This window comes from Corvus hawaiiensis, chromosome 3 (genome assembly GCF_020740725.1).
Source record: "Corvus hawaiiensis isolate bCorHaw1 chromosome 3, bCorHaw1.pri.cur, whole genome shotgun sequence".
NCBI lineage: Eukaryota > Metazoa > Chordata > Aves > Passeriformes > Corvidae > Corvus > Corvus hawaiiensis.
In genome coordinates, this window is record NC_063215.1 from 119,643,272 (window position 1) to 119,704,219 (window position 60,948).

Genomic DNA, 60,948 nt, shown 5'->3' on the forward strand with positions numbered 1-60,948 from the left:
GCTACAAGTATTCTGAAACTACCAGCTTTGCTGATTCCAGAACAGATAAGAAAAGAAGTTATTTGATTCAGAGACAAAATTAATGAGCACTGTACAGCCATCCAAAAAAGAACTCATGCTTTATGTAAGATCAGCTATAATTTACTGTTAAGAATTTAAGGGATTATATAGGAAAGCCATTCTCTAGGCCAACAGTGCCAGAGGTCTGCAGCCTAATGAGACATTTTTTCAGGAGATTTCCAGTTCTCCAGTCCCTTCAAGGTCTAAATTAAAGAGGCAAAAGTTTATTTTAAAACTAAAGACCTCATGTTGAACTACAGGAACAGAATAGAGCTGCTCTACTGTGTCACAGGCCCCCCAGAAGCAAAACTAGGGAATTAAATAAAGATCCATCTTATCCCTCCGTAGAACAAGTTCCTGGACACCTTCTCCTTACCAAAACCCACCAAAGCTTCTAAATCCCTCCAATGCCTCCTCATCCTTCCTTCTGTCCAACAACTTTCCCCCTGGGTGGGGAAATAACAGCATTTCATAGACTGAAAAGGTTTTTAGAAGTGATTGCTGAACTTAGGTGGTGTCTGAGGAACAGGCATTGCCCTGTGGAGGGTTCCTCATAGCTTTCATCTACTGCATTTATAATGGGCACAAAAACGCATCAGTCCAGCTATTTTAAATTTCCAGGGGAGGTTCAGATTAGATATTACAGAAAAAAAAAAAGAAATTCAAGGAAAGGGTTACAAAGCACTGAAAGGGGCTGCTCAAGGCAGTGGTGGAGTCACCACCCACGGAAGTGTTCAAAAATGCGTGGATGTGGGACTTGAGGGCAAGAATATTGGAAATAGGTTCTGTTTGCAACCAAGCAAAGCGTGAGAGATCTAAAGGCCTTTTTGTAAGTTTATTTTCTTTTAAATCTGCTTGTGTTCAGTGTTCGGCTTGCATAATGCATGTCATGGAAGGACAGGCAATTACACCAGCTTGGACTGACGAAAAACCTTATTTTCCTTCCTGGAAAACCAGTTTTCCAGTCTCATTTCCACATCAGGTTACGGCTGTAACTGTGAATATGGTCGTGATCGACCTGATGATCTTAAAGGCCTTTTTTCCCAACCTTAACGATTCTCTGATTGCATGACTCACGACAGACCCCAAAACGATGGCCGTGCTGCACTTCCACGAAGATCCCAGCTAGGACACAGCCGCCGCCTGGCCGGGGCACCGAGCGGGCGTGAGGGAGCGGCTCCCGGGGCCGCGGCCGCCGCGCCCTCCCCGCTCCCCGCGCCGGGGCCGCGCTGCCCTCACGGCCCCAACATGGCGGCGGGGCCGCACCTGCCTCACGCGCGCCCGCGGGGCCGGCAGGGGGCGCGCGCGGCGGCGGCGGGACAGGCGCCCGTTCTATTTAGCCCGGGGCCGGCACCGGGCGCGCACCGACAGCGGCGGGGAACCAGCGGCCGCCGGGGCAGGGACAGCGAGCGGCTGCCGGCAGCGAGAGGAGGGGCACGGGCGGCCGCCGGCACCGCACGGCGCCGGGGGGAAGGACAGCGAGCGGTCGCCGGCACCGCACCGACACCGCGGGAAAGGGAACGAGTGGCCGCCAGCAGCGCACCCGCACCGCACACGCGCCGGGGGAAAGAGAAGGAGCGGGCGCCGGCAGCGCACCGGCAGCGGGGCAAGGAGAACCGGCGGCCGCCGGCAGCGCAGCGGAGGCAGCGGACAGGAGCAGCGGCCGCCGCCCGCCCGGTCCCGCAGGTAGGAGCGGGCAGCGCGGGCGGCTCCGTGCCCGCCGCCCCCGGGGCACGGCTCTGCCCGAGCGGGTCCCGGGCACAGCCCGGCAGGTGGGCGGTGTCCCCCACGCCTTGCTTTAACCGAAAAGTTGCTTTTTCCACCCCAAAGCGTGCGCCGGCCGGGCAGTGCCGCTGCCCGCGCCTTGTCCGGCGCTGCTCCCGTTGAGCGCTGGGGTGTTTTAAACTCCATTGACTGGTTATTTCCGCCCCCCTTCCCAGCTGGATAAAATCCCCGGGCTGGGAAGCACGGCTAAGCCTCACCCTCTCCTTGCGGGAGCGAACGGGCAGTGCCCGGCCGCCTCTCCCAGGTAGGGGCTGGGTGGGCTCCCTGGGCAGGAGCCGGTCCCAGGGGTGCTGCAGCCTCTTCTAGCAAAGGAGACCGCTTGATTTGTTTTTCCTTTCTTTCAAGGTTCACGATGTTGACAGCTCTGTTCTTGGCTGCGCTCATTCTTATTACAGTACATTCGCAGGAAACTGAGGAAACCATAACGTACACGGTAAGGTTTAATAGACTTGGAGATAACTACCGCTTTGCGGGGATTCTTTGCTAAATGACCCTTAAGAAAAACCGAATTTCTTGCCAATGTATAGCATGTGCTACAGAGGTCGCTGAGTTCGAATGTTAATCATAAAATAAGCTGTTCCTGCGCTGAAACAGTGTTTAAAAGTTCAAGTTGACAAGATTGAGGAAAATAGGTTACAACTGCTTGTTTGGAAAAGTTTATCTATGAACTCAGTTTGAGGGACTGAACAAAATTAGGAGGTTTTAATATTTTTTAATCCATTTTCATAAAGACAGGGTCCCTAGGACCTTCATTTGAAATATATGGAGTTTGACAGATAATTAGGTCAAACATTCTTTTGTGTTTTCTTATGGATATTTCAAGCTGTTTTAAACAAAATGCACGTACTTCCAAATTTGGGGCTCTTAATGAAGCATCTGAATCCTGGAGAGATCATGGGACTGTTCTTTTCTGAGCTGGTTTTGAGCAGTGGCTTTGTGTGGCTTGATAAAATTGTACAAGAATACTGGAAACAGGTTCTGCTTGCAACCCAGTGACGGGCTAAGAGATTTAAAGGCCTTTTTGTCAGGCTTTTTCTTTTCAATCTGCTTGTGTTCAGTGCTTGGCTTGCATAATGCATGTCATGGAAGGAGTGGCATTACCCCGGCTTGGGCTGGGGAAAAACCCGCATTTTCACATCTGATTACAGTTGTAATCCCTGCAACTTGCTTCATATGGGTGGACCTCTGGATATGTGCACAGACATCAGCCCAATGCCACACAAGCAGAAAATTCTGCACACATGCAAAAAGTTAGAGAACCACAGCCAAAGCCCAGGATTGTGTCTTATACAAGTAATCCCACTGAAGTCAGTGGGATGGCTCAAGCAAGTAAATATTGCAGAGTTGGACCTTCTTGTAGAAGTCAGGGCTTAAAGAAGCCTCAAGTGAGCATCAGGAAGTCAGTCATAAAATACTTTAACACTGGGCTTTAGAAGCATTAGGGTTTTGAAGGCTGGGAGTACTTTTATTTAGAGGCTTCTGTTATTTACTTTTTTTTTAAGTCCCTGTATAGAACTGGAAACTGAAGATGTAAGTACCTTTTGAAAATCTGGACTAAACAGAGATCCCACCCTCCTCCTTTCCCACAGTTATTGTATGAGGGGGTTTTTAATTATGTAGCATTTCACATAATTCTGATTATACCAATTGAACATTTCCAGCAAGTCTACGTGGCTTGGGTACCTATGCTCCATTTTCAAGGAGGTCTTAGCATTTAGGTACTTCACTGATTATTAAACTCCAATCATGTAAAATGAAACAAAAAACCCCCAGCTTTGGGAGATTTTGGTCTTGGGATGCTACTGTTTCTCATGCACACATTGTATCCATGGAGGGCCAAATCCTTTGCTATTGTAAAAGCCTTTGGCTGCAGTAATAGATGGACTTGGCTCCTTGCAGTTAAACACACAGTACTTCTGTTGTGCCTTAACAGGAATTGGGTGATTCAGTAAATGCATGAATTAGCTGTTTTCCCCTGGGTTTGCCTTTTCATAGCTACAGTAACTTTGGTGTTGTCAACTCAGCATGCAGTCAATCCTTTAGAGAGTGTCCACTTACCCCTTGGGGATAAAAACCCTTCCAAGTGACAACTCGCCTCCACGTTTGGCAAATCATTGGTGTCACCTGCAAGAGAAGAAAATATTTTCAATCCTCCTGCTGAGTCAGTGTCCGTCAGTAACAGGTCCCTCAAAATAACTTGAGGATAGGACCTGGAACAAGCGGATCTTGGCATCAGAAGGTCAAGTTTGTCACTTGTAAGTCCCTCAGCAGCAGAAGAGTTGCAACAAGATTTAGCTTGCTTGACTGTGACTAATTACATTAGCCAACTCCATTCTCTTTTAGTATGGGGCCATTAAAGTAATAGCCCCAGCAGCCCAGGATGCACCTACACAGCACAGCCGGTTGATTCAATGATATTTTAATATTTTTAATGTTTCTGCTGCAGTTGGTAGCACTGTGATACTTTGCAAATCAGACTCTGTAACTGTGACCTGTGATTAAAATGACTGCCCTCTGGACAATGTCATGTTTTTGGGCAGACAAAGAATGAAGATGCAGAGCTGAATACTTAAAACCTTTCCTGAACTCACTGGTGTGCATTGATATGAATAGCTGCCGAGTATAGCCTTGTTTGAATTTTGCAAAGTCTTGTATAAATAAGTAGTCCTTCTGTTATAAACTCTGACCGTTTATTGTGTGTCTCACAATATAAATTGTCCTTCCTAGACTGCAGTTCCTGGAGTCATGTGACTAAAAAGCATGTGAATGAATTTCCAGCTGTCATGGGATCCTTCCCCATTGCTGGTGTGCTAATGGGAGAGAGGATGAAGTCCAGGGGCACAGAGTTGTCTTAGTCCCTCTGGCAAACAGGGTCTGGGAATGAAAAAGGTTCACCTGTTGGCAGGCAGGGAATGAGATCCAAACTCAGAAGAACTTGCTGCTTTTTCATAAGAAGATTTTCATTCTGGTCAGCTTGGTCACACCAAAGATCATCCAAGGATTCAGCCAAGGACAGAGGGTGTAACACAAGGTACAGGGACATGGCAAGGAGAAAGCAATGCTTTTCTCACTTTGTTTCCCAGCCTGCTCACAACAAACAATATCTTGGGAACTTCCTGAGACAGAGGCTCTCTCTGTGTACCGTAGAGTCATAGAACATTCCGAGTGGGCAGGGACTCCCAAGTTTTGCTGTTCCTGCACAGCAGTGCTGTACCGATTGCCACTTTTCTAGCCTACCAAGGTATGCAAACATTGCATTTCCCTTTGTGCCACACTTTGAGTTCACTGAATACACTCAACTGTTTTTCCAAAACAAAGAATCCCAAGTAACCCAATTTATTTATTTTTTTTCTCCACAGCAATGCACAGATGGTTATGAATGGGATCCTGTTAGGCAACGGTGCAAAGGTACAGTAAATAATTTTCAAAGACAGACTTGCCACTGGTATTCTTTAAGTATTCTCACTGCACACCCCTGTTTTGGACACGGAGGTGTGCGTGCATGTCTCGTCGTGTTCTTTGTGTTAATGGCTGTTGCAGAAGGTTCGACTGTTAAAAGCATGACTTGTGTTGTTGCTAACCACAGATATTGATGAATGTGAAATAGTCCCAGATGCATGTAAAGGTGGGATGAAATGTGTTAACCACTATGGAGGATACCTCTGTCTACCCAGAACAGCGCAAATTATTGTAAATGAACGAGAAGAAGCAGCAGCTGAATCCACAAGTGGTCGAAACAGCGTCATTCGCCGGACCCCGGCCGACCCTCAGCGCGCCCCTCCCAACCCAACCCACCAAATCCAGTGTGCAGCTGGGTATGAGCAAAGTGACCACAACGTGTGCCAAGGTAAGCCAGCACCTGCCTCGGTTCTGCTTCCGCTGCAGTCGGAGCGTGGGTGACAAGAGACCCAGGGAAATGCCAGCCTGTAGCCCTTGCGTTGATCGAAAGGGACTGTTGCTCCGTTAACACCTTTAAAGATACATAAATAAAATACAGAAATGTTATTGTTGTTGTTCAAGGTATCAGAATGTGCAGTTTGTTGCAGCCTTACAGTCGGTTCCATCTATTTTGGGCTAACAAGTCAAATTAATTCTGTTGTCTGTAGCTCCTAAAAAAAAAAAAAACAACAACCCTGACAGCAACTCTAGTGAAGCATTTTGTGTTGTACTAAGTATGTCTAGGAAAGGAAGTGCTCTGGAAAGAGTGGGCAATGCAGCAAGGCATAAACAATTTGGAAAGACTTGCAGAACTCTGTATTTGTCAGTAAGTGAATGCTGAATGAACAAAAAATAACCACAGTATGAACTTTTGCTTAGAGCAGGCTGCAATGCAGAAGGGTCCTGCGTTTTTATCATGGATAAGGAATATTCCTCCAGCAGTAGGAACCCAACTTCTGAACAGCCTGGGTTCTTCTGATCTCCATGGAAGTAGCTCTAGGCAGACCCTGCCAGTTTACTTCCAGTCCTAGCTTGGCCACTCTTGAAAACTATGGCAATGAAGAGCTTTCATCTGAGTGTACATACACCACACACAGTGCCAAAAATTCTCAGGGCATTAGCAATGTTAATTGTATGCATTCAGGAATCAGCCTCACAAGCACTACTGTAAACTAAGACTGTTTCATTTATTATTTTATATAAATAGTTTACTCTTCTACTTGCTGAAGTAACAAATGTTTCAGCCATTGTTTTGTTTTCTTTCATAGAAATATATTCTACTACTTGCTCACAAACTTGCTTGTCAAGCACGTTAGAGGGACACCCGTGCAAAGAGAGGGCAAAACTTGACCCCGTGGTTCATCTTTTCCACTTTGTGGCCTGTAACAGTATAATCACATAAAATAGTACTTGAGGGACTATAATCAGGGCAGGCTATAATACACAGTGGTAGTTTCCTTCTCTGTGGTATTCATGTATTCAGAACATTATTTATCACTAGTAAGTAAATTCCCTGTCATTCTGGAGCACAGCAATCATCATGGAGGCTGGAGGAGTTATTTTTGTGGGCGAAGCCTCAGAGTTGCATTTCTGGCTTATCTGCTCATGTCCAACATTTCTGTCACTCTGATTCAAGAATGCTGAGTACAGAACCTACCACAGGAGGTCAGATCCCCTTAACCCTGGGTGTTCACTGAGGGTCATCAAGGGAAAATCAATGCTAAGGATGGAAGATTGGTTTTTTCCTTAGTTTAACTTGGCAAAGCAGCTGCAGAACCAGGAGCAGAGCTGCTGGGTTTGGCCTGGCACTCCCTCCTTCAGGTGATGCTGCTGGCACTACTCTTCACTGGTGAACTGCAATAAACTGCTCCAACTTTAGCACATAACAACATTTGTATTTGATAGAAAATGCAAGTTATGCTAGAAAATTTCAAAACATACCCATCCCTTTTGCTACACTGGCTTTAGGTGTATAAATTAGGGATACAGTAGGGAAGTTTGACAGCATTTAGTACCCATAGTTTGTCCTCCAAATAAAGGTGGAATGTTAAGTTAGAGACTGACAACTGGTTGAGGTTTCTGTTTTGTTGAGGAGAAATTGGTGGTGATACATCACTATTACTTTACTCCATGCTCTGGCTTCCTGGAACTTGCAACTAAATATTTCTATTCAATTCACAAATCTTTGGTTAATTTATAACAACAACTAAGTGTTGTTACAGTACCAGAACTTTTGACCAGCAGGCACACAACCTATGGTGAAATCTTGGGCTTGACTGAATCAAGCCACTCATTTCCTCATGCCAAAATTTCAATCTAGATGTAGAAAGCCTGGAAATATTAGTGTTTAAAAGTTGAAATGTATTGTATTGAATGCATTCCAGCTGGAAAAAGGGTAGTGGACAGTGTGCTTGAAAGAAAGGATGAAAGACTTTTGGAGCACTTAAAGCATGCATTCAACTTCATGATCTTCATGCTTTCCACTGCTGAAAACATCTTATAAAAGATAATCTTGATCAGCAATGGTCCCGCTGCGGATTTATTTAATTATGGTTAAAAGACTTTGCTGTGATAACTGCTCGAGGCTCCTAGGGAGTGTAACTTACAGATATAGTCACACTTAAGCTTGTTTTATTGTTTAGTAAATCAAATACGAAGTCCAGCTCCTTCTAATTGTTTGCAGATGTATGACATTTTCCTTCCAGTCCAGCAGCACTAAGTATTTTATAACCAATGTGGAAGTGTGGAGACCTCTGTTTCAAACAATAACACGCTCTGAGGAGCTGAATTACTGACATCATGCTGCAGTGTGAGGGGCCTTCTGTTTTAACACAAATGTCCACTCCCTTTTTAAACATGGAATAGTGGGGGAATGACAGACCAAACACACTCCTATGGCTCCTGTGCTTGGAATAAATGCACATAAATGACACTGGTCCTGGTGGATTTCACTCCAGTGATGTGAGGATACACATTTCTATAACTATTGATGTTAGAAGTGGGGGTAGCAGACATTTCCTGGGACGTCCTTAAGATACTCTTTATGAGCAGTGGTGCCAGGAACCCCCCAAACTGAAGCAAGGATGAGGAAGGTTATTCTGGAGGAAGATCTCTGATGTGGAAAATGTTGTTCTTCAATGTAAACACTTGAACTGTACTTTAAATTCTGAGTTTATGACCTTAACTTATCCCATTCCATCCCATCCCAATCAGTTCCCACTTCACTGTCACTCCTAAATTTGGTCCCTGAGGGACATTCCCATATGTGGCATCTGGTCATACTTTCAGGAAGCCACTTGGATGTTCAGCCCTGCCACTGTGAGGTATCACTGTAATGAGGAAGAGCAAAAAAGAGAGTAAGAAATAATTCGAAGCAAATTACTGAGTTAAATTAATGTTCCCAGACAAGTACATTAGGTTTACTAATGTTTTGCCTGATAAAAACCATAAATAGCCACACTCTGTGCTTGCATACAGGACTGAGTTGTATTTTACTTTGTTGTTAGGCTTTCTGTGATTTGAGTCTGCTCCTATTGAAGTCAAAAGAAAATCACCCAATTAATTCAATTTTGTCAAACCTGGTCTGTAAGAAAGTACTGGCTTTTCCTAGAATGTTAATGACACTTGAATGAAAAAAAAAGACCAAAAAAGGTACCAAATAACCTGTAAACTTGAGAAGGGAAAAGAACTTATTTTTCTTAATTCCTATCATGCTGGCAATACAAGCAATAAAGTAAGCAAAGTTTTTTGCTCCTCAGCTAGATTAGCTTTTGATATTTCTCCAGTCTGTCTGTAACCCTTTGTGCTGCTGCAATGTCAAGTACAGCAGGGAGACAGATTGCAATACAAGAGATCAGTGCTTATGCGGGAGAAAGACATTTCTCCAGAGTTCTGCCCAGACTTGGTGGACATTGCTTGCTTTTTTCCTCCTCTGTGGAAGGAGGAAAAAAAAGAATTTGTTTTCTGTGCTGTGGTTGTTTTTCCCCCTGCAGAATCATTTTAGGTATCTTTACACTGGTAAGGGTTAGGGATTTTTTCATTTAAGTTTTCTGGTACTTTTTAAAGTAACTTACCATACTCCAGGTATGCTTTTAACTCAAGTTAATTAAGTGTGAAGAAGTCAAATCAGGCTAAATTTTGCATCTGTAGAGTCCTTTTTGTTGTTGTCCTGTTAAGGAGGGAGGGACAAGGAGGAGCGGTTCATGATGTCCTGCTTTCCACAGAGAAGTCACTTTATATTATATATATTTGCACATGTCAGGGATGTGCAATTGGCACATAAAGGGCACAAAAGATGTGTGTGTGCAGGTGCACGTGGCTGCCCTTGGCAGAGCCTGGCTGTGCCTCTGGCAAGAGCTCTTCCCTGGCTTTTTGGCTGGGGCACCGGAGCCCCTCTGCGCTGCAGCTCCTAATGAGCTCCACTTACCGCGCTTTGATTCCCCTCCCCGAGCGGTCCTGGAACGTGCAGCCACATCCAGTCCAGCTGAAACAACCTGAAATGCACCCCAGGGGTGCCACTAATGTGCCACAACCACTAACGAGCACTCAGCCTTCAGGGCCAGACTCCAAGGAGCCTCAGAAGTGCTTGGACTGGGATTTTGGAGCCTCTGCACCAAGTTTGGATCTGTTCTTATGGGTTCAATCCATTTGCTAATACAGACATAGCCTAAAAGAGACAGCTAGAGAAGTTCTTTAGCCATGGAAATGTTTTGGAGAGCTTTTTGTAAAATATTGCACCATCCCAATTTTCCCCCTTCCTGTAGGTAAGGAGTACTTTTTAAAATGCTTCAGGGCTATTTGTAAAAGAGCCTGAGGTGTGACAAGTTTAGTTCCAGAGTTGTTCTTCTCAGGGAAAGACTATTTACAAGGACATGCAGTGACAGGACAAAGGGGAATGGGTTTAAATTGAAAGAGAGTAGGTTAGGTTAGATGTTAGGAAAAAGTTCTTCCCTGTGAGGATGGTGAGGCCCTGGCACAGGCTGCCCAGAGGAGCTGTGGCTGCCCCATCCCTGGAACTGTTCCAGGCCAGGTTGGATGGGGCTGGGAGCAACCTGGGATAGTGGAAGGTGTCCCCTGCCCATGGCAGGGGGCAGAATGAGGTGATCCTCAAGGTCTCCTTTCAACCAAAACTATTTTATGATTCTGTAAACACCACTAGAACTGTTGAGTTTGAGGATAGGGTGAGGACAGAGGCTGTGGCAGGAAAAAGAAGGCCTGGTTATCTGGTTTGGGATGGCAGTAGCTCAAAGTGCTCCCTCAGGCCATGTGCTTGTGCAGCACTCCAGCAACTGGGGAACACTTGTTGCCAGCTGTAGCCACTCTTAGAGACCAACGTGGTTACTACATGTGCCATTTCAATGCTCATTACTGGGACAAGCCCCAGGAATTCTGCAGGTCTAAGAGGATCCACGAAGGGACACAAGCTGACACTTTCACGGCTCTTTGTTCATAGTTTCCAATTAATTCCTTGTACATTTGGATACATCATGCAGAGATCATCTTTCATCAGCCCACCCCGAACCAACTGTTCAAGCTGTTAATCTGTCAAACTGCTGCATTCTACTGCAAGGAAGCATCTCTTTAGTAGCCCTGAGGGTCCAGAGGGGCGTTCACAAAAACCCATCTTGTTTTGAGGGCCTGGTTTTGGGCATTTTTGAAATCTGGCCACTCTGAATCATCTTCCCATCTGTGCTGTTTGCACAGCTGTGGGTGTCAAGTCAAGACCTTGGAGAGATATTCTCTGTTCTGTCTGACCACTTTACTGTGAACATCCATTACAAGCATAAATACTAGCAGCTGCTTTCCGTTCCTGAGTTAGTTACTGCTTTCCCATTGTCCTGACCCCTGCAGGAATACGCTCAATGTGTTGCAGCTAAAGATTCCTCCCATTTGCTCATATCGTGCTAAGTGTCCTAGAGGCAAGCAAGCTTCCCCAAGTTGTATTTACCTTAGCTTCCTGAATGGGGATTATGCAGGCAAGCACTGGACTTCAAGTTTAAGTAAACTCATTAGCAGTTCTCATGGCTTCTTGCAGCAGAAGAATGGGATCACACAGTAGTCACCTCGGCTGTCATCCTCGTGGGCTGCATTTGTTGATTTTGAAGCCTGTTGCCTTAGTAGCTCAGAGGAGGCTCATGTTTTGACAGACAAAACACAGCAAATGGATTCAGAAGGCACATGGCCTGAAAAAAGTCCAAACTCCAGCCATCTGTCCTCCTTCAGAATTCCTTTCTCTAAGCTGGAGGTCTTTTCCACAATGCAATCAGGAATAACACCAGATAGCAAAGGGGAAGAATGTGCTTATGCCTGATCCTGACTTGGCATCCCAGAGTACTTGGCACCCCATTAAACAGCTCAGAGCACTTATTTCTCTCTTGGAGGAATTCTCTGTACCTGTTGCAGACACTCAGAGCCGAGCATCCTACAAGTCAGGAGAACCACACAAGGAGTGAGGGCTGTCACCTGCTGCACTCGGCGGCAGCACCAGAGGGCACAAAACAGGACTTGGGGCAGCACGGGCTGGCATTTGTTCCCTGTGCCAAAACCTGCTCTCAATGGAATACATTCCACAGCATCACAGTGATACAGGCACTTGCCCCAGGAGTGCCAAGGCACCCTGGCAGCTGCTTTTAGCACCTCTCTCAGGTAATAGTGCCACTATTGCCACTGGGATGTTCTCATTGTGTTTGCTCTGGGCAGTTGTTTCCTCCCAGTCTCCTGCACTGTCACTCCTCAGCCTCACGAGAAAGGCTCTGTGTTCTTCCTTTCCCCAGGTTTTTGCTCAGGATGATTTTCTCTCAACCACCACTTTTTTCCTCCATTTTCAAACCTGTGAGGGTGGTGACTCCTACTTCAGATTAATTAGTGTATAATGGAACTGCTCTTGCCTGTGTTTTATTTTCACTCTTGCAGTCTGTGTTACTGAGTCACCTTTGCTGGAACATTTCTACAGGATCTCAGCATTGCAGACGCATTTTTCAAAGATCCAAGATTTTTCTTGAGCATCTCCAGTGATGGGTCACAAATTTAGGAAGCTGGAAAACTAGTTCAAGAGCTGAAATTTGAAACTGTTGCTTCCTTCATTTTATTCTCTTTCCAAGTGATTTCTCCCTTCCCATGCTGGCCAGGGAAGATGATAGCTGCTGTTTCTGTGTGCCAAAGCAGCCCCACGGGAAGAACAAAGCTTCCTGCAAAGGCAGCAGAGGCCTGTTTCATTCCTCCCTGCACCACCCAGGGATGCTTGTGTTCCTCTCCCTGTCCTCTGCTAGGGAATCCCATCTGCTGCCCCACAGCCAAGCACCCCAGTCTCCAGCACTGTGGGAATTCATTCAAGAGTGCTGTTTAGACTTGCTGGTTTGCCATTTTCCTACTGTCAAAGGCAGTGGGAGTGTTACAGGACTCCTTTCTAGTAAGATAGTTTTGGTCTGGTAGAAAATCACAAGGAGAGTGTAATTTTTGAGTTCACCTACCAGGTTGCATCTTAAACATTCCACATTTTTGGTGGTGTAGTCAACTCCTCTTGTGCTGCACTTTGTCATGGCAACCCCTTTGTGCCATGTCTGTGTTAACTGGGTAAGGATTTGTACTTTTTGATCATGGGATAAATGTAAGCTGAGCCTGACCACCTCCTTTCATTAAACTTAAAATTTATTCTTTTTTTCCCCTCTCTGATGCTTTTTGAGCTGCTTTTTCTGGGCTGTCACTATTTATGCATGGTCTAGAATAAGTCAAATGAAATTTAAGCATCCCTTGGGCTGAAGGGTTTTTATCAAAGGGAATTTTGCCACGTACCTGTCAAAGTTTAGATGCTTCTATCCACAAGACTGGAAGATCTGAACTGGGCTTGTAAGATCTCTGTTTTCTGTATGACAAGAATACATGGAATAGGTAATCAGACATATAAAGTTCATGAGTAAAAAGTATGAAATTCCACAAATAAATATCTGTTTCATCTGCTAAATTCTGTTTTCATAGCAGTCAGAAAGCAACAGTTTTGGAGAGAAAGGTATTTGTCATAATTCTATAGACAGCAAAATGTAACCTGAAAAAAACCATCCTAAATACACAAGAATGCTGCTTGTACCATCTTTCATCTACCTTTTAGCTTTACTAAAAATACAAGAGGGATTTGTAAATTACAGAGCTCTGAAGTATTTTAGCCCACATGTAGTTATTATAAAACACCTTTAATGCTCCTCCACATTTGTGTCTTATTTGTTAATCTGAAATCACGTTAAAGGTTGGTTCTGTTGTAAGCAGAGTAGAGAGATGTCTAATTTTTGTTAGGTATAATTATATGGTCAAACCTGTAGCATCAACGCTGAAAAAAGTGACTAAGAAAACATGTAACCACTACAGTTACACACACTTTTATAAGCTACAGTGCTAAGAAAAAGTTCTTGAGGCTCAGAAATGAATTAGATGTTTTCTAGCAATATGTATCCCGAGTTCTTAATTAAGCATTTTTGAAATTAGATATTCAGTAGCCTCTTGTCTTTTGCTGTTACTGCATGGCTTAAATAAATAACTTTAAAGTAAAATTCTTAAATGGGATGACAAAGGATTCAGTGTGTGAAGGTCTATCTCCTGGGAAGAGATGTTTACTTTGGGAAACTCTGAATCTGGCTTTATTAACTCCTTATTTTAAAAAAATCATGCCTTTGATTGGACATATTAATTAATTAAGCCTGTTTTGATCAGCTCTGAGGAGGAGAAGATACTGCTGAGCCTTCCTTTACAAGCTGAATTTAATCTGAAGGAAACCCCTGGTGTGGTGCATGACCCAGTGTGAGATGATTTAAGCAAATCTGACACTGCACTTGAGCATGTTCAGCCCGTGCCTGAACAGATGTTCCATGGAGATTCCTGAGTACAAACAGAGCTTGTTCCAGGGTTTTTATGTGCATCTGCCTGCATGGATGGGATTCCTGTTAGCAGGTAACTGGGCAGAACGTGTGCAATCAAACCAATCCCACTAGCAGATGTCACCCAAAGACAAACTCTGACAAGGCAGATTGCTGTGCAAATCTGGGCCTTATACCAAGAGTTAAGTTTGGGCTTCAACTTCAATTAAAATTCTCCAGAGTTAAAGAAATCCAAGGGGAAAAAAAAAAAAAACAACTAAAAAAAAGGAGGCATCTGATGGGATATAAAACCTCCATAATTCCAGAAAAGAAGTAATTTGTACAATCAGTTCCTGGATATCTGGTAGCATTATAAATTTAGAAAGAGATCCTTATCAATAGTGTAACAGCTGCCTGTTATCAAAAGTACTCAGAACTGGGAAATGCAAGGACTTTTGACAGGTAACAACGTTCTGTATGCTTTTAAAGAGGTTGCCAATAAGGTAACATTTAATAACAATCTTGCACAGAGCAAAGGAATCAAACATGGCAAAGCGAGCGGAAATTTAAGTATGATTTTAGCTGACTTGACCTATCTTATAAAAATACACAGGAGAAACAATCTCTTTCTTGTCTAAACTCACTCTGGGGAGAATTTTGAGTATCTGGGATACAGAGTAGGTGGGATTAAATACACTTTTAGAAGCAACAAATACTTGCCTGTAGTTTTTAAAAGCACTTTCTTCATAAATGAATTTGTTCTCAAGGGACTTCCTTATCAGGAGCCAGTTCTCCACAGAACTTTGAGATGATAAAGGTGACCTGGGTGAAACAAGGACTTGCCTGTCATGCCTGGAATGAGTTAAAAGCAGGAATATAGAAATATTTCACAGGGCAGTGAGCACAGAATCACATCAGAAATAAGCAGTGCTTTGGAATAACCTCTGCTCTGCCCCTGTGGGCTGTGGATGACACCTGACTTCATTTCTCCCAGAAGTTGTTGGAGACTAAATCAGGAAAGAGAGCAGAATCCAAAAGTCCTTCCCATTTCCCAAGGGGAAAGAAAAAACGTGTTCTTCTCTGACATCATCCTGGCCTGTATGTACTCTGCATCCAGACCTTCCTCGGTCTTATCTGGCTTAATTTGAAGCATCAAGACAGATTTTCTTTCCCACTCTCTCCTTATGTGTTACTGGACTAGAAAATAATTTGGGGATGGTTGATATTCCAAAGATATTCCTGACAATTCCAGCACTTTTTCCCTGGAGCAGAAAGCACTGCACAAGCAGATAAAAATGATAGGCTTAACACCACTGAGCACCCCTTGGGTTTCTGGTGTTTGCAGAAGCAGAAGAACATTACAGCTTGAATTAAGCTGAGGTGGAAGAGAGCTAGAACCACACTCCTGATAGCATTTGTGCAGGAAAAGTTGGGTGCAGGAAAAAGCCACCCATTTTCCCCAGTGCAAACACTGACTGTTATTTAAACAATCCAGAAACTATATTCCTAAGTTTTAATCTATTAATCAGCATGTGAAAAGGATGATTTTGGGGAGGGGGCTGGTTTTTTGTGTGTGTTCCAAGACAAAGTATTCCTCTATTAGAAACTGTGGCTCTCTGTGTCTATAAAAAGGAAAATTCCCTATTTCTAGAAAAGATATTTTTATGAAAAGGTTGCTTCATTATGTATTTAAATCAAAACATTCCCTCTGTTCTGGTTACACTCAGAGTTCAGTATCCACTGTGAGGAGAATCTCTTCCTTACTATGTATGCAGATTTATAAGGCTCCAGGCACCTTTGAAATAAATTGAAAGCACAGCCATGTAATAGAGCCAAACCCCAAAACCAGCCAAGGAGATCCACCCAGCAACACCCTCGAACACCCTCAGCTCTTCCCCTAAGCACAGCTTAAGAGCGCTGGTCTTGATCTTGTCTCCGCTTTCTCCACCCTCCTAAAAGCTTCCTGGGGGATTCCCCAGCTCCGGAGCCGTGCAGGGGCTGTTTGGGATGCAGGAATAGTTCACTTGCTTGGTCTTCTTCCCTCTCAAACAGCTCAGGAGCAGGGCAGCTGCTTGCAGAGTCTGGGACAGGGGAGATACTGAAAAACAGGAGCAGCATGAGAAAGCAGCATTGGGGATGAAGAGAGGTTTTTACAGCAGAGAAAAGTGTAGCAAAACCATACAGAAATAATCAAGGCAGGTTTGTAGCTGCTGCTTCCCACTTTGAGTCTTTATTTGTGATGCTGGAAGGTGGCATGGCTGGAGGAGCCCCCAAAAGGAAACGCTTCCCAAATCTCTGCCATGGGATAGGAGTGAGAGGAACAGTTTAAGAACTTGATCAAACAAAGCTCACTGTTTTATACAGTGAGAGCAGAAGTTAAAAAGCAGCAACTTTTGAAAAGATTAACAAACCTAATTTATGCTTAGGGCAATCCTCAGTTCTTAAAGAATGTCAGGATGAGGTTGATTGTTGAAGGGCAGATTGGTGATATCTGTACTTTTCTGAGGTATGTCCCAGTGCCCAGTTTGAGAAAGCAGAGTCTGTTAAGTTTTCCATCTTGCTGGATTTGGTGGCTGTTACCTGTGGGTTGAGCACAAAGCCAATTCCCCAAAGCCCTGGCTAATTAGTCTGGTGGACATCAGATGTTCAGTCCCACAATGGAACCACTCCTGGCCCTATGAGCTGCAGAAGGCTGAGACTCTTTTTGGGAGAGCACAAACCAGTGCAGTTTTGTTAAAAATTTAAACCATTGGGAAATTCAAACAAAAGTTTCTGTAATTCTGACAAAGTGGTGTGTAAATAATCTGATTGTTAGCTGTCGAGTGCAATTTCTATATCAAAATCAGGTATTGATATCAGAACATTGTAATCACAGGAATCATGTTCGTTACTGTGGGGCAGAGCAAGCAATACTGAAATTCAGTGACCCTGAGTACTGGCACAGCTTCCAGGGGCCCTCCAAGGCCCCATTCTCCTGGACAACATGTGCATGGAGAAGGAACTGTCCTGCTCAAAACAGCCTTGTGGGGCACACACTTCTCTCCTTTAAGGGTTGGACTCGATGATCCCTTTCAACTCAGACTGTTCTGTGATCTGTGACTTAACCAGCACATCGCACCCCACAATTGCTGTGTTCAGTGGTGCATTTGGGACAAAAGCAGCAGCAGCAAGAGCAGCTTATATCATTCCTTGTATTTCATTCTTTGTTTTAGTATCTGTCATGTCCAACCCAGCCAAAAAGTGGCCTCAGCACATTCTGGCTGGTGGAGGCTGAGAGAGCCCCGGGGGCTCCATTCACATGCCTCACGTGTGACCAAGCAGGGGCGAAGGGGCCACTCCGAAGCCTGGTCCTCAGGGTGGGGTCCCACTCCTGCTACAGCCCTGAGCAGTAGGCTGGAAGCAAAGCATTAAAGGGACCAAAGGGACCGGCTGGGATTTGCACGTACTCAACGGCCATCCAGGGGGTTCAGCCAGCAAGAACAACCCTAAGCATGTAAGAACAGGAAAAACAGCAAAAAGGCAGCACAAAAAAAGAAAGGGTTTCTAATTTGGCTGTAACGTTCCAAGCGGGACAGCCGTGGGAGCTGCCTGGATGGAGCCCATCCCTGCGGAACGCACCAACACACACGCACTCGGCTTTATGGCCCAGAGCTCCAGAACTGCCTCTGTCACACAAAGCCAGCTTCAAGACAGCATTACTGTCCCGTTGGGATGCACTTGGGATGGGCTGCACAGACAACAGCCCTTAAAAACTGGAATGATAATATGCAGGTTTTTCCATTCCTATCATTTGTCCTTAATTGGAAAAATTAAATGCTTATGTCCCATTGTTAACTATTCTTAGCACTAATTTCACAATTTGGCCCAGTGGTGACCAACTGGTTTCCCTACAGTTCTTCTCTTAGTTCACAGCTGGGCTGAATTTATTTAGTTTGGTGCTTAGGTTGCATTAAAAAAAGTTGTGTGACAGGCTCCATATGTTTTAATCAGAAACCTCACTGCACTCAATTCCTGCCTGAAGAATGCTACAAAAAGTCAGAGGAAAGAAAGGTAGTAGAGTTCTCATTCTGGTTTATAGCTCAGAGTATGCTTACAGCAGCCCAGAATAATTCAGGTGAGAAGGGACCTTGGGAGGTCTCCAGCCCAACATCCTGCTCAGCTCTGAAATCAGACCTGGGAGATTTATCCAGTCACTACTTGAAAAACCCCATGGATGGAGAGCACACCATTTTTCTGGGCACCTATTCTACACCTTGACTGCCCTAATGGTGAAAAAGGTTTTCCATATACCCAGAACCCCTCCTTCCAATTCACCCTGGATTGACACAGACAAGAGAGATTTGCTAAAAATGCAGATGTCGGGGGAAAAGGGTTTGTTTTCTTACAAATGTGTAGGTGAGGAAGTGTTTTCCATAAGGGAAGGTAACAATTCCCTGGGTTTGAATGAAAACATTTTCCTGAGGAGCAGACTGGCTGAATGTCATTCCCAACCTCCCATGACCCAATTCCTGCTACAAGTGAATCTCGGCAGCTTTTTCATTTCCAGATAAAAACAAAAAAATAAATAATATCAGTGTGTATCCACAAAGAAGGAAAGAAGGGAAGTTTCACTGATCAGTGACTGTTGCTTACTTGAACTCTGAATAGCTGCAGTGTTTTCATAACTAGTACCCACCAAGCTTCTCAAAGTACTGGGAGCACATCAAGACTGATTTTAATTTAAAAAATCACTGTTTGTACTTTGAAGTGTCATTTTAAGACACTTTTAGTTGCATTCCAGGATTTAAAGCACACGTTTAGATCCCTGTGTTTTCCCTGACACCTTTGCACATGCCTCAGTTTACACAGCTCCTCACTGCTGTCCTCAATCAGTCCTTCACCTTGTTGCTAGGAACTTTTATTTTAAAACCCCTCACTAACAAACTTGCCAGAGCAAGCCTGCAATACCAGGCACAGGCTGATCCTACTCATGGGTGGGTAGGAAATGCTTGAGAGTAGCAGAGGGAGTAGCCTTGATCTGGAGGAATTGGCTGTTTACTCAGCTTGCAGTTCCATTGCTGGGACAGTTTTCAGATCACTCGGCTGAATATCCCAGCTTGTCTCACATCTACCAGTGCTGCCCCTTTTAGATACTCTTCAATTCTTGCTTCTATTTAATTCCTTATTCTGCCTTCCTCTTTTCTTCACTTAAACTTTTGGCAATGAGTGCCAAAACCTGACTGAAAACAGCAGTTCACACTGTGATCCTGGATAAATTACTGTACAATTAGCAACGTCACTTTCAAAATGTTAATGAAATAAAGCTGCTCCTTTAGGAAGGCAGATACTTTACAGTTGATGATTTATGGAGACTCCAAACAGCATGGAGAATTTGCAGTGCCAGACGAGGCCATGCTGTCACTTTTATTCAATAAATACTTCGTGCCACTTCTATAGGAAGTGAGGCCTGGCTTGGCTACAAGAACCATCTCCTCAGTATCTTCTCTGTAAAATCTCATCCCTTCTGGAAGTTGAATTTCAAACTTGCTGATGACCTGCAAACCAGATCTGTTTTGTCCCTTCTGAGAAGCAGATGGATGCAGTGGCTGGTTTGGGACAGAATGACACGTAGCTGTGCATCCACAGAGATCTTTCCAGGAACTTCTCAGATTCCTTTTCTGGCTCAAGGGGCCTTGCTCTCCACTACTGGACATTTTGGGCAAGCACATGTACATGTAGTAAGTGTGAAGCCTTGTGGGGTAAATAAAAATTCCTGGACAAATAAGGGGAATAATAAATCAAGCCCAAGAGTTTTAAGCCAATATGAAGAATTAACCTATTTACTGAACCTTCTGTAGATAAGAGTTCATTGTTCTTTGCTTTGAAAAGATTTTTGTTTTTAATATGTATTTAACCTTACTTATCTATTATGTTTTGCTTCCTTTTTATTTTCCTTTCATTGAAAACAAGACTTAAGTCCTTAAAAATCATTTGGACCTGATCCTAAAACACACTGAACACTTCCCAGTCCAGAAAATAATAGGGTACAAGAACTTTCATGACCTGGTTTTCATTTGTCAGAGGTGTTTTTGAACCTCTGATATCCGTTCAGAAGACCCTGTGGTTATTAGCTGGGACACTCTGTTTCTTTTCTTTCATGCTGATTTTTTTGCCTGTCCACGAAATCTCCAAAGCAAACTAACAGTCTGTTGGGTCCTAAATAAATCTAGATACAGGTCTCACTACAGAGGATGTTCAGTTAACTGGTAAAAATCAATCTTGCCATTGGTCTTCCACTGGTGTTTTGCATATTTATTGGTAGCATCTGATCAATTAAACTCAGCCTTTAAACCAAGGCAGTTGGTTAAATGCTATCTATGAAAGTTTTCAAGGTACTGAAGCCCACATGTTTTCAGTCTGCTAAAAAACTTCCCCTCCTCTTCAGTAGTCCCTGTCTGGAAACCTTGTATTTTGAAAAAGCTTTTTTTTTAAAAAAAAAATCTTTACAGGCCACAGCTTTTGACACCTTGCTGTCCTCTGAAACCACCCCCCCCCCTCTCCTCTCTAAGTCTGTTGGCTGCTTAAACATGGACCTGGCTTTTAGTTCAGGGTTTGGAGCAGCAGAACAGGGGAATCCTTCTCCACAGCCAGAGCGTCTGAAAGCCAAGAGCGCAGAGAAATCCAGGTTCTAGGTTAGACCTCCCAAACTTACACAAAGAATTTGAAGTTGATTAGCTTGGCAGAAAGCTTAATGTTTCACACATTGGTTTAGGTTATTCAAGCTAACAAATATAATTGCATAAATAATAGGATTAGTAAATAACTTTTAAAAATTACTGTAAAACACTTTAGTTTCAGAATTTTAAGCAATTCCCCCCTTTATCCTATAAGTAAGAAATTAATGTGCTCATAGATATTTATTCTTTCTCCACTATAAATAGACCATCTTCCTAATGCTCAGCTACATCTCTCCTTGCTTCACCTTTTCATTCTATTCTTTGCTCTTGGCAATAATTACTTGGATAGAATTAGCATCCCATAGATTCATCTTTTGCCAGTTCACCTCTTGCCTCATCAGTTCCTGGAAGACAGCACTTCCATGAGGAAGGAGCCACCAGTCAATTTCGTTGCCATGCAGCAGCTCAATGAGGATGGCATGGACTTCCCCCAAAGCTGCAAAGCCGAGTGGCTGATCAATGCACTGGAATTAAATCCATCTGGAAGGCACTTGAGGCAGCAAGGCATCTCTGAGAACCCTAAGTGTGATTGACAGCTTTTTCCAATAGCTTTGATGAAAGTCTAAATTGAGAAATCTCTTCTCCCATCCTGCAAGAATTTATGAGCAGAATTTATTCTGACCAACCAACATTGGCCTGTGTCCAGCAGCATCTGAGGCCCTCATGTTTCCCTGTGGATCCTGCCCAGTCATTAACCTCTGCAGTGGTCACAGAAAGGCTGCAGTGGGCTTTAATCACACATTCGTGGCTGTCTACTTAAGAGTTCCAGACAGCCAGGCAGTGCCAAATGCTGTACTGACAATGTCCTGGGCATCCCTCAGCTGTGCCAGGATGCAGACAGGCATCCCTGGCACTTGGCTCATACATTCCATTTGCAGGAGCATAAATATCTGGGATCTCACGCCTTTTAAAGAAGGGAATGGAACACACAGAGAACCAAGAAAAGAACCTTTGTGGGGGGGGAAAATAAAGGATGAAGAGGGTCCTCAATGCTTTTTCAGGAAGGATGGCTACAAGAAAGATGGAGAGGGACTTTTTACAATTTACTTTTTCGCATTGAGAGAGTAGGTTTACATTGGATATTAGGAAAAAAATTCTTGGCTGTGATGGTGGTGAGGCCCTGGCACAGGTTGCCCAGAGAAGCTGTGGCTGCCCCATCCCTGGAAGTGTTCCAGGCCAGATTGGATGGGGCTGGGAGCAACCTGGGATAGTGGAAGGTGTTCCCTGCCCATGGCAGGGGGTGGCACTGGATGAGCTTTCAGATTCCTTCCAACCCTAGCCATTCTATGACTCTAAAGCTTCCCACTCAACTCTCTTCCTGGGGCCAGAAAGCAAGAGAAACATCTCAAGCCACAAAGTATTAAAAAACTTGTCCAGTGAATCCGTCAGGGCCTGTTCCTTCCCTTCCCCCCAGTAGCTGCAAAGCCAATTCCTTTTATTCCTGCCATTCTCCGGAGGCAAAAAGCTTGGTTTGGACAGGCATCAGTGCTAATGATCATCCCACAGATCTTCTCCCTGTAACCTGGGCTCCGTGCTGCCAGAGCTTTCCAAGCCCTGCCAGTGATCCCAGACTCTCCTGACGTGGAGCAATGGCCCAGACCAATGTTCCCACCTTGGAGGGGTTCGTTTCTCCCTGTCCTTGGCTCTGCTGCCCACGGAGCATCAACACATTCTGGGGAGTGCCCGCACTTGGTCACAACCACAAATGGCTTCAAAAGCAACAATTTTCTTTAATTTGGTTGTAAACTGCTCTTTCAGGAATTTCATCAACTTGCAGGGAGTAGCAGGGATTGTCAGAGATTCTCCTCTCACGACCACCTTACAAAAGCTGATTTTCTCACTGGGCTGTGTCCTAACAAAGCCTGGTTCTCTCCCCATGCTCCCTTACCTGTGTCCTGTGCATTTTAAGATCATCTGGAGACTTGCACAGGGCTGTATCTATTTTAGAGTGTTTTTATTGGCAGCCAGTGTACAGTACCATGCACCCACGTGAACAAAATTACAGAGCCTGGACAACTTCTGTACAGAATTCCTTTGGCCACGGTTTCTCTGTGGGTTCCATTTGGCAGAAGTGATATCAAGCAGAAGTCTTTCCCTCAGCTTCTGATGTAAACTAAAATACACCTTATAAATAGAAAACACAGGCATTAGGAGCAGTGTGCCTTTGGGCAATCAGCCACCTTTGGGCTATGCGAAAATTCAGTCAGATATGATTCATAAATATAATGAATAGGGTGCCATAAACTCTCCTTGCTCTTCACAAACAAAGGCACATTCTCCGCCTTGAAAAATTAGAAGGGCAGAACCTAGAGAAAAAGGGAAAGGAAAACAGGAGAAAAGTAAGAGTGGGAGATTTAAAGGGAAGAAAATAAATGGGGCTTCAGTTGTCAATGGAAATTTTGAAGCCCACCAAACAATGTGTGGAGTAAAACTCTACTGCATCCCTCCATGTCCCACTCCTGATGAGCTCCAGCTTTGCCTTTACAGAACTCACCGTGTAAGACATTTCAAGAAGCAGTCAGTTTGTTCTGCAGGCTCTGGTTTAGCTGAAGGCTCCTATTGATTACAGCTGGAGTTGGATCAAGCTGGGGCTGCCTGTGTTCTGCTGGCAGCCTCTGGTTTGTAAATACCTTTCATCTCAACCAGCAGTGATGATGATGTGCTGGGATGATGTGGCAGCAATTATTTATCTGCTGCGTTGGGTTTTCTCCTCCACATTTGCCAAAAGCCCTACAGTCAGGCCATAGAGAGGGATGCTGACATCTTTACATTTCCATTACATCTTCCTGCTTCTTCTGAAGGAATTCTAACAGCTCTATTGTCATTTAAGTAGTCATTTCTTTCCTCACTGATAGATTTGGAAGCACCAAACCTATTCCACCATATTTAGCAAGTTTGAACTTGTCACAAATAACACTGTTATCTAATAGCACTCCCCAAAGGAAAACCCCCTCCAAGCCTCCCTTTTCCCAGGTTTCTGCACATCCTGTCTATATCTGAAGATGAAGCAGGAAAAGCAGGAAGGGTAGGCCTTGGTTACCCCTCTGAATGGATTTAAACACTTGCTTAATACCATGTAAATACTGAAAAATAAAGCATGGATCTTGTCAAACTTAAGAACTTAGCAAATAAGGAGCATTAGAAACAGCAAATAGAGCTGAAGTATCTACTGCCAAGTCAGTGAGAGATCCCACGTCCTGCCTGGCAATCACTCTAAATACATCCTTTCTCCCACTTCATGTGACCTTTCCAGGTCAGCAATGCTGTGTGTTAGTTTAATATTTTAAAACTGGAACTTTACTGGTATTTGGCCTACTTTTTCCTATTTATTTTCTAAACAAATGATAGCCACTCCCTTCTCAAACTAACCTTTTAAGCTTCGCCAGGAGTCTGTGAAGATCACAAGGTATTTAAAAAAAGAAAAAGAAAAAGAATCACATGCTCAGGCAAACAAAGCAGGTTGCTGCACTTCTCCCTCCCGCCAGCCCTGCAGCTGGATGTTCAGGAGTCCTCCACTTACTCTAGGAAACACTGCTGAAATCTCATTTTCAGTGAAAAGTGCCAGGATTATGGTAGCACAGCATCTATTCTGAGGCAAACCCATGTAAATTCCCAGCCAAACACCAGGGGGAAAAAAAAAAAAGAAAGAAAGGAGCAAAGCTGTCCCAATTGCTACTTCTACTTGATTGCTTAAAGGCAGCTGGGAAGGCAGATCCTCAGCCTGAGAGCAGAGCACATCCCAATTTTAAGGCAAAGTAAATTTGGAAGAAGAAATAGCTCTCTCTTCCCAAGGAAACTTCTGGTTTTTAAAACGTTCATTTTTATTTATTACTGACTCATTGAAAGAACAAAGTATTTTTTAGTGTCTTTTTTCTTTTTTTTTTTGTTCCCAAACACAGAAAAAAAAAAAAAAAAACGTGGCTAAACCCCAGAAAAATCTTAGAGTGGGGCCAAAAATAATAATAATTTTCAGTTTTCAGAATTTTTTTGTCAGGTTTTTGAAAGAACAACAAATACTTCCCAAGCACCGCTCCAACTTACAATCTTCAGTAGACTGCACACCCTCAGCTTATTTCAGTTGCCCCTCTCGTCCATCTCCCCTTTTCCACAACCTCCCCTGGCCTCCTGTCTTGCTTTTTCCATGTTCTTTTTCCTTCCTTCATTAGTATCCATATTGCTTTTTCTCTTTTTTAAAATTTTACCTTCAGAGGATGGATTTCTTTTCCCCTGGTGCCTCTGCCTCACTTTTGATCCTGCCTGGCTTCACCTCTTGTATCTATTCTCTTGCAAACAAAGAATTTTTAAAATTTCAAACTCAATTTTAAGCCCTCTTCATGTGAAGAATTACATGGAAAATTGAATTTTCCACTTAAGTTCTAAGGGGGTGGCAGTTAATAAGAATTTTTAGGGCAAAACAGACAAACAAAAATTTATAAGATCCAGTTCATGACGGTTTTGTTAGAGCAGAACCGTCTGACACTGCTTGGTTTTGGCATAGTGAAATTTATATTGCCACAGAAACCTTAACTTCTGCACATCCTTTCACTTCACTTGAACTGTGCAACCTGAACATTGTGTTATTCTATCCCAGCTATCCAGTCCCCTCCCATCCCTAGAGTATATTTTGGACCAAATCAACTGATGTGTCTTTTTTTTAAGTACTATTTCAATAATTTGCTTTTATTTCTCTATCATTCAAAAGTTGTAAAAAGCAAGAAAGTGAACTTTTTTTAACCATTTCTATTTCACAGCCCGGTGCCTGCCAATAACACTTTAAATAAGTTTTAGATACATTTCTTCAAAACAAGGCATCTCTGGGTATGTCCAGCCACACACTAAAAGTATCACAGAACCACATAGGAAAAATTCAGAACTAAATAATGCCTTCAAAGGCATTTCTGAAGCTGGAACAGCATCAGGAATCTGCTTATTTACGTAGGGAGCTGTGGAGATTGCAGCATGTTGGTACTGCCAACAGATAGGATGATTAGTGCTAAAAACAATATCATCATTTAGATAAGCCCTCTCCTTCTGAGAGTTGCTATTGAACTCAGCTTGAACTTAAATGTTCTCAGCTTGGAAACTGTAATTGCTAAAAAGGCTCATTCAGCCTGCAAAAGCTGAAGGGGAATGAGAGGGTATTGATAAAATTGGTCTCATATCAAATAGCTTAAGTTGCTTGTCTTACACCTGACAGCAGAGCTGCACTGATCAGCTGCACCTCCACTTCCAAAACCACCCCAAAATCAGGTTCCTGTAGCTCTGACTGGGACTGAACCAGTGGAAAACATGCCAACATACAAGAAAAGCAACATCTTTTGCAGGAGCTGTTTTCTGAGCTGTCTCAGGATGAAAGTTGATTTTTGAAGTGTGCCCTGAACTCACTTTTTGGGTAGATATTTATATTTTATTTCCTTTGCAGGGATCCAGCAGCTGCCAGTGCAAGTGCTGTGAAAAGGCTTGCAAAGCTTTAATGAGCTTCAACTTCCTAATTAAAAACCACAATGAGCTTTCAGGCCTTGATTTCCCCAATATTACAGGTTGTAGCAGTGATATTTTGTTCAGTCAAGCCTAGCTAAAGGAAAATGCTTATGAGGTTTCCAAGGAGAGAAATAAACAAAATGGAAATGAAGAGGGAACTTGGAACTTTTAAGTGTATGTAATTAAGAAAAAAAAAATACATCCTTCAGATAATTCTGGAAAATATTAGGAGATATTCATAATTCATAAGCAGTTGTTTGGTTTTCTTTCAAGCAAGGGGGCAGCTTTACATCAAACACTGACTAGCTTTTCCATTAACTTAAGTAAACAAACCAGTATGCTTCAAGTTAAGTGAACATCCTTTTTTTCTTTTCCCTTTTTAATAACTGGGTGAATCAGAAATAAGAACAAGACATTTACTTTCAAATAGGAAATTAGTTTGCATGCTATTTCTTCATGTTAAAAATACCTTGGAACACTCACAAAAACAATGTTAAGCTGAATTTATGGAAATGTTCCATATCAGTTTTGAAGATGATATGCCAGATGTCGGGAGAACTCTTTCATCTGCAATAATGGAATAGTTTAATCCACCCTTGTTGTTTTTGAGCACAGTCCAAATGTATTGGTCATCATGGGTGGGTGATCCTCACTTGGGCAGGCTTGAACCAAAAAGCACAAGTTGTTAGACCGCTAGCATAAAATCACAAGAAAGCAACAGCAGGAAATACTCCACTGAAAGTAAAAATAAGCTATTGCAAAATGTAAATCAAAAAGTTTACCATTATGACAACTCACATTTTGAAGCACTCAGAGACTCACCGATACATTGCCCTGAATTAATGGATTGTAATGACTCCATTTATGGCTCTAGCAAAAATAAAGCCAATAATACAGATTTTAAATTAATCTAGATCCATCAAAAGCGTGGAATACTTTTCTTTTTGATGAGTGGGAAGACTAATAGTTAACAATGTGGTCTTCTAATGGGGGATTAAAGTGCTCTTCCCTTTGAGAAACTTTAAACATAAGGACATATATTATTGTCCATGTTCTTGTTTTAAGGATACACATTGAAGTAACATCGGATAGAAAATCCTTTTGGGAATAATTTGTGGCCTTGTATCAGACTAACATATCAGCCATACCCCTACTGTCACTTGCAGTGATCATTTCAATTCCTGTGTTACCTGACCAATGTTTTATGTGTCACATTCATTTAATTTGCTGTGGCTGTGGTTGGATAATGAGGTGCATCCATGTAATTCCAAAGGATCTTGGAATTAGGAGCCATTTCCTGTGTGCAATGCACCTCCCAGAGCGCTTGGTGTGTGCTGGAGAGGGAAGGAGCATCTCACACAGAGGCAAAGAGCAGGAGAAAGGAAGAAATGCATCAGTTCAAAGCTTCATTCATTTCTTTCTCCCTTCTCAGCTGCCTGCAGCTCCCAAACATGTGGGAGATGTTCTAGCACTGAAAGCTATGGCTCACTCCTTTAGTGAGCTATTCTGTGTGATAAGTCAGTTTGCTTTGGACATACCAGAGACGATAGATAATTGTGACAGAGAACTGCAGGGCAGGCTCACTTACTACAGCTTCTTAACTCTGTTCTGTTAATAGAGGGATGTTTTTCCTGTACCTTCGTATTCCTGGAATCACCGTGCTTGGGTAACTTGCCCAAATCCACAGAAGTTGCTCACACTTTTGCAGTCCAAATACAAAAATCACACAATGAGTTGCAGTGCATTCAATTATCTTTTTGCACGTTTCCCACACCAATACTTTGCTTTACTTCTCTTTTGTTCTGCCATGACATCCAGGAGCAGTAAAAGATGAATCCACAAGGAACTTGCTTTGCTGCACTCTCAGAGTGGAGAGGGGAAATGTTTCAGTGCACCAAAGGAGTCGTGCCGTTTTTCAGGAAAATCTCATTAATTTAAACATTCTACCTCACCTATTTGCTTAAATGTAGGTCTTGGCTCTCACATCTCTTTTTCCTGTGCAAACAAGTATTTGTGCAGGTTACCTTCGCTCAACTGTGAAAACTTGTTACCAGGGCAATCAGGCCAATATACCTCACATGAAAGGGCAAAGGAAAATTTAAAAGGGAAAAACCAGCAGAAAAGGGGAAGGTTTGGGGCTCCAGCAGAGCTGTGCAGAATTAGAGAGGCTCCCTCATGACACCACTGGACAGTGACAGCACTTGGAATGAAGGTCTCTGCATTAGCAGGTTTTGCCACTCCACAAATGGGAAATTTCTCCAGATATTTCATCTCCTGGTACCTCCTGCCCTGATGTTATGTAACCAATTTTATGCAGGGCTCTACCACCACAGAGCACAACCTCCCAACACCAATGAGTTAAAAGCTGTCTGGGCATCCAGCCCAGATGAATAACATCCCAAATGTTGAAGGAAGTAGCAAGGGAAATAGAAAAGCCTTTGACAGAAATTGTTGATAGCTTGCTAAGGCTGGGGAGGGAACCAGGGAATTTGGAGGTTGCTAATGTTGTTCCTATGTGTAAGAAAGGATCAGGGAGGATCCAGGAAACGACATAGCAGTGAGCTTGGCTTCAGTTGCAAGAACAGTATAAGAAACATAAATAGGCGACAGAATACTTAATTTGGTCAAATAAAATAAGCCCATACTTGTGGACAAACCATAAAGGTGTAACTTCAAGTATGTTATCTTCAGATGGTTCTTTCTGAAAAATGCTGGTATAAAACATCTTACAGACTGAATAAAAGTTAATGAAGTGGGCAGAAAGGGAAAGGTTTGACAGAACCCTGAGGTTAAGTAAATTGTCAGTGATGCTGCAGCACCATGCAGATCACTGCATGTCTGATATCAGACTCTCTGGTGCCATTGCTGACGTGGGAGCTGATGTTTGCTCTTCAGATGAATCCATTAGAAAAATAGACCAAGTCATTTTCTAGCCTCACTCACACTGAGAACTCAAAAAATTTAAACCCATTAAGTAAAATATTTACGGTTTACATTCAAAACAAATTGAGAACAGGTTCGCTGCAGTCCATGACAAGTGCAAGACTGACATCGGTGGGACCATCGTGGATTTGGATTTCTATGAACCATTCAGAAGCTGCTCCGCTGGTGCTCCTCAGAGGGGACAGAAATAAGAATTTCAATCCTGTAAAACATTTTAAGAGCCTCCTTGTTTTATCTGGTGGAATATTAAGATTGTTATGGGCCAGAAAAGGGAAAAGCAACCTGGAAACATTTTGTTTGGACAGAGGAGAATGTACACAGAGAGCAAGAAGATGCTGTCATATATTGCAATATTTTTGAGAGCCAGTGAGCAGCAAGAAGCTGAACACTTCAGCCACAGGAGTAAGACACACTTGAGTTAGTTAACATTTCTGCAGCTCTGAGCACAACATACAGGTATGTGCTGGAAAGGAGGACAAAAGCTTTAAGTGGCTTAAATAAGATGAAGGTGGACGTGGATGGCATTTTTTTCCTAGAAGTTCGAAGCCCTGGTGAAATGCATCTCCTGGTTTTATGTGCTGCTTTTAATGATACGAAGCAAATTGCAGAGATTAAGCTGTTGCATAAGTGAGCAAGCAGCATGACTTTGGGAAAAGTGAGTCACAGCGGGAAGGGAATGGAGCCAGGGTTGTAGCTCAGAAAGAGAGACTAGCAAGAAAATGTTAAGGATCTAGATAAGAGCCTGAGAGAATGGAGTGCAGGAGAGAAGCAGAAAAACTACCTCTAAAAGAGGCAGCCATACACGAGGGTTAGAGAAAGCTATAGCTAAAAAGCGGGTCAGGCGAAATTTTTGTACACAACTGGTGGTTGAAATACAGAGCAGGCTGCCAAAGTCAGCAGTGGAGGGACAGAATTGTGTAAATCACTTCAAGAGGCAGCGCGGGCACATTTTTGGAAAATGAGGGAATCACTGGGTATAGGCATTGGTGAGGCTTGTGGAATTAGAACTATGAAACGCAAGTTGATTTATATTTTGAAGGAATACAGGAACAAGCTCTGCTGCCCTCCACGGTTCTCCCACTATGGCTGTAGCACCCTGCAAACCTCAGTCACTTGCCAGTGCAAATCAGAGCATTCTCTTACCTTGCAGAGAGTTATGGATAGGAAAGTCTTCCAAAAGGAACTTTCTAGAACAGCCCTGGAAATTGCTGCAAAAGGCAGTATTTATGTTAGGGTGAGTCACTGGGATCTGATGGCCCTATTTACCACAGCACAGCTGAGGACTTCCATCCACATCTCTGAGAGCACAGTGTGGCTCACGTGTCATTTAACTGAGACATGGTGTCCTTAATTGCTGTGTTTCTGCCCCACTTTCTCCTTAGACTCTGATCTTGACCTTAATTTAAGGATTTTATACAGCAACTCAATAGAGGCCCACATCACCCAACCTATTCTGGGCACAGCAAGATTTGACCAAGCACAAGCCTGCAGGAAAATCAGGATGAGATTCCTATAATTAAGGATTCTGTCTTGATGCTTAATGGATCTGAATTCAGAGTGCTCAGAGAACCTGAATTCTGTGCTTTACAGTCCCCCAAATCCTTGACTTTGGAACTGTCACATCCTTTCAGTGCAGTATTCTGGATGTACCACTTATAAGCAAAAGGCAGAAATTGAAGTACTCAATCCTAACTCATTTTGCAAATATTTTTTCTAACCAAAGTACAAATAAATCCCCTAATAAGTTTGATTTTGAGTGGCCTACTGAAAGACTACATAATTTCCTGAGTTCAATTATTACAACGGTCAAGACACTGAAGGTAACCCAGCTCCATTTTCAAGTAAGATTGATCTGCAAAAGGATTGTTAGAGACACACAGGCTATTTCAGAGGAATTTTCCACCTACACAGGATGTAACTGTCCAGAGGAAACCTTTCTGCAAGTAAATTGATCAGACTCAGAGATATAGATTACTTCTTAAATGCACTGTATTTCACAGGTTGCATGTGTCAATAAGCAAATACCATTCCATTTTTTAACTACTTAATACAAACTTACAGCCCTTGTTTCTGTGTGGTGAACAGCACAACCTTTAGAAATGTTAGCTGCAGTTAGAAAATAGAAAGAAAAAAAAGAAAAAGCAGATCACTTCTGTTACTGGTGTAATTTATATGGCTTCCCTGGGCAAAAAAATGCTTGTGCAACATCTAGAAATGAAATTTAAACAAAGTTGATGAGGAACTATTCGAGAGTGTTTTCAGGTGTTTTCTTATCAGGTAAGATAGTCACTTAAGGCAGAAGCCTCAGCTATGGAATGAGCTGCTGAAACAGTTCTGGAGATGAACGTTATCATGGTGACACTAAATTTGGAAAAGAGGATGTAGAGGAAAGATGCTCAAGAATGAGCTTGTAAAAGCCCCATATTTTCTTTCTAGATCTGTTTTTCATACTGCACTCATCACTGTGGTATCTTGAGTGCTTTCCAGTAGTGCATTAAGCAACATGACAAACATCTGTCACATGTTTGTTCTCTCACCCTCTCCCCAGAGGGACAAGTGTGTGCAGTGGAGAGCCTTGTTTTAATTTTTTTTAATTATTATAAATACACATGCACGTAACACATTATTAAACATTCGTGCTAGAGAGGAAAGGTCAGACAAATTTATCTTGCTCTCAGGATCAGAGCTGGTGAACTCTGTGATGTTCCTGTATCACACCCTTGCCCCAGATTGCAGTGTCTTCTCAGAGACCAAATCATGGCCATGGGTGTCTGCACCAGGCAGAAACCAAAAGCTGTGATTCCCAATGTCCTCATTTACTGTTCACACTTAAGCCCAGGGATTCTGTCAAGAAACATCAAATGGAATGAAGTGGTAGAATTTAGAGAAGAATATGTGCTTTGTGTCACCCCCACTCTCTCCTTCCCATGTAATTGCATTTGATACAGACTAGAAGCAGGAATTGATAGGACCTCAAAACCACTGTCAGAGGGCACTGTGTGAGTCATGGTGACTCCAGGAATCTCATGGATTGGAAAAGTCTGATTTCAACTGAAAAAATAAGTTCTTAAAATAATGGTATGAAGACCTGGGAGTGACTGATATCCTACAGAGGGGCCAAAACTGGGAAAGCAATTTGGAAACTTCAGTTCAGTCAGACCCTGAAGAACTGCAGATAGGCAATCTACCCATGCCAGGGCCATTAACATATAGTGGGAATCCCAAATCAATATTGGCCCCTCCAGTGTGATATGGTGCCAGTTCCCATGGGCAGAGAGGTGTGTGTGTGTGTAGTGGTAAATAAGGGACTCTGCCTCTGCCACCTCAGAGACAAATGGAGCCACTCTTCCACATCTCAAGGAAACTCCAATGTTGCTATTGCTTCCTTCCTAGGACTCCCACACCTCTGTTTCTCCAATAACTCTCTGGACAGTTAGGAAACAGACTATTTCTGTAATGGACAGTGATCTGGGTCACTCTGAGTGCCAAGAGCTGGAGCCTCCTCTCTGGCCTCGCTCACAGGCAGAGCTGCAGCATCACTGCTAAATCCACCAGTGCTCCTTCCCACATTCCACGAGGGCTGGGCTGCTCTGGGGTTGCACCAACACAATCCACATTTGGCACTGCTTTCAGCACTGAAATCTTCACTCACTTCCTCACTCCTGCATCAGTCACAACAGTAGGACACATCTGTAACTACTGCAATACTGGAGATGCCAGCACTGAAACCTTTCCAGGTGCCTGTTGCTCTCCTCCCAAAGTATTTCCCTCAAACACAACCTTTAGGCCACCAGCCTTGCTCTACCAGCACTGATTTCCCTGCACAGGTGGGAGCAGACCCACTCCAAGCATGGCAAGCATACCACCCCTTCCCAGGGACAGCAGGAGTCTGCTCTCCCACCCACCCTCACTTCCCACCTTTTATAAACCCACACCTTGGCCAGAACATCAAAACCCTCCAAGGGTTTCCAAATGGGGAGGCAGCGAGCAGGCAATAATTGGGAATAATTGTGTTTCTGTCCAGCTGAACTTACCATCAGGAGCAGCCAGAGACCACGAGTGCATAAGTAAATCTAGGAATCATTTTAGCTGGAGTAGCTTATTATTCAATGCATTTTAACTAATCCATCTAAAAGGCAACTCATGTTTACTCATATATGAAGCTCCTAAAGATCAAATAAACTTTCTTTGTCCCAACACACTCTGCAACAAAAAGGACTGGAATTGTACAAGTATTTTGTTTCCAGCTTTTAGGAACCAGGAGTACAAAGCTCATGAGGTCCCTGCAAAACCTTTGCCTTGAGCTGCCCCATGCCAGGGTGGCAGGAGGCAGCCAGTTGTAGTCCCCAAAAGTCTTCACACCTGAAATTGTGCTTTTCAGTGTCATGACACAACCATGAGCTCAGCAAATCCTGCACCAGCACAGCAGCTTCAGGACTGACTCTGTGCAGAAATGCAAAGAGCAGCCTAACATAAAAGGGCTTTAGCTTCCCTGTCAGGTAAAGGGAAGATATATGTAAAATATTTGGACACTTGGGGAAAGGGCAAACGTTGAGAATTAATTCAAACTGTTGATAGTTTATTTTTTATTGAATCTTGTGGCCAAAATTGTTTTCATTTGTTATGAGAAAGAATCCATCATTTTTTCCAAAGCACCACCCAGAATCTGCCACTGGTGATGTTCTAACATCCCCAGTGCCTATACAAATAGAGAGGTCAGCTGAGATTTGTAAACTAGAGATCATAAGTTTTAAGGAATTTGTTTATTCAGCCTAGAGTCTAAAAAAATTGTGTACAATGCCAAAATTAAAAGTCATCTCACTGTACTGTGTCATGTTACAATAAAAAGCTCTCCAACATTTTGGATGTTCGAATGAGAAAGCAAATTGTAATTCATTTGTCAGCACATGCAGTTTAATTATAATTAAGTACCTTCAGGACTCATTACGAGCAGGCAAAATAAAAATGCTGGTTTTATACTTGTATAAACCTGCATTCAGTGCAAACTAAAAGCTGCCTGAATTACTCTGAAAAGTATCGGGCTAGAACTTGCATTTTTAGCCATACTGTGCAAATACAAACATACATAAACTGCTTCCAGAGACTTGAACAGATTGACTGAATTAGGGGAATTTTCACGGGAATGACAAGAGGCAGATCTCTTCCTGATGAGGCGGCCACCACATACCAAGTTCCAAGTCCCTGTCCAAAGCATGGAGCACGGGAACCATGCAAGAGATCAGCAGAGTCCTTTTAGTACCAGCAAAACAACATATTTCTAACTCCTCTCCTCCTTGAGAAAGGGCTGAACGGCATTTGCTGAAATTTTCTGGAGTAATTCAGCATGAAACATCCAACCAGCGTGGGAAAAAAACCAAAGCAAAACAAAACAAGCAAATGATTCAAATATGATGAAGCTGCAAGAAGCTTACAGAAAATTCTAGACTGACAAGTACAAAATATTAATGGTATTTGACAAATGTTTAAAATAACCATAGCTGAAAATATCTACAAAGGCAGTGTACAAGACTTGAAATGTTACCAGATTTCTGATAGCTGCAAGTGTAGAGATGACATCTTAGGAGTGCATTTGAACTTTTCTGCCTTCACTTGTAGGTAGCTGGAAGATGTGTAAAGCATTTCCACAGGCTAAATACTTTAAATAAATTTAATGACTAATATTGCACTTGTTTTGTTTTTTATAAAGATATAGATGAATGTGCAACTGGAACCCACAATTGTAGAGCTGACCAAGTGTGTGTCAATTTAAGAGGGTCCTTCAGCTGCCAGTGCCCTCCAGGCTACCAGAAACGAGGGGAGCAATGTGTTGGTAAGTGTTGCTTTCCATTCAGTGGTTTGCTTTCATGATCTCCAGTTGCAAACTTCATACTGGTCATAAAGCAGATGGGTATGTGTGGTGTAAAACAGCTGTCTCGCTTTGGAATGCAATGGAATGTCACTTTACCACAATAATTAATCACTAAAACATGGGATGAGGAGCTATTTTAAGGATAATCAACACTTGGAGTTCACAAGCTGAGTTTTGCTAATAGTTCTCGTTGTGTTGATTGTTTGTGTTGGGGCATTGCCCGTTGTCCCAGATATTGCTCTGAGTCCGTGATGGCAGCGAAACAAAGCACATCTTTCCCCCGAGATTCAACTCCAGGTCTGTGGGACAGAGCACTCCCTCCCCCCAGTCCCACCCCCACCCCAGGACTCAGCTTTATGGGCACAAATGAAAGAGATGGAAAATCTGAATGCACGTACAGGTGATTTGCAGCCTCTAAAACCCACCAGGCTTTATTCTCCATGCCAAGATAAGCTATTAGCACCCTCGGGAGCTCTGCAAGTACAGCACGGAATTAAATCCAAGTGCAGGGCAAACACTGCATCTTCCCTATCCCATCCTCAGGTGGGGACATCACGCCTAAGTGCCATTACCCTGTTCCTTCAGCCTGCATTTAACACCTCTTTAATCACCATTTCAATGGATAAATTGTTTCTAGAGGCACTCCAGCCTTAAGCCTTGGGCTTGTCAGATAATAAAAACAACTATGGAAGAAGAGAGTCAAATCTGCACATCAGGAGGTGATATTCAAGGCAGCCTCTTCTAAGACACTGCGCTGGTTTTATGCGGCTTAGGAGAAAAGGGTTTGGGGTTAGGGTTCTTTGTCCTCAACAAAACTCGAGGTGTTGCTCTTTCAGGGATCCTGCATTTCAAAGTGTATGAGAATTTTTAAATTTTTATTCTTAATCTCCTCAAAAAGCCTTGTTAAGGCCATAGCTAAGAAACTGGGGAGACTTCAGTACACACCTGGACTAACAAATTTCTGGGCATGGCTCTTTCTTCAGGATTCCAGTCCAAGGGCTGTAGAAATAAACCCAAAAATTCTTATCTCTTTCCTAGGAGATGTAGATCAGGCCCTGAACTGTCAAATTGGTGTAAACACAGGTGCATCTGATTTTTCTCCCTTCTCTGTGCAGGAGTAGGATGACTAATTTGGAATGTAGGTAGAGGAATAGTTCTGGAAGGTCATGGATTTATTTTTTTAATATCTGGGATTTATTTGGATTTTTTTATGTAGCAGGTAAATTACATTACTGCCATGCAACAGCACTTCTGATATCAAGACCTATGGTCCTAAATGAAAGCCTCACTGGAAACATGATAGAACTGAGAAGAAATGAGAGTCATAGACACTTATATCTAAATGTGAATACATTTATGCATCTAAATCTATGCACAAAGATGTCTGGAAAGTGAAATTTCCCTTCTCCTATTTAGGTCAAAACCAAGAATAACACCTGTGTTACATATTACACACTGACCTAAATTAGAAGTACATCCCAACAGTTAGTACTGTCAGCATTTCAGAATAAAGCCTGTCTTTGGGGATTTTATAGCAACTTAGCCAGAAAATGTTCTCAGGGCCAGATCTTGATAGAGATTCTCCATATGGGAGGAAATGTTTCTCAAATTTGAAAGAAATTTTTCCAGACTATTTTGGCTTGAAGGTAGAGGGAAGAAAAAAAGACATTTTTAACAATCGGTTGATTTTATTCTAAATTCACTAATAATTTCTGACTTTTTTCCTGAGATTTTTTTTATAATTTGCTTGTTCACATATTGCCAAATTAGTCTTTTCTGAAATGCATGACTGCAGAGAGAATAAATTGTTTTCCAGCATCACTTCAAACAGATTTGGTCCAATGGATCAGATGAATCTCAGCCCTTAGATCTGCCCAGAGCTGATGTGCCTAATCCCACAAGGAAAATTCCCACTGAATAAGAGCCAGATCCCAAAAGCATTTGTGTATGAATGCAGCAAGGCATTGCTCATACGTATAATCCTATTTTTTAAAAGTTACTTACAAGAGCTTAGTCCTGTAAAAGTCAAGGATGGAAATCTACTGTGCCTCCTTAATTTATTCCATTTCCACTTCCAAATTTCTCTCTGCAACAAGAGTTACAGTGACAGTTGCTACTGTATGGATAGCCAGGAATTTTCCAGCATAAGCCTTTTCATTCAGAATCATCCAAAACACCTCACTAAGTTCAGCCCCACATTTGACAAAGAAAAGGTTAACTTCTAAAGAGTGTTTTTTCACTTGATATTGAAACAAACACTTTCCTCATTATTAAAAAAAAAAAAAAACAACAACTCTGCCTCTTTTTAAACACATCTATGGTGGAAACAGCTGGAGGTAGGAAACTCAAGATCTGGCATGGATATGGGAAGTGCCTTTCTTTGTTCCAGTGAATACTGGTCTGATTTGTGTGAGTGTTGATCCTTTGAAATGTCCCTTTGTGTACAAGGACGGAGCACGGCGTGGATTTCTTCACCAAGCTCCAGCAGGCCGCAGCTCAAGACAGCCACTGCACACACACACGAAAATGGAATAATAAAACATGTTTTCCAGGCAAAACCAGAGCTACTATCTCCTCCAGAATGCAGGGAAGCCTTTTAAAATGCAGAGGGGTAAGAGAATGGGGTGGTGCACATTTTGTGTGGTTGGCAGGTGAAACCCCTGCTCCAATGCACACCAGGAATGCCAACTCTTGGAAAGGCAGCCTGCTCCACCTCAAAAGCAGGGCTGACCTGCAAGGAGAGGCTGTGGAAGGCTCTCAGTGCCTGAGATGCACAGCCAGGTGTGGTGCTGCTGGGTGGGAAGGTATCCAGGACAGGCAGCCAGTGGAATGGGAGCAATGGGAGCTCCCTGGGGAACAAGGCAGGGTCTGGGGATCCCTGTGGAAGCACAACCACCTGTTTCCTTTTCAGGCCCATTAATTCTCTATCCTTGCCATTCCCCTGTACTTGCACAGAAAGTCTGGACTGTTCCTAATGGAGCTGAAAAGATTTAGTACATGCCAGGAGTGCTGCATGCGAGTTCTTGGGAAAATGAGCTCCAAGGCACATTGGCTGTGTTGGTAGGCACCGTGTCTGATCCTGAGGGATCCTGGTGGCAAAGCTGAACAAAACACCGAATTCTACCTACACAAAATAAACCAGACCAAGCACTACTGCAGGACTGAGTGAATAAAATAATGTTGGAGTGCAGAGTGAAGACAACGAGCATAAAAGCTTGTTACAAAATAGTCCCTTACAGGAAAAGTTAAACTGTATCTTGTCAATACCCATGGAAGCAGTCCCCTGCTCACATAAGCTTTTCGCCTGCTTTTAATCAAGTGCAATTAACTTTCCGTGGACACAAGAGAGCAGCAGGGAAGTGCTGGGATTCCATGTGAACTAACTGCTGTGTTTTGGTGCCCCAGACATCGACGAGTGCACCCTGCCCCCGTACTGCCACCACCGCTGCGTGAACACCCCCGGCTCCTACTACTGCCAGTGCAACGCTGGCTTCCAGCTGGCATCCAACAACCACACCTGTGTAGGTAAGGATTCCTCAGCCTGCACAGCAGCTCCCCCAGACACACAAACACTGGCTGCCATGGTGGAAACTTAAAGGAAATACACAGCAACCAGTAAAAGACTGCACTGAGCGTGATCTCCTCTGTGGGTGATCCCAGAATTACAGGAGGGTTGGAGAAAAATTTAGAGCTTTCTTGATCACTTGTTATTTTGTTGGCATAGCAGATTTCCAAGGAACGTCTAAAGCCTTATATTCAGTATTCAATCCTAGCTTTAATTACTCTTTCAGTTCAGCTTTATTATTGGCTTTCCTGATATTATTCCCAGCTCACACAACAAAGGCCAGAACTGGGAATTAAGGGAATCAATACCATACCTCTGCTGTTAAGGGTAATTACCCTCAGCACATGGTAAAGAAAGCCTCCAGGCTACGTTTGAATATCTAGAAAATATTAAAAATTAAAACAAGGGTTGCTAAGAGTGACCTTTCAGCACTGATGTTGCCTTTAGAAATAAAACACTAAGGGAAGCTGCACCATAAAACTTTAAGACTGATGTCAAGTTTGAAATCATAAAATCTGTTCTAGAAGGATTAGAGCAATAATAAAAAGGTAACTCTGTCTGCTGAAGCACTGACAGAATGGCTATAAAATCAAGAGATTGGTGGAGATGGTCAGAAGTTCTTCAGAGATGTACTTTATATATATATAAAAAAAAAGTCTATTATATACATAGAGAAATCTTCCAGCTTCTACCATCATTCCAAGCATTGCCAGACCTCATCAATCACCCTGGGACACTGCACAGCTCTGAACTGAGACAAGAATTGCTTGGTTCTCACCAAATCATAGGATTTTAAAAATTGCCCATGGACACAACAGAACCAAGTGACAGAAGTCACTTATTTGTCCCTTTCCATGGCTCAAGGGGAAGGTGGATTCTTTCAGCACTCCACCAAACACCCTTTCCCTGGCTTTCCAGCCTCATCAGGCACATTTCTACCAGGCAAAGGAAAGCTAAGGAGAAAATTTATAAATGAATGGTTGCTGCATCAAGACAAAATCTCACATTTATCACAGTGATACTTGACAGCTGTAGCCATTACATTTGTGTCACACCTTCTGCCTATATTGAAAGTGGGTCAATATTTCTTGGAAAACTAACAGAACTGGGGCTTTGGCCACCTAATTTATTCCTCCTGGTGGTATTGGAGGAGGAATGATGTACATCCTTTGCACTGTTACCAGAAATGAACTCAGAGGAAGAAAAAAAAAATGTTGCAATGAGTTTTCCCCTATTATCATTCATTTTCAGGACTAGAAGGTTCATCATGCAGAGAATTCATATCCTCTTCATTGGTTTCATTTTTCTGAACGCCTCACCTTTGTCAGTTTTTAGTTGTATCTGTAAATTTACAGTGTTGCTGACAATTATAAGCCATGAACTCAAAGGTTTTTTCCAAGCACAGCTCTCTACTCTTGGCAATATCTGATAAACACAAACATGAATGGAAAACATGCAGGAGGGAAATACAAGGAATACTAGGGAAAACACTAAAATCTACAGGCTGACAGGAGCAGCAGTTAATCAACGGTCTGTGCAGAACAAGGGCGATAGATTCCAGAGGTGATTAGACTTATATAAACTTCCCATTAAAAATTGCTTCTCTTCTCATACCAGTGTCCTCAAAATGTTCTTGGGATGGGCAACACCATGGAAAATGTAGCACAGAAAAATACCTTCCCCCAATATGGTCTAGGCCTTAGAGCTCTGCAGAACTCTACTGGCCTCAAAGGCTCATGTTATAACTGCAATGGAATTTAAAAGAACAAATTTTCAGAGTAATAAATAGCTCAAATAAATCTTAACCACTGCATGCTGAGAGGTCTTATCAGTATGTGTTCCTTATATCAATTATTTATAGAGACTTGGCATTTCATACCTGAAAAAAAGGCGCTGGAATGTGGAGTTTAATAGCCACATTAAACATTTTTGGGAGAATTCATCACACATTAGAATAACTCTCATTCCTGGAAAAATACTGGTTTTTACATGGAACGTAAAGCACAGATCTAACACTGCTCCAGTGACTGCAGATCTACATTGCTACAGCCAACTGAGCTTCTGCTGAGCAACAGGCCCAGCCTAAGGACTAATCCACCGAGCCTAATTACCACCTACACAAGATAAATATCTAATTTTTCCTTTCAGACATAAACGAATGTGATGCCAACAACCCATGTGCACAGCAGTGCTACAATATCCTGGGTTCTTTCATCTGCCAGTGTAATCCCGGCTTTGAGCTAAGCAGTGACAGAATCAACTGTGAAGGTAAGACTTTTTTTGTCTTGGAAAAGCAATTTTCTCATTTGTTTTGTTTTCCCAGAAGCCTGTAAACTAAAGAACAGAACTGGAGAGACTCTGTGGGTACAGTTTGTAGCCAAAAGCCTTAAGATATTTATTCTTTATGGTACAAATGGGCTAATTCACACCTGAGTAGCTGCAGCTGCTTTCAGGTACAGGTAGGAATGGGTCTCTCTATAGCAAGTGCAAAACAGGACAGAGATTGCTGCACTTCACATCCCAAAGTGGGATGAAAGAGGTTTCTGAACCCTGATTGCACAAACTCCCTGGAATTGTGGGTGGTCTAATGCTGATGACCATTAAATGAATCGGAAAGGAATGCACACCAAAAACAAGGGCAATTTTGTGTCTTGTTAGGCTCCTCTGAAAACAAAACCTCCAATTTCTGATTTTAAGGGAGCAACAATTGTGCTTTTGAGGTGCTTTGCAGCTTGTGTATACAAACAGCATGTCTCCTGATGATTATACAATCAACACTTTATTTCCTCTGCCAGAGGCTCCGCAGGGGTGCCCTAATCTCCTTTTGGACACATGATGACCTCACCCTTAGAGCCCATATCCTTTCTACCAGCCTTGGAGCCAGAGAGGTCCCTGCTTCACCACTGCCCTCCCTAGCGAGCTGGAAGAGCTGTTACAGATCCTCCCTCTGCTAAGCCAAGCTGCTTAAGCTAATCCTATTTGAACAGAACAGGGAGCAGCAAGTATGCAGCCTCCAAGGACATCCCTGACCCCAGCCCAAGAGCTGGACTCAGCTCAGAGGTAGTAGGAGGCAGCTCTGTGCTTTCCAAGCCAATCCCTCCTCTTGATAGGTTTAAATTCATTTCCTGTTCACGGCATACACTGTTCAGTTCTGTTTCACACCAGGCTTCCCTCACAAGGGACTGATGGATACACAAGGATAAAAAAGCAGGAGAATGGCATCCACTGATTATTATTAAAAGGCAAAAAAAAAAAAAAAAAAAAAAGATATTTCTCTCTTTCCCAAAGAGCTACTCCATGAGCGTAGGGCACAAGTACAAAGGCAACATTTTTGCGTTACTAACTAATCTCACAGCTGTGGGTTTTTTCCTCAAAGTCATCGCATTTTGGAATACTGCAAGTATACACAATTTCAAGAGTTATTTTTCCAAACCTGTTCTGAAGTCTAATTTAGCTTCTGCTTCCTCAAATCCAAAATTCTTCCTTTGGAGGATTACTAACAAAACCCCAGCAGAACTCACCCTTCCATTCTCAAGGTATTAAACAGCACATTTCAGGTTTTGGTTAATTCTTTTCACACAGATTTTTTTTTTTTTTTCAAACGTTTAACTATTCTATTTAGTTTTGTAACAAAGTAAATTTTCAAAACCAACAACATGAAGCTCTTTTGCTCTCTGCAGACACTGATGAATGCAGAACCTCAAGTTACATATGTCAGTACCAGTGTGTCAACGAGCCAGGAAAGTTCTCCTGTGTGTGCCCTGAAGGATACCAGGTAGTAGGAGGCAGGACATGCCAAGGTAGGTGCCCTCCCCTTGGCAGGCTCAGCCCTGCATTATTTACACCATTTCAGGCAAGGCTAAGGGTGCCTGCTAGCTAAATGGTTATATTTTGTGGCAGGATTACTGTGCTGTTAGCAGAAGATATGTTGATGAAGCAGTTGATGATTCATTAAATATCTTATAACCTTATTTGAATCCTTCAACTCAAGCTCCAAGTCCTTCAGATTCCTAGGAAAAAATTTCAATTTTTGCAACCCACAGGTAAAGCTTGTCTTGGATGTCAAGGTAGTGGCTTTAATTTGAGATAAACATCCCTGAATCAAATCAGGCCATTTTTTACAGACATGAAACATGGCTTTATATCATGTTTCTTTTCAGAGGGATTCCTAAATCCAGTCACAGTAGAAATAAAGATATGTTTCTTCTGATAACAGGAGAAAAAAAAAATGCAAGCCTTCAGCAGCTTAGATAATTCGTGTGTAGAAAAATAAATGTTCTGGCCAGGTGCCACCAAATGCCAGGATTTTCAAGTTTGTGGTTTTTCCTCAGTGGTGCTAAAAGTCCCTGCATCTTATTAGAGAATATTGCAGAACAATATATTAAGTGCAAGAACTATTGCTTCTGCAATGCAGAAGCTGATTTAGCAGTCAGTAATTTTAGAAATAAAGAGGTGTGATAATTAGGGGCAGAAAATGCAAGAAAATAACTCTTCTTTGTCAGTATTTTGTTCTACAAAATCCTGATCTTTCCCTTTGTAAGAACAGCAGCTGAGCATTGCAGGATAGTTGATTTAAGCATCTAAAAACCTGTTAGTGCCTTCCAAGAGATTACATTTGAATAAAGCCTTTCTGTGCCTTTGTGAAATTCAGGAGACCATGTGGGTAGACAGTGGGGCTCTGGCACTGACAGGAAATACAGCATTAATACAGTGCAAGGCTCACAGTCCCCACCTCCCTTCAGGGTTCTTTTCCCAGGCAAAAGAAGCTCTACTTTGCACAATAAGCAAGTTTTCACTATTCCTTTTAAAGCTATTTTAGTTAAAATGTCACTATTAATGAAGCATTTTAGACCATGAAACCAAAATTATTCAAAATGAGAAGATGCAAAGGGCAGGAAAACAATTCTTCTCTGAGACTTTTTCCCTGTCTTCAGGACACCTTCAGCTGTAAAACAATTCTTTGGTAATTATAAACTCGACAGCATTTCCACAGTTACATTACAGATGATTAATATCCATCTCCAGTCAACTAAAAACATCCAGTCTCGCTTAACACTCAATAAACAAGTTTATTCCACTTCTGCATAGAGAAACCCTTTATAGCCAGGTCCCAGAAAACAAGACAAGGACACAGAAAGCTGATGGGTTTCAACACACAAGCAGGTGTACCTTTGTAGCAAGCCCATTTCCACCTGCTTTGACACAGTCCTTTCTCCTTCCTCCTAGATATAAACGAGTGTGAGACCACTAATGAATGCAGAGAGGACGAAATCTGCTGGAATTACCACGGAGGGTTCCGTTGTTACCCCAGAAATCCTTGTCAAGAGCCCTATGTCCTTACCTCGGAGAAGTAAGGGAAAAATTAAGTCTTGTGGTTTTAGGCTCATCCTCAAGAGGGGACATGATGGAATGAAGCAGAAAATTGTATTTGATGGTTTTTCATGTGCTTTTACCCCTGTTCGTGTGGCAGCCGCTGCTTGTGCCCGGTGTCCAACGCCATTTGCCGGGAGCTGCCCTACTCGGTGGTGTACAAGTACATGAGCATCCGCTCCGACAGGACCGTGCCCTCCGACATCTTCCAGATCCAGGCCACCACCATCTACCCCAATACCATCAACACCTTCCGGATCAAGTCTGGCAACGAGAATGGAGAGTTCTACCTGAGGGTGAGTACTGGCGGCAGTCAGACCCTGCCTCCACACTGCCTTGTCGTTGTGACAACCCCAAATGTCCCCATAAGGCTTCCGCAGCACCCCAAAGTTCAGCAGCTTCTTGGTGCTTCCTTACTAAGTGTGCTTGCTTTCCAATTTTTAACAAGCCTTTTACTTTCCTACCTGAAAACCCTAAACTGTGACTCAAACTGTTTCTTTCCAATTCAGGAATATTTAGCAATCCTGGGACACCCATGTCAGATTCACACAAAATACCTCCCTGCCTTCCCCTCTCTGTACCAACACCCCAGATAAATCTGTTTAGGACACAGTCATAGAGAGATTCCTTGTACAATTACCTCAATTACATTTCTCATTTTGCAAAAGAAGAAATCAGTAACAGCAGTCTAGAAATCAGTGCCCCATCCCAAGCTAAGCTCAGGCCAACCTACAATGGTTTTATGTTGAGACAAAACTAAACCTTTATTTCCCATAGTAAAACCAAGGAAGTTCAAATTACTTGGGATAGCAGTACTGTCCTGTAGGTGGGATGCATCCAAGTAGATACACATGAATGGGAGTGTCTAGAACATCTGCTTCCTAAGGGGTTGGTTTTTTTTTTTAAGAAATCTCATTTTCTTGAACCCTTCTAATATTTACAAATTCCTGGGAAATCTTTTTCCTTTGTATGTGGCTTTATACTCAGTAAAGCAATCTACACAAAAAGCTTCTATCAGAAATACATTAATTGGAAAGTTTTAATTTTTAATTCTTTTCCTTCAAAACAGGAGATATGGGGCTTTTGATAGTACAGCCAACAACTGCACCAAGCTATGGCCTTGCTATTTAGACCACATTTACCCAAGGTGGGAACAGGGAACTACTCATCCATATATCTTTTGTTGTGACATAACAAATCCAGGAAAAAGCACTGCATCACAGGTTACACAGCAAAACCCCCTAACTACAAGCTATTTGCTTAAATTAAAAACAAGATCACTGCAGGTGCCACTTGGGTTCGACCCCAGTGTGGCTGTCAGACTGACCCTTGGAGTAACAATTCCCATCTCCTGTTGCCATCCAACAAGAAATCACAGGCCTTAAATGAGGAAGCACGTGTTTATTCCTGCCAGGGGACTGTGGTAAACAAAAGCTTGCTTGGAAGTTATTCCTACTGTTTTAGTAAAATGCTGAGCTGGCTCCCGGATGCAGCAGATGGATTGGATTCATCTGTGCACCCAACTCATGTCACACAGGGAGAAAATATTTGTAGTAGGCAAAGGCAGAGATGGAGTTGACCCTTTTATCATCTGGAAATGACAAAGCTGTTTAACAAACCAGCAGCACATTGCCAACAAGGCCTGTCAGTGCTCCCCAGCAGCACAATCCCAGACTGGGAGAAGTACAAAGTGGGGATGGCAATAGGTACACACCAGCTGCAAACATTCCCAGTGTTTACAGGGACAGCACAACTTCTGGGGTATGAGCCACAAGACAGTGTTGAGTTTCCCTCCACTGAACAAGCTACCTCACTGTTAAAGTCATTAGGGCTCTTGTTTTACTCATTCTCTCTCTATTTTAAAAGCCGGTGGATGGGGTTAAAACAAAGACCATCCTGGGATAGATTACCACTTCCCACATCCTTTGGGAAAGTCAGCATAACCAGGACCAGATTTTGCAGCAGTTTATTCCTCTGGGCCTCAGTCAGGTGGAGTTTTCCCTGCAGCAAAGCCAGGTGTGAGATTAGTCATGGCCATTTGGAAGTGTTAAAAGAAGCCTTGCCTCGTGCATGCCTGTTCTGAGACGGAGCCTTGCACAGTGCGGTGACACAGCAGCGCTGATGCCGCTGGGAGTTGCTGTGGGTTGGACTGAGCTGGGCTTTGTTGTGGTGTTGTTGCAGCAAACCAGCGCCGTGAGCGCAATGCTGGTGCTGGTGAAGTCCCTCTCAGGACCCAGGGAGCACATCGTGGACCTGGAGATGCTGACAGTGAACAGCCTGAACTACCGCACGAGCTCGGTGCTGAGGTTAACGATCATAGTGGGACCTTACGCCTTCTAGTGCTCGCAATAACCCTCCACTGGCACCCGCAGCAGCCAAAGAATAGTATCGGAAAGAAAGCACTTACTATTTTTATTTATAGATTTTGCTCTCTTTTTTTAAAAGAATTTGTTTAGTAAGTTGGTATCTTTTATTCACACCTTACACCTGTAATTTCAAATTAGTAGATGTGTTCCATAGTATAACATGGGCATTGTCACTTTCTGTATAAAGATTTAAATCTTTTTTTATTACCTTCCTTGGACTAGATACATACTACGCTTTTATATGAGAACTGTATGTTCATACTATCCTGTAAAACTTCACACACCCTTCCTAGCCAAATAGGTCATGCAATTTAAAAGTGATCTTCTGTTTTGTTTTTATTTTAAATTCTAATGCAGCTACACTGAATCTCAAAAAAGAAAAAAATTATGTAGTACGAATGATACACGAAGTAACGGTTATCTGATAAGCTAAAATATATTTCTTTTTAACTACTTTGTAACAAAAGGTAACAGTCAATAAAAATCTACTTCTGTAGACATTTATGTACCATCACAGTTGGTTTTTCTAACCTGGGTTGGAGGTAAAGTTACATTGTGAGAAAGGCTTTGCATCAGGTTTTTGTATGCAGATTGTGTTAACCATACCATGGAATAACATTATGCTCTCCCCAAGAAAAATAGAGCATAGGAACAAAATTTCTCCAACAAAGAAAGAAACTCCAAACTGGAAATCACCAGGCAGGGCACAAATGTCCACGAGAACACTGTTGGTAGTTACTGGTCAGAGGGATGCAGCATTTTCAGACTGAAGTTAACATACTATTTTTCCAGAAATATTATGTTGTATACTAAGAATTGAGTGCATTTTCTTATTAAGTTATATCATTCTCAGGCACTCAATCCTGTTCCTGCTCCTACAACTCAGATGTATCATGTACAGTGTTCATAAAATTTATTTCTAATTCAAGAACTAATAACATCTTTTGTAATATGTAAAATCTTATTTCTTGTTTAAAATGTAGTAGTTAATCCTTTGATGTACAAAATTTTTAATAAAGATCTCTTACCATATTGTATTTGGTCTATTTGGAGGTAGTTCGTTACTACTGCCATTATTGTCACGTACTGTGGGAGTTGGCAAAGCCACGTTGAGGTCTGCACAGTCAGAGGGATCCAGATCTCAACCCATACATGATGAGTTCTTGGAAGACTACAAACACAATTCCTTTGTAGAAGGACAAGCCTGCTGCCTACTGAGATTTAGTTTTCCTGACAGCAAAAGTTCACTCCAGAACAAAACTCAGAACAGGCCACAACCGCTGTGGTTGAGGGTGACACGTCCCCCCCGCCCGGGCATACTGCACAGCAGGACCCCATTATCCAATGATCATTCCTTCAGGAAGTCATTTGTGGCTTTAAACAAATACTTCATCTGCCAAAAGGGTCGGAGCACGTGGCTGTAGCACAGGCCAGAAAATCGTGCTGGTGCTGGGTCGCGTTCTTTGCCTGGGGCCCTGGAGCAGTGGGGTGAGATCCCGGGCACCCCTTGTCCCTCCCTGCAGGGAGGGGCTCACCACTACAAATCCAGTTGCTCTGTAGTGGGATTTAACTGGGGTTTGCCATGGTGAAAAGTCTTTGATAAAGTGTTTGGCTTGTAGGGAGCTCCTTCCTCTCCCCAGAGAGATTCCTCCCCATTCATCACTACAAATCCACTCAGTCTGAAAGGCAACTCCTCATTCCACACAAGCACTGAGCAAAATGCCTCCAGCTCCTGCTCCTCCATGCAATTCCTGTGGCAAACAGCACATGCTCACCTCCACATGTCCCTTAATTAACTCTCTCTCTCAATGGAGGCTCTCCTCACAAACAAGCTGTGCTGCCCCTCAGGCATCCACCCCCAGCACTGTTCTTTTACACCAGCTTTTGACTTCCAAATTGTGCAATTCAGCATTGCCCACTACAAGAAAATAAAATTTGGTGCTTTTAAGTTTAAAATGGGCAGATCTCTCTTGAGAGGTGCTCAAACGAGGCTCAAGTGGCTTTGCCTCCTTAAGACCCCAGACTGGAAGGGCACCAGGCTGGTCTCTGTAGCAAATTAAGGAACCACAAACCATCCCTGAAGTCCCCAAGCTGCCAGGCTCTGCCCCAAAGATTTACTCTACCTTCATGCTTTTCCAATTTTCACATCCATTTCATCACCAGCACTTTTAAGCCTTCTTTTAAATCTCTACTCATCTGACAGTGACCCAAAATTGATCATTACATATAAAAATATTTATACACCTCTCAAATGGCAGGAGCAGCAGAGACAGTTGTACCTCACACACATTCCCAAGCCATCCTCAGCCTGCAAAGTTCTCCACACCTCACAGTGCTCAGATGCTTGGCTCAATCCAATTTATTTACACACAACTGTCCTGCCAACCCTGCTCCCTGTTTGCAATATCCAGGTGTCCACCAGACCACTGAGAGCCCAAACTGGCCAAGTCAGAGATTATCACACAGCTCAGGAGTGCAGATCCAGCCAGTTGTCACTATCCTGCAGGTTGGTTGAGCCTGAAGGCGGTCACTGGGTGTGGGCAGCGCTTCCATGAGAGCCAGGAGCTGGAATAACAGCAGCCCCTCCAAACCAAAACAGGAACAGAGCTGAGCTGTGCAGAAACTGGCAGGGGGTGGTTGGTTTTGTTTTGGGTAGGGGTGGGGTACATGACTGAGCCTGAAAGGAGCCCACAGTCAGAATGAGAAGATGGTTCAGAGCCTGAACAAGAAGAGCTTTTGTGCACCATAAAACCTGCACCTTTTTAGGAGGGAAACCTGCAGGTTCACCAATTCTCCAGGGAAGCAGAGCTTCACCTGTTCCCTGCAAATTGTATGGAACTGCAGCAAACATGCAACAAGAGTTTGAAGAGCTACTTGGATTATAAGGGACACTAAAATCCCAAGAAATTATTTGACAGCAGAGTGTTTGCTCAGCCTTCTCTGTATCCCGCTGCCATGACCATTACCAAGAGCACACTCCAGGAAGGATTCTCATATAAATCTGTCAATGTTGGAGAAGAATCTAAATCAGGATCACATGCAAAGTTTAGTACCTTCTCAGAAACAGAAAACAGGGAGAAAAGAGGAAAAAAAAATGGGACTGAGTAAACAGAACTTAAGGAAATCAAAATGCAAGTTCATTCACTTCCCCAGGACCACCTGAACACAGTGCAGTGGGATTATTTTGCTTGGAAGGCTCACAAATGCAAGTTTGTTGTTGAATCCCGTTTCCATGGCTGCAAAGAGTTGCTTGTGTTTTGAATGATCATCCGTGTTTCTAACTTTATAAGTCTCCTAATAAAATATAGAACAGCTGCTGCCCCAGTCAGCTGTTGAGCATATGGAGCCCACCAGGGACAAAGCCCACTGTTAACACAGAGAATTATTTTTAACGCCCTCACATATCTAAACCTCCCCATCATCTCAGCAAAATGGCACAATTCCACACTTCCCAGCTGGGGGAACACCTGCATCATGCAAAACTGAACTGGGCTGCATCTGCTACAAAACCCAATTTTATTTCATCTGGCCAGCAGAAAAAAGTGATCAGCCTCAGTGAACAGGGCAAAAAGTTAACTGTGTTTTATATCTGGGGAAAAGCAGATGTCTAGTTAAGATGTTTATACAGCAAACATTTCTGTATATATTAGGAGGAAAGAGAGCTGTTTAATAAAACAGGGTTGGGTTAGAGTTGCCAAAGCAAATTTGAAGGGCAATACAACAGCTTTTGTAATTTTTGCATGGGAAACGATATAAAATCCTGTTTTATATTGACATCAATTATGTGGATCAAACAAGTAATTTTTTAAAGTAAGTGACCTCAAAGTTAACTCTTTAAAGCCTCACACTTACTGTGTGTATTTACTCAGCAGAAAAAGCTGCAAACATCATGCCACAGCAATATGACAAGGTAGCATTGAAGGCACTCCCTGATTTATTCTCTGCTATCTCAGCAATCACCTTGATACTGGATGAGGGGCCAAGACACCCAGCAATGCTCCCTGCAGACCAAAACACTGAAACTAGGTGAGCTCCAGGTTTTGTTTGCAAACACATTCACTATGTCAGTCACGTGCTGTTTCTCTTGAGATAAATTATTTTGCTTTCTCATCCAGAATCCCAACGGTCCCAGAAGCAACATCAGTACTCTGCATCTCTGCTCCCTCACAGAAATGCATCTGGAAAATTAATGTTTTTAAATGTTAATAACATTTCTGTAATTTCTACATAACCACACAGTGCATATATAGTCAAACAGGATAAACATTCAAAAGGTGCAGCTCTCAGCTAAGCACTCCAGCAGCTCCTGCCCTGCAAACACACTCTGCTGCACTTCATTGCATTGCTGTAATAAAACATCCATTTTTTTCTCTCATCCCAACCCTTAAGACGCCCCCTAAAGCTTCTGCAGGTCCGTAAACTCTCCCAAAGCAAAGGCATACCCCATCCCCATCCGTACACCTGAACAAGCACACAAAGGCTTTCAAATGGAACAGCCTGCCAGCTGGGTTGACAAAAGCAACATATTTATGCTGTTAAACTCTGAAACCACAGCCATGGAAGTTACACAGCCACCTCAAGGTTTAAATCCTGCCAGTGCCACTCCAGAAACATCTGAACCTGTGACCACCTCCTCTGGAGGGTCACATTTTCTTCTTGCACCAGAGTGTTTCTGGAGTATCTCTGTACAACGTACAGGAATGTTTCCTATACAGAATATATACAACAAACACCCAAGTGGGAAGTCAAAAGAGCAAAATTCCTGCAGGCGGCATGGAAACTAGGAAAACAAACAAATTTTGGAAGCCCGGAGCAAGGGCTGCAGAGGGGAAGCCAACATACCAAAACAGCAGGGTAAAAGGCATTATTAAAATCAATAAGTCATTCTCTGAGAAGCTGAGGCTGTACATGAACAAGGCAAATGGAAATGTTCCTGAGCTCTGGAAGGTCACACGTGAAAACAAACACGGCAGGCCAAAGGAGCAGCTTGCAAATGCCTGCACTGGCAAATCAAAATTCTCCCAGTCACAGCAAAAGCAACATCCCAGGAGGCTGATGGGGCCAAGGGGGGACCCACACATTAGGGAGACAAGCAAAAGAGATACCGCCATAGCAAAAAAAAAGAAAAAAAAAAAAAAAAAAGAAGTGAACCTTTCTACTGCATGCCTGGAGGAAGAATTTGGCACAACAGCACTGTGCCAGAGCTGCTCTTACAGACAACATATCAAAGGACCTGCCCCAGAGTAAGAAGTGGATAAAAGAAGGGAAACAGAACATTTTTCTACCAATATCCAGTTGTCAGGTAAAGATGGGCATCCTCTGGGAAACAGAGCCCTTACAGTGCTCTGAATATTAAGCAGGAAATGCCAAATAAAACCAAAGGGGGTAAATGCAAAGTGATGCACATGCAGGAAGTTATCCCAGCTTTATTTGAACAGCAAAGGCCTCTGGACTGACCACCACCTCCCAAGAGAGCACCAGGGTTATGGCAGACCATTCAAAGAGGAAACCACAACTCCAGAAAACTAATTCAGCATCAGGAATAACTGGGGATCAGAGCAGAGAATGAAACGGAACCTTTGCACACTTGTGTAAATGCACTGCAGCATAAACACAGCTTGGAGCTTGGGTCCTGTCCCCCTCTTACAGCAGGATGTTGGCAATGGTAAAGCCCAGACCAGGCTGAGATTTCACTGCACACATTCCCAGGAAAGCCTCCCAAGAGCCATTAAATACGTGGCTGTCCTGGACAGGAGCTGTTCCCCTGGCACCCGTGGGCACAGGGGAAGCATTTCCAGTTTGTCATTGGCAGCTCTGAAGCTGTTGCACGCCCTTGCCAGGAGCTCTGCCGTCAGCACCGGCTCTTATGATGCCAAATACCCAAAACCTGGAAACCCCACCAAAAGAAGAAGGAAGGCAGCCTGCACAGAGCATGTTGGTGCTGCATCCATCACCTGCATTAGTGAGTTTGTGTATAGTTGCTGCCAGCACCAGGTTCCATGCCCAAATATCACATCCAGCTCAGCAGTGGCCACAACTGCCTCAAAGCCAATTCAGCCAGCAGCAAATGGTTTTTTGCAAAAAAAGTCACCTTCAAGGGAGAAAAATTTCACTTCTGCCCCATTTAAAGGCACTGCCTGGAGGAAGGCAGCAGGAACCAGATCACTTCAGATAATGGTGTTTCCAGGAAAGCTGTTTCTGCACACACTTATTAGGCATGAATTGGTCCTTGGAGTGATTAAAACTGAGATTTGCATTTGCGGCTTTCTCTTCCCAAAATCAACCTGGTTTCAGACAATTTTGCAACGCAGGGTCAGTCAAGAGACTGCCCCCCAGTATTTAGAGTAGGGCTGCTTTGTTTCAGGAGAGCTCTACAGGCTGGCAGAGGTAGGTAGGCAGAGGAACATGAACCAACATGCTGAGCACTCCCTGCAAGGCCTGTGATTTTGTACTAAAAACCAAATCACGAGGATCAAAATAGTAACATGAAACTTTAACGGGGTCAGGAGATTTCTGCCTCTGCTCTGGTATGCCAAGGAAGGAAGATCTGAATTATACAGTGAATATCCCCAATGAGGCACTGAAGTTTCATGGACAGTCAACCATACCATGGTGAAAGCTACCCAGTTCTAACACAAATAAACATTTTGCAGGAATATGTTTCCTTACTTGTTTTAAAAATTTGTTACCCCCATTTTCTGGGGTGACAGAAATTAAGAGGCCACAGTGACACTCCTGTGAAGCTCCACTTTGTGCTTTGCACAAAGGCTGTTTGCATGTAAATGTAAAGAAAAGCTGGAGGGGCACCACACTCACAGCATGGCAATCAAAGATGCAGATAAAGCTCTCCTGCAGGATTACTCACACATACCTGCTACAGGTGTATGATACATGAAATGAGGATCCACTCAGTACCAACATCCCACCCAAATCCACCTGCCTGCAGGTACCCAGGTAATGGAAACATGTGTCTAACCTGGCAGCTTGTTGGCACAAAATAAAGCACTTAAGTCGCTGTTCATCTTGTTGTAATTTGATGCTTGTACCTAGGCCAAAATCCCTAAACCAGGCTATTTGCAAATGTTAAGTCCAGTAGCTTGGTATGTTTCTCTTCCCCAGACTGGGATAAGCATTAACCAGCTCAGGAAAAACACAAAACATACTCATAAAATCTCCAGACTCTGGGTTTTAGCCTCTATTACTGAGTTTACAAGATTGTTTTGATTCTGAGCACTGAGTGTTCAAGCACATTTCAGAGCAGGGTGGAACACCCCCAGCCCTTCTTTATTCTGCCTCTTCAATGGGCTTTGGGCAGCATCACAACACATCCCTCACCACAGCATTTTCTTATTTGAATTTAACCCTTCCACTGCTGTTACACTGCTGCAGGGATATTTTTTAGCTCTGCAAAGCTAAAAAATTCTTCACCTCTGGGATCACCCAAATTTGCACACACTCAGACACTTGGGATCAAAGCTTTTGGTCTGATTGCTCCTGACCACCAGCACCAAAAATGAAAACACTGTGCTTTGGGGGGAAAATACTTTCTAGAAATTTAGGATTATCAGCCCAGTCTTGAAAATTAGACAGTGCTTTCAAGCAGTGGAAGGTATTTGGTGATGGGGGATGCTGTCTCACACCACAGGCTCCAAACCTCCACTGATCAGCTATTTAACCTGGGGATAGTTCAGCAGCTGTCCTCAGCAGAAGCTTCCTGAGGTTGCCTGGAGTCTCCAAAAAAGACATAAAATATTTGTAGTAATTCCCTGAACAAACCCAAGAGGCTTCCTCGAAGCAGAGCCCTCAGCTCTGTTGACTTGTGTTTTTAAAAGGTAATATAAATTCCACTTACGCTGGTTTGTTTTGATGTTGAAAATTGGTCTCCATAGACATGGTTGAAATCATGCCCTGCAGCACCGAGGCTGAAGCCAACAACCACACAGCCCTTCGCCAGTGCAGAGCTCAGGAGGCTTTAGAGGTGTAAATGCCATCCCACCCAGCACAGCAGCACCAGGAGAGCACAGGGACAGGGTGCCCCATTCCACGGGGAAAAGCCACAGCTGTGGCCACCCAGGCACTGGAAGAAGTCTGTGGGGTTACCCTCACATCACCCTCAACCCATTGCCCACGCATTTCCTTCACCAGGCAGTGACAAGCCTTAGAGAGTACACACGAAGCCTAAAATATTCATTTTTGTTAATTTTTGAAGTCTCATTGCCCTGCAAGAACTCCCTCGAAGGCTGACATGCAGCTAGGACCACAGCAGTGTTTGCCAAGCAGAAACAGCAATGAAAAGAAATCAGGGTGAGACAAACAGGGGGAATATATGGAGAAACGACAAGCCGAGGTTTTTATATGGAAATTTATATCAAGGGTAACATTCTTGTCTAACACAAGCATTTTAATACTTCCGGATGCAAGCCTCAAGCCAAAAATCCAGTGAGGTCTAATGTTATGATACTGTTTAAGCTCAGGGATGCTGTACATTTTGCAAGAGCTACAGGTTTTCCCAGTGCCAAAAACCATCCAGAAGAACAACAGAAAAGCTTTTAATTCTGCCCCAATAACCCCTGCACAATGTCCCAGCACGGAGCAATCGCAGAGCAGAAACGAGTCCTGAGGCACCAAACCGCCCAAGTGGATCTAAACACGGAGATGCTGCGGAACCTGCCCGCCCAGTCCCCAAAGAAGGCAGGGAATGGCCTATATTTGAGAAAGCATTATTTCCATGACACTGGTTTCTCCCCTTCTGCAACCCTAAGGCTGCTTCAGCCACCTCCTTCACCACCCCAGGGTGGCTTTGCAGCTCTCCCCAGCACCACAAATCCCAGGCTGCAAGGAGAATTTCCCTGGAAAGCTGGCTCAGGCTGGGATAAGGCACAGGATGGCCTGGCTGAGGGGGATATTGGGCTGAGATCAAAGCAGGAGACACATTCCCCAGGTCAGCAGAGCAGCAAGCGTGAGCCCCACAAGTGATAAAGTGTTCGGAACAACTTGTCCCAGAGCCGCCACTGCTGCACCGCGGCTGCCAAGGCCCATTTCTGCTTGGTTTATGCACCATGCCAATTCCTCCCCTATAAGATTAAGCTGCCTTGAGGCCATTTCAACTTACACATCTGATATTTGGAGCATTTTCTATGCTCTGCAGCTCCGGAGCCGGCACAGCCCCGGCGCTGCCACTTCCCCTTTTCACCTCATGTCACCCTTCGCAAAGGCACTTGTTCCCATTTAAGGGCTCACACACCTTTTCTGGGATTTTGAGACATCAAGGGAATAATATTTTGATGAAGAACAGGACAGAACCATCAGTGCCATAGAGATCAACTCTGCAGGGGCATCAACCTAACAGCAAAGTGTACAGGACCTGTCTGCTTGGATAGATCCATCATCCTGGAGAAGAGTTTCTCTCTCTTAAGACTGTTCTGAGCTCATGAAATCCATTAATTAATCACAGATACAGAACCCAGAAACAAACAAACACTGTTTGAAGGCTAAAAGCTTGGTTTCAAGACCATTCTGAATGGTTCCAAGTTAAAAAAGCAGATACCCAGTTAAAAATATTCAATAATCTTGAAAGTCGCCAAATTCCTTATTTGTTTACTTATCCAACTACACATGAATAATTTTAGTCTAGCACAGGCTTGTTTGGGTGCCAGATCATGTTTGCAAGTCTGCCCTGTGAAAGGCAAATGTACAGTTGAACTTGGATGCTATGCAAGTATCAGCCAGCTATTAGCAGTGATTGCTAAACAATTTTTCCAAAAATTAGATCAAACAAAGCTCAATGCTGTGGTTGTTGCTGGTTACTGCTGTGAGGAAAAGAGTTAACTAATACACAACTGGTTGGGCTCAAATTATAAATGCAATTAAAATGCTGCATTTATCTTGCTAGAACAGTAACTCTACGGAGATTTTTTTCCAGCATTAAATCCAATTTCTGTACACACCACCAAGATGGACAGACCTAAAGGGACACTTGTGTGCACAGGAACCACGATCATGGTGATTGAGCTCACAAAACACCAAGAAATTTTGCAGATGCACCTCCAAAGCCATTGGTTAAACCATTCAGATGTAACAGTTGTTTAACAGAGTTACAAAGAAGACCATGGAAAAGCAGAAGAGGAAAGAAACTTCCTGAGGGTTTGGCATTGTTACTATTAGTGATGGCTGAATTCATTTAGCCTCATTTCCAATGCAGTCAGATATTCAAATAAAACTTGAACACCATCTGTTTGCCATGATCCAGAGCCAACAAGGATTGGAGACCAGGAATCATGACGATGGCAATAGTTATACACAGATTTTGCCTACCAGATCCAGTCTGGGACCTGCGAGAAAGGCTCTACCTGGAAGAAGGGAACAAGTTTCCTCTAAATGTAAACCCATTTCTAACTGAATCAGCACTGGGTGTGTGGAAAGAGTATATTTACAAGGGAAAAGATTTTACAAGAAAATTTTGCAAATGTAATCAATTTCTGCATGGAAAGAGTCTCTGGAGCAGCAGGGCAGAAAGCACTGGCTTTACAGCAACTGGGGAGGAATGGCTTACAAAACCTCTGCACCTCAACCTGCGCTATAATTATACAGCTCATTAGTTTAATCACTAACAACTCCAGACTCTTCATGATGAAATCAAGAGTGCTATTTCTCTGATTTGGGAAGCTCTCAGAAATCAATTTTTTTTAAGCTGAAGTTTTTTTAGAAGGTTGACAAAACCAGGAACATTAAAACTCTATATTCAGGAACTGAAGTAAATCAACTAAGTAAAACATCCAATAAAAGCACCAAGAAAAACCCTAGAGCAAACTTAATTGTGATAACTGAGTTTAATGATGTTAAATGGCAAAGCTCATCATAAAAAAATTCCAACTGAAACTTCCCCCCCAGTATTACTTAGGGCAGGTTTCACTCCACTTAACTCGGACAACAGGAACAAGATTCACAATTCATTTAGTCAAGGAAAACCTGTGGGGAGCAGGAGGGCTGAAGAAGCATATCCATAATTAACTCCCTTCGGAGGCACAGTTATGATATGAGTGTGTGCACTAATCCTTCATTTTCCTTCCCTCAAACATTTGTGCTCCTAAATCTGTAGCCAAGATTTGCACACGTCCCTGAATGAGACTAAATCTGTGCAAGGCTTTGCTCTGACGTTTGCTCAGTGTTGAGCCCACTCTGCCCCAGGCAAAACCAGCACAAGTGGGCACACAGGTGTCCCATCCCCTCCTTCTGCCAGCAGCAACACCAACCAGGGGACACAGCTGGGCTCCCCTCAGGAATTCAGGGATTGCAGCATGGCCATGCCAAGCTCCAAGGGTCTGCCTAGGAGGCTGGAGGCTGCCTAGTCACAGAAGGGAAACTCCCTCCAGGAAGCATCAATTAACTCCCCCCCAGTTAAAGGCAGGTGCTGAACAGACCCCAAATTGCTGCAAAAGCACCCTCAGCAGTGTTTTACTGCAATCCTCAAAAGCATATTCCCTCTTGCATGTAACCAAGGCCACTGGTGTTCAGGGCCAGCCCTGGCCAGGGATCCCAATGCAGAAGCCAACAATCCCCAAACCTTGCAGAGTCAGCCAAGAAATTGGGTTTTATCCCAGCTCAACCACTCAGGGCAAAAGGCTCACAAACCTCAGAGGCTTCAAATTCTTCCCAGGGTTAAAAAAAATCAGCCCTCGCATCAAAATTTTGTGGGATGGCAAGTCAAGCTCCTTTTCAGAGCACAAAGCAGATGGAGAGAAGATTTTCTTGGCATTGTTTTTTTTTTGCACAGCCTCCTTAGAGGTTGTGAATTTGCTGGTGCCCATCAGCATCTTGCACTGCACCCCTGTTATAGTAGAAATTGCTGTGCAGGTCCAGCTGACCATGTGCCACTGCTCTCAAAAGTATCAGGTTCAGGAAGAAAATAACAAGACTTCCAGATGAGAGATTATTTGTCACTCATGGCAGGGGCAGAATTACATCTGCTTGAGGATTTCACAAGTACAAACTACTCAACAAATTCTTGGAATTGGAAAATAGGTATAACCCTAAAGGAAAAAAGTCACTGAGAGAAGATTCAGCAAAGAGCTTGTGGTTAATGATACACTGGATATTGCTGTCCTGGCTTTGTGCTCCTACTTGCCAGTACACACAATCATTTTTAATATCTTGAAAACAGCAGTAACAATCAAAAAAATCATTTATTAATAGGTTTGGGGTTTTTTCAGAACTGTGGTGAAACCTCTGAAGCCAGAAGGACAGAATATCACCTGTCCTGGGAATAACATGCTGGGAGTTGCCAATAAGATCATTCCAGTGACACAGCTAAAATCAGGGTGTACCACTGAGAAACCCCTGGTTTCCTCCAGATGCTCTTTACACCCACCACACAAAAACTTACACATAACTAACAGAGATCAAGTTTGGGAAGCTCTGAAGACAACACCTGAAATAAGATCAAGGCCAAACACAGTATGAAGTTACGGGACAATAAAATAAAGGTTGCAGCTGAATCACTGAACTGTTACCAGCTGTGGAGCAAATACCTGTTACTGGGAGCAGCTGCTACTACCCTATAAAAATTTTATGCATTCTGCACATTTCAGACCCCAGAATAGGGTTGAATATACTTGGTTTTAAATGGCAGATACCCCTATTAATATAAACAATTACCACTCTCCTACTTTTACTAACACTGGCATTTTTCAAGCCAGTTGCAACTTGTGCAGGTAACTGTAGGAATTAAACACCACACACTGAATTCTTCACTAACCTTTCTTTCAACAAGGTAGCAACATGTAAGTATAGCTATAGTAAGTGCTGATGGGATTTATAACTGGGTCCTGAATATAAATCATATTTTTATCAGCCTCAAACTTTTTATTGCTGTTTTCATCCTTCATTTTATATGCCATATCACCTCTCATCAGGAGAGCCTATATCAAGGTGTAGCTCTTACTACATACCCCAAAAAATAATACAGATTTTTTTCCCCAAGAAAAAAAAAAAATTAATGCAAACATTTAGGGATTCCAAGGAGTCATTTTGAAGAAATAAGTATTTGCATTCATCGTAAAATTTAAAAGCTCCACACAAAGAGCTTGACCCAGCCTTGGTGAAACCAGTGACGTTTGTCACAGCAAGAGGATGGAGCCAAACACACTGGAAATGGATCAAGGACATGGCATGGGTTGACAAACTCCTCCATCATTGGCTCTTAATTTAAGCTTAGACCTCCTTTTTAAGGCAAGTGGGTGAGAACAGGAAAAAAAAAAAAAAAAAACCACCCCATATCAATCACCACATCCACACAGTTCCCAACTCCTATTTATAGTTTTGCTTTGAAATTAAGGAGAAAAATGCAAAGCATCATGCCAAAGGGGAACAGCCATGATCCACAGGACTCTGAGCTGCAAGGCTGCTGGTTTGTCTCAAGCATGCTGTCCACCCCACTCAGCACTGCTGCAAGTTCAGACTTCATCAACATCCAACTTTTAACAAGATTTCAAAGACTTTTTCCTGGAGTTTGTCAGAGAGCAAAGAAAAAAGGGATTCAGTGGCTGAGATACTTTAATGATGGACTAGCCGTGGTCAAGCAAACCTCTCCTGTCTTTCTCCACTACCTGGACCTATCTGCTTGCTACCTCCAGCAGCTTGGAGGTTTCCAGAGCTTTGTTCGAGAGGCTCTGTGAATCACTGTCTTGCTTTTGCTTCTCTTACTTGAAAATGCCTTTTAAAATTAACACACTAAGTTAAAAGAAAGCCCAAGCAACCATTAAATAGCCATTTCAAAACATCACATCCACAGCTCAGCAATCACAAGTAGCATGTCAACATGGGATTTGAAGAGTTCCAAATCCACCTTTTTTTACTGATTCTGTGCCATCACCCAACACACCACACCACACTCAATCACACCTTGCTCTTCAATCAGTCAAGGAATTCAGGGCCTTGGGTCATTTCAGACTTCTTGTATTCCTTGGTAGGTACCATAATTCCCATTATAAGCACTTAAATTTAGACCATTGGCTCTTCACAAGCAACAAAGACCTGCACAGCCTCTCAGGGTGACACAGGGAGGGGCCCTGAGCAGTGCTCAGCTCTCAGATGGGATTTTTGGAGTGTTTTCTAGAGTACAAATCATTTTAACTTGGGCACCCAAAAACTGGATTGACAGAGAGCAAGGACACATACCAGGAAGCTTTGTGCATTACAAATGATGTTCACTTACATTTCTTTTTACATCAACTGAAGATCCAGATCATCAAAGTCATCTGCAATGTTAGAAGTGATGCTAATTCAGTTTAGAAAACAGGAATCTGAACACTGCCCCACACATGCAGAGTGCTCCCGCAGTTAGCTTTGCTCAACTCCTTTGTTAAGGGCACAGCAGTGAATAATCAGAGTTCACAGAAATGCCTGAAAAGGCTTAAAAACCACACCTCTAGGTGCTCCTCTTTAATCCATTAATTTAGGGTCTCTTCAATCCCTCTCCACTCCTACTGCACACAAAAAGGGAAGAGCACTGTCC

General features: G+C 43.1%; 1 protein-coding gene across 3 annotated transcripts; it reads left to right on the plus strand.

Moving 5' to 3' along the window:
- The first annotated feature begins 1,430 nt into the window (after positions 1 to 1,430).
- Positions 1,431 to 47,473, plus strand: EFEMP1 (EGF containing fibulin extracellular matrix protein 1). Of its 3 annotated transcripts, none has more exons than XM_048297712.1 (11): positions 1,431 to 1,746; positions 2,191 to 2,278; positions 5,205 to 5,253; positions 5,432 to 5,692; positions 34,974 to 35,096; positions 38,541 to 38,660; positions 40,849 to 40,968; positions 42,381 to 42,500; positions 43,927 to 44,050; positions 44,171 to 44,366; positions 46,252 to 47,473. In XM_048297712.1, exons 2-11 carry the CDS (start codon positions 2,198 to 2,200, stop codon positions 46,408 to 46,410), a joined length of 1,353 nt encoding a protein of 450 aa, XP_048153669.1. In that variant the 5' UTR covers positions 1,431 to 1,746; positions 2,191 to 2,197; the 3' UTR covers positions 46,411 to 47,473. The 3 variants fall into 3 exon arrangements, with proteins under 3 accessions (XP_048153669.1, XP_048153670.1, XP_048153668.1); XM_048297711.1 differs by lacking the exon at positions 1,431 to 1,746 and adding an exon at positions 1,944 to 2,089; XM_048297713.1 differs by lacking the exons at positions 1,431 to 1,746; positions 38,541 to 38,660 and adding an exon at positions 1,938 to 2,089.
- The last annotated feature ends 13,475 nt before the right edge of the window (positions 47,474 to 60,948 follow it).

Bases quoted from the DNA above. Each gene is read 5' to 3' on its own strand.
- EFEMP1 (XM_048297712.1), top strand. From the start codon at position 2,198: ATGTTGACAGCTCTGTTCTTGGCTGCGCTCATTCTTATTACAGTACAT. The intron at 5,254-5,431 runs GTACAGTAAATA...TGCTAACCACAG, and splicing joins TGTTAGGCAACGGTGCAAAG to ATATTGATGAATGTGAAATA. The intron at 38,661-40,848 runs GTAAGGATTCCT...TTTTCCTTTCAG, and splicing joins CAACAACCACACCTGTGTAG to ACATAAACGAATGTGATGCC.